Genomic DNA, 66,753 nt, shown 5'->3' on the forward strand with positions numbered 1-66,753 from the left:
ATCTTTTATTGAAAAAATTCGTGGAATTAATGTTGAAGTTTATCTATTTTATGCTGCTATGAAAATAAAATGCAAGGCGGATGGAGTTTACATAATAGCTTCATATTTTTTGTATTGTTTCTCCATAGCAATACAAACCATATGTGAACAATAGACAAAATATGCACTTTCTTAAGTTAATTTTCTTTATTCACTTTCCCTAAAAGAAAAAACACCATGAAAAATGTAAAGAGATTTGGAAACATAAACTACAATCAAATTTAGACCAGATTTCGAAACATAAACACCACGACATTAACAACATACACGAAACATCACCCAATTGAAAAAACAAGAATATCATGCCAAATGAAAAAAAAAATTCTTTTTAAGAAGAACAAGTGTCATACATGGAACGAATATGAAAAATGGAAGAACTTGATTACCTTTTAGTTTGAAGAAACTTATGAGGACGTGTTTGTTGCATGTGGAAGAGAGTGATGATATGGTTTTGTTTTGATAAAAATGGAAGAAAGCTTATGAAGAGGACTAAGAAATATAAAGCGTATGAACTTGATTACCTTTAAGTTTGAAGAAGTTTATGAGGACGAGTTTGCTGGATATAGAAGATAAAAATGTTAGGGTTTTAGTTTAAAAGTGACAGCTATTCTGTGCTGAAGCTTAATAACCTCGCTAATATATATATATATAACAATGTATGGGATGTTTTATTGAAAACATGTAAATTCTATCACAAAATATGTATATAGGTTATATGTCTGTTAAAAACATGTGTATATAGGTTATGTCAAAAACATATTTATATATGTTCTGTCACAACATGTATATATAGGTTCGGTCACAAAATATGTATATATACATGTCAAAATAAAAATGATGTAATATAAAAATAAAAATATCTTCCCCACGCGTATAACTCTCAACCGAGAAGAAAAGTGGTGCGCGCTTTCAAGTTTTGAAAACACAAAAATGCAAGTTTTAGGGATTGAATCCATGATCAATATAACTTTTTCCTCACTTGGTATATCAACCGAGGTGAAAAATGACGCACTTACCATGACAGTGAAGTGAAATGTAGGTAAAACCCTTTTTCCACAGTTGAAAAGTGACGCGGTAAAATGAGGTATAATCCATGAACCCATTTGAAAAATGACGAAGCAAAATGAGGTAAAACCTATTTTTTTCAACGGAGTTAAAATTACTCATTCGTAGTAGTGCATGCAGATCTTAACGCTTGGCGTTGGTTTTCAGGTGGACATTTTCTTAAGGAAGTTGCTACGGATTTTTCTTTTCAAGCTTTGCCTTTAACAACCCAAGACTTGTAAACGACTTTGAACGAGAATGAAAAACGTAAACCTATATTAGGGTACACCGACATGCTTTTGGTTGTGGTTTAATTGATGATGAAATTATATGGTGGATACAATCTCAATCGCATACTTATGCTCACAACAATCATTATTTTTATTTGTTGGCGCGGTGAAACATGAATGGACCGAGGTAACCTACCGAATTGTAGAGAGCAAGGAAGTGAAGATCGACCGTCATGGATGGACCAAGAGACGTTTGACATGAGTTTCGTCTTCTCCAGTGAATAAAGATTGTACAATAATTTTTGTGAATTTAGTTTTTAAAAATAGAATTAACTTCACTCTTTTTCACCTTTTCTTTTTGTGATTGCTATGGAAGGTTTAACCGCTTTAACCAAGAATTCGGTGACGAGGGGAGATTTTAAGCCGTTCAAGTTTGGAGAAAATGACTTTGTGGACATCCTCCAATTCGCGGATGATACCGTCATTCTAGGTGAACCCACTTATGACAATCTTTGGAGTTTGAAAGTGTTGTTGAGAGGCTTTGAGATGGTCTCCGGGTTGAAAATCAATTTCCACAAAAGCAATTTTTTTGGAATTCAAATTGGAGAATGGTTCTCTAAATCGGCCACATCCTTTCTTGCTTGCAAGAGAGGGTCCTTTCCGTTTAAGTTTCTTGGTATATGGGTGGGTGATGGAGCTAATAAGAAAAGAACGTGGAAGGATGTGGTGGACAACATCATTTTGAGATTATCAAAGTGGAAGGGTAGAAACATATCAATTGGTGGAAGAGTGACTCTTATTGGATCCGTCCTTAATGCTATCCCTATTTTCACTCTCTCTTTTTATAAAGCTCCGAGTTGTATTATCCAAGAAATAAGGGGGCACCTTAGCAACTTTTTGTGGTGTGGAAATGTAAAAAAAAGATGCATTCATTGGGTGAAATGGGAGAATGTTTGTAAGCCTAAAGGGAAAGGAGGATTAGGAATAAGAGATGTTGGAGAGATGAATAAATCCCTTCTTCTTAAGTGGAAGTGTTTTGAAGGAGGACAAGGCAATATGGAGTAGATTTTTGCTTTTGAGATACAAAAACCCGAAACTTAAAGTGTTAGCTTCTTGCAAGGATTCACTTAACCGGGATGATTCTAGTTGGTGGAGAGACTTAATTCTAAATGATTTCAAAGAAGACAATTTGGGCGATGGCTTTACCGATTGGGTCATTTGTGATTTCAAGCAAGGAAACAACACTCTTTTTTGGCATAGTTGTTGGTTGGGCGATCAACCTCTTCGTAATTGTTTTCCGTTTTTGTTCGACCGGTCAACCAATAAACTTTGTGCGGTAGACGATGTAATCACTTGGAATAATGGTAATAGAACTTGGAACTTGGAGGCTATTTTTGGAGATGATTTTTTGGTTTCATCGGAACTGAATAATTCCATCTTTTACAATGAATTGAGGGAATTAAAGACGCTTCTAGAAGGTGTAGAGCCGAACATTTCGGCAAAGGACAACTTTCATTGGAAACTTACTCCTAACGGTATTTTCTCGGTGGCTAGTGTGTCACACTTGGTGTCTAACGCAAAGGAGTTAGCGTGGCCAACTTTCACCATAAAGTTGTTGGATGTTATTTGGAAGTTAAACTTACCGGCTAAGATCAAGATCTTCTCTTGGAGACTTTTTATCAATAGACTTCCGCTAAAAGTTCTTCTAGCTAATAGAGGTGTGCCTAATCTCTCATCTCTTGATTGCTCTTTTTGCTCTAACCACCCGGAATCTATGGAACACATTTTCTTCCAATGCCAAGTTTCATTAGCGGTTTGGAAGAGAATTTTTCTTTGGTTGGGAAATGATGTGGTTCTTTCTTTTGAAGACTTCAAGAACTTCGGGTGCATACAAGACAAGGTGAAAAATAGCAACATTAGAGCCAAATTAAACACAATTTGGTTGGCTTTAATTTGGTGCATTTGGATAATGAGGAATGCCATCATATTCGAAAATGCTTCTTTTAGCTTCGATGTGGTGATCTCAAACATTTTATTTTATTCTTGGAGATGGGTTTGTAATATTGAAACAAGTATTAGGAGTAATTTTTACAATTGGTATAAACTACCACTTCTATGTACCAACACTTATTAGTGTTCTCTTGATGTAAGGGTTGCACCCCTAGTACGATTCATATATTCATTGCTTATTAAGAAAAATCTTCACTCTTTAAAAATTTTGATTAAGATTTGGAAGTCATGCCTTCCGAGAAACAGAAAGCCAAACCATTTAACTGAATTAGTAGCTCAAATTATAGTTTAACTAAAATTATTTCCAACCCTCAAAAAGTCATTATAGTAAATCTCAATAGTTTTCAAATTTATTTGTTGATGTGGTGTTAACTATGATTTTTAGTTTGTTAGAAATCTATTAGAACATTTACAAATGAATTATTTTAACATGGAATCTTGAATAAGGTATAATTTAAAATTAAAAACGTAATTAATTTTTTTAAGGCAGAACATATATAGTTGAACAATTCATAACATTTATGGCCAAATCGTTTTTCAAAATACATATTCAACAGATGGTGATTGGATAACTTTACAAAATAGAACATTTTTGAAACATAAGAAATAGGTTTCAAAATTAAAATTTTATTGGCTAATGAAATATATAAATTTAGGTAAGTATAAAGAGTAACCAAAACTCAATACAAAGAGAACATGAGGTATTAACTATAAATCACTTCCATAACAATGATTAAATTGTACCAACCTCTTGCTTATTATTACACATAATCTTATCAGAGAAAATATAAATATTTGGCGACTTCCAAATAACTCGGACAAATTTTGATAGAGTAATATATTATTATTATTATTATTCTTAGTATTATTATTAGTATTATTATTATTATTAGTATTATTATTATTAGTATTGGGCTTTAATTGTATTTGGGCTTTTAGTTTTATTATCCATTATGGAGGTTATATAATGGACCCGGCGGCAATGATAGAGAGGAGAGTGATATTATTTAAGTTAATTTAGAATTTATATTGATGTATTTATGCATTGTAATTTAGTGGGCTCTTCTTAATATTTGGGCCTTAGTTTATTATCCATTAGAAATATTATATATTGTAGTCTCATTGAGACATTAGGTATCAAGAAATCAAATGAAGTTTATTTTTATTCCTTTTGTTTTATTTACATTTTAGTGTTTTTCCTCTTTCATTTTAGAGACCCTATCTCTTTAGTCTTGGTAGGAAAAATCCTTCCTATCAATTGGTGCTTTCATTTCGATCTCATTCTCCCAAATTATATGGCTGTTCCAGAGTTCTATGGAGAAGAAGAAGAAGATGTCTATTGGTGGATTCTATGTTTGGAGAAATTTTTCAAGGAGCATGAAACACCCAAATCATTGAAGGTTTTAAAAGCTGTTGGAGCATTGAGAGGTTTTGCGTTCACATGGTGGATATGGTGGTGTCGTGTTCATCCGAGATATAATTGGGACACATTTACAACAACATTATTATGGCGTTTTAAACCCGAATGGAGAGAAATTTTACCAATAATGGATGAGGAAATGGAACCAATTTATGAATCAAAGCCACAAAACATGTCTGGAACACAACATAACCATTTTCCTTCACCTCTTGTTGAAGTAACAAACTTTGTATCAGTAACAGCTGATTCCAACACTAGCGATTTTTGTGACGATGCACCCTTCATTATCCCATCAAAACCCCCAGACACCTCAACGAATGTGATTTTAAAACCATCCAACAACCCAAAATCCCCACCTCAAACGTTGTTGCTTTCGACACCACTACAATCCCCACCTCCACCCTCGGCGCCATTTCCACCAGCTAAACCTCCTACTTTGCAAACCTCATCTAAACAGCTACGACCATTAAAATATTCAACTATAGTCTCATCCTTGTCACCACCTCCGAAAACACCATTGGAAGCTCCCGAAATCGTCTTACATCAGTCAACGCTGCTGAAACCACCACCTCAATTCAAGGACGGAGTGTTTCATGCTGATGCTAATTTTGCGATTCCGCCAAAACCACCAGATCAGATTGTTGCTGGGTTTTTATATTGTGGAGAAAGTGAATTCCAAAGGTATATCAATAATTTGTTCTCAATTGTCGCCCACCACATGTTTGTTAAAATACCTTCATCTGTTTTGGAAAGTCATGAGCTTATGAGAAACTACTCGCAAGTACCACAATCACACAAGAAAGAGGTAACATATGTTAATGGAATTATGGTTTCTCATATTGAACCAATGTTTGCATCTACTTCTTCAAATAGTAGTGTTTGTGTATGGGAACTTGTATTTCCACTGACAAGCAGTGTTGATTGTAAATTATCATGCTTGGAGTCTGTCTTTGTTGGTTCAAAATCTAAGGTAGCACTATCCATGGCGAAAATGGCGGAACTGCCTGGATTCATTTCTTATGTCACCCAATCTATTTTTGAAGCACAATCTGGGTTGTTGTCTCATAATCTCTATTTTTCTACTGATAATTTGAATCTCAATTTTATTCTTTGTTGGAATGATAGAAGTATCTTTTTGTTTCCATGGGGTGAGGCAACAATCACTTTGGTAGAAGAATTAAGTTTGGGAGATTATCTTTTCGTTCTTAATCCTGTTTGGATCTCACTTGCAACTCATGAAATAAGGAAGGTTGCAAAAATGTTAATGTTTGTATTGAATCTTAGAAGAGACAAAGAGGCATTATGGTCTTTAATTGGTGTTGTTGTTAATGTCTCTCATTTCTATCCGCTTAATTATGCGAGTGTTGACTCAGCTAGACAAAACCTTGCTGCCACTTTTGTTAATGCTTGGTTTGGTCAAGATATGGTTGTTGCATCAGATTCTTCAAGTAGCGGTTCTTCTGGAAAGTGGCTTTTCAAAAACAAGGGAAATTGGAAGACTAGTGCTGCAGTACGTCTGGGTATGATTTTACTCTGGGATTTTGACTCTGGACTTGCACATCCTGACAAATACTTCCATAGTAATTATAACCACGTCATTACTGATGCATTACTGGGAGTTGGAATAGTCAATTGTAGTATTAAGAATTATTGTGATCCTGCAATGACATTAGGTGATTATATACATAAAGAAGAAAGTTCAACCAGAATTGCTGCAATTATGGGATTAGGAATTGCATATGCAGGGTCCCAAAATGAGCAATTACGATACAAGTTGGCACCTATTATGGGTGATCCTAAAGCTTCACTCGATGTGGTTGCTTTCACGGTAATCGCATTGGGCATGTTCTATGTGGGTTCTTGCAATGATGAAGTTACTCAAGCAATTATATTTACGTTGATGGACCATAGTGAGTCAGAGTTGGGAGAGCCCCTTACATGACTACTACCAATTGGCCTTGGTCTTCTTTATATTGAGAAGCAGGAAAGTGTGGGTTTGATTTCTATTTTTGATGGTGGTGTGAGTAATTCAGGTTATGGTTTGGCTTCGGCTTCAGTTTCAGCTTCAGGTGTATCATTACAAAAGAGATTGGAATTTTCGCCGGAGTTGTTGCCGGAGATATCACTGAGGATGATATTTGTGAAACAAAAACTTTTTTGATTCCTTCATTTTCTTCCTCCATGTGTTTTTTCATAGTGCTCAGAACATATTTCTCTTTCCATTTTTCTTGTGTTTTTTTGAATGAATTAGAAAGATTCTGAATTTGTTCTTTCAACTCCTCTCTAGATCTGTTAGAGATTTCATGAGTTTCGGTTATATATTGTTTTAGAGTTTCAACTTGTGAATAGAAATCTTGAGGTAAAGGTGTTGAAATATGGTTAGGTGATGAAGGTGTTGGGTGTGTGACCATGGACTCATAAGGATAAGAGAAGGTGAAGAGTGGTTGTTGATGTGAATCGGAAATGATGTGGTGTTGTTGGTATGGAATGAAGGTTGGAAATGGAAGATTTATGGATGGGTAATAACATGTGTGATATTGGTTTTCGGATGGAGGAATGAAGGTGTTGTGTTGTTGTTGATATGGAATGTAGCAAGAATATGCCATAGAAGAGGTTGAGTGCAAGAATGAAAGCACCAATTGTTAGGATGCTAAACCTAAACCCTAACAAACTAAGAAAAAACTGTAAAATAAAAGAGACAAATAAAACTAAGAAAAATAAAGTTCATTTCTTTTCATTCATATTTCAAATGTGTCAAAGACACTACATTATATAACCTCCATAATGGATAATAAAACTAAAAGCCCAAATACAATTAAAGCCCAATACTAATAATAATAATACTAATAATAATAATAATAATAATAATAATAATAATAATACTAATAATAATACTAAGAATAATAATAATAATAATATATTACTCTATAAAATTTGAAATTCATTTAGAAAATATTAACCAAAAACAAAATGATTTGCTCACGGTTTTCTAGTCAATGTTATGGTAAGATTTGTGATCTTAGTTCTTTCTTTGGATATTCCAGCTTTTAATATTTTTCTAAAACGCTCAAATATCTCTTTCGTGACACTTTCACCAAAATGACTTATAAGCAGCGGTTCAAATACCGCCCTCGTGCTTTTTACCATTGATTCAGACATATCAGATTCAAGAGCATGTCCAATTACTTCTGAAACTTCCAATTGATTGATGGAAAATGATCCTTCACTCAGAACTTCCAATTTCACTTCAGATGGAGATGGATAGTAGTTTGGAATGTTAAATGTATTCAGTTTCTCTTCTTCTATAATTCCCTGCAACACAAATTGCATAATTTATATTAATATTATCAAACTAATGCCTTCAATGTTAAATAATGGATTAAGATATATATTATTTACCTGTATGACCATATCATTAATAGCTTTAGACAAAAGCTCCCAACCGTAAGAAGACCCTTTGCTTAATAGATTTTCATTTTCTCTTCCTAAAAGTGTTAGAATCATGCAACCTCCTTCAACTATTTCTTGAGCACGACACTTGAGAAAAAGAGAGAAATCTATATGAAATTGTTCGTAATAAGCCTCGAGAACATTTGATGGGCTTGTGTTCGTGATATAAATATTGCCCTTATTATTATCTACACCTCGAGGAACCTATTTAAATACAAACAAAAATTATTTATATTGGATTGGAGTGAAAAAGTTGATTAAGTAGTAATGTAGAAAAAGAGTGATAATTAACATAAACAAACCTTAGACAGCCAATGAAGGCTGTATGAAGAATGGACAAAATGCAAACTCTTGTTAGGAAAAATTCTACCATAAAAGGAACCTGGAACACCAGAGAAGTAGCAAGGACCTATTTCAATTTTTATTTCATCGCGTAGTTTTTCTTTGAATGTGTCAAGAGATTTGAATATGCTGTTGAAGTCATTTCCCGATAAATCGTTCAAAAAAACCTTATATTCTGGAGATTGATGATTCAACTCTTGACAAAGTTTTTCAACAACCTTAATAATTTCTGAGGTCACCAACAAAGTGTTTGGTCCCGAAGAGCAACCCAAATCTGCAATAGCGAAACTTCTAGGGGACAAGCTGCAATATAGATTTGTTATAGCTTTAACTCTGGAAGATGTTGCCAAAGAAATAGCCTCTCTCTGAATTAAGGAGTTGTCTGCATAGCTTGCTTCTTCCACGTCTCCATTCATGTGTAGTACTTGTGTTAAATCCATTCTTGTTTCTGTTATCTTTCTTAGTTTGTGTTTGATAAATAATGCAAATGCGTTTAAGTAGAGGCCACTGCAGACAAATTATATAGATGAATAATGTATGTTTGATAACGTGAAAGCAAAGTGAATTTTAATAAAAAATGTTATCTATCTATCTATAGCGCGTTCTTCTGAATATAAGTCAATAAAAGCTAGCTGAGTTTACATAGTTGCGAAAAATATTAATTTCCTATTCTTAATGAAAACCCAAAAACCATGTTTTATTTTTTTGTCTGACATATGTTTGTTTATATATATCAATCACATGGACTTACATTTTAGAATCTTACGTAAAAAACTAAACCTGGCACTTATTATTTTAGAAATAGTTTAAAAATCTGAACCAGTCGTATATATACTTTTTATTTTAGAAATGGAGAAAAAAAAAGTATTTTTGTTGGTTTAAAAATTGTTTTGAGTAGATTATTAGGAAACACAGAATGACTCAATACCCAATTTTCTCAAACAACCAAAAGCGAATCGTGATAATTAATTAGCATTGTTTTGGAGTGCTTGTGGTTTTGGTTTTTGTGGTAGTTTGATTTGTTGATGATGGTGTTGTTCACTTGTGATCTAACTTGTTCTTTTTGGAGTGCAATTTTTAGAGGTTGGATTTTGTTTCTAGTTTTTGTCTTATAGTCGGTGTTTTGTTATGTTATGTTAGTTGTTTTCTGTATATTCATCGTCGTTTTTCTTTTTATTTTATTGCGGTTTCATCTTGTGCTATCTGATTTTTCTACTTTAATGGAAATATAGTCTTCAAAACTTTTGTTAACAAAAATTTGTTGATTTAATCTTACATTTCAATTTTTGGAAAAAAAAAAATAAGCATAGGCATATAAAACTTCATTGAATTTAAGCTTATTTTAATGGATTATGATGTAATATGTCTTAATAGGCATATAAAGAAACATATTTTGACACTGATAGATTTTCAGCTTTTTTCACGGACCCGTTCGTTAATGAACCATATCTTGAGCCTGTTAAGATTTTGACAAATATGATTTTCTCTTATTTATTGTAACACAAGTCGCAGAATGTAAAAGTTCCAAGAGAGAAATAAATTATATAAATTTCTAGGATTATATTATTGGGGTTTGACAGGCTATTAGAGTTTATCAAAGAAATTTGGGAAACACTTTAAACACTTCGAATTTGTTGATTTTTATATTAAGTTTGAGAAATTTGAAAATATTTGGGTAGAAAATAGGATTTAGTTTGGGAACTTCAAAGGCTATTTTCTTGTAACTTATATTATATCTTTTAATAACTTTTGAAGTATAGTGAATCAGAGAGGTGTTCTCTCCCTAAAATATAAACATTTTCCTTAAATTGATCCTTACGAATGTACATGATTAGTGATAAGATGATTACCTCTTATGGTGATTAACCAATGATGCAGAGTCTAGAGATCGATCACGAGCTCTGAATGAACTACAATACTTATACCAAGTCTATGATACCCCAATTTTTTACCATGAGATACCACCTCATTTTGCATTAAGCACTAAGAGTTTGATCATCATTATCATTATACATAATCATTCATGCATCATTTGCTAACCAAAAATATACAAAATATGGGGTTTGCTTGTTGCTTGTTGTTGAAAGTATTTTTGGGTAAATATTTTCGGTAATATATCGTATCCACAAGGATTGGTTAATATCACTGCCGTTCTATAGTTGTTTATTTTGAGTTAGGAAAATTGAGTTGGTTTGTTTTATGATTCTAATAATATCAAAAGTAAAAAATAAATTAAAAGCGAGTAATGAACTGTTGTTAACGATTATAGAGATATGTTGAACCTTAGGCACTAGTACAAAAATGTTAATTTACACCCGTTTTTTATTAAATTTACACCCATTATTTTTAATAAAAATCGGGTGTATATCCACCGGGTGAGAAATGTCTAACGAATTTACACCCGTTAAAAACGGGTGTAAATACGTTCTTAATTACTCCCCATTTTAAAAATATCGGGTGTAAATACGTTCTACGTTACACCCTATTTTAACAAAAATCGGGTGTAATTGGGCATAATTACGTTTTTAATTACACCCTATTTTAATAAAAATCGGGTGTAGATACGTTCTTAATTACACCCTATTTTAATAAAAATTGGATGTAATTGCGTTCTTAATTACACTCAGTTTTAAAAAAAAATCGAGTGTAAATACGTTCTTAATTACACCCCATTTTTATTTTTATAAAAATCAAGTATAGATATATGTTCTTAATTACACCCTATTTTTATAAAAATCAGGTGTTAATACGCCATTTATGAATGAACAATTATAATATATTTAAATCTATTTACACCCTATTTCATATACACCATTTAGTTATATTTCATTTTCAGTCATAATATTGCAAATACTATAAAATCATACACATAAAAATCATATTTTAACTAAGTCAAAATATTTTTAATATTAAAAAAAAATATACAAAATCATATACAGTCATAATATTTCAAGTATTATAAAATCATACACATAAAAATTATATTTTAACTAAGTCATAACACTTTCTTCATATATAATTTTACGCCATGCTTGACGGTTAGCTTCGGTGTTCTCTAGTCCAATTGAATTCAACCGCTTTCCACATGTAGCATTGGATTCATCCATGGCCAAAATACCACGCCCTGGAAAATGCACATCCTGCAGTTCCTCAGAGAATACATGAGCCTGGAAAATCACCAAGCACATAGAGAAATTTAGATGGAGAATGTTTCATCCAATAAAGCATAAAAAAAAACTTAAAAAGAATATTTCAATATTAAGATACTTAGATGGAGCTCTTCCAAAAAGCAGTGCTTCCTGTGCATAAGCCTAATACCGAAAACTGAAATCAATAGATTACTTATTTATCTGTCAAACTTCATTTAATAAAGTCATTATCCTTTGTGTTATATAACAGGAGGTTTATTAAAAAGTGACCTTTCAGAATAACATATAGATTACTTGTAGTACATATGAAGTACATCTGTCTATTTTTTAAGTTGTGACAAAATTAGAAACCATAAAGATCTATAAATTGCAATATATCAAGTAGCAGGACCTATAATATAGACTATACCGTTAAACTGAAATCACTGAATCTACTACCAACATGGTGCTAACCATTCATAAACAGTGCTATAAGTTTTTAAAACTGAACTCACTAAATCTACTACCAACATGGTGCTAACCTTTCATAAACAGTGCTATAAGTTTTTAAAACTGAAATCAAAAAGACTGTATGACTACATACCTGAAAATTAATAAAATCTACAAGAGTATTGCAACCTAAGATCCGCACTTCATCTGCTCGAGTTTGCTCAAAAAGAGTCCGAATTATCCCTAATAAACTACTGGCAAATAGTGGTATGCAGATTCAGAAGCATTTATTGTTATGAGAAGTTATTATAGCAGTAATATTGTTTGATTTTAAGAATAAATAGGGAATAGTTATGGAGTGGCTTTGGGCAGGAGAGACCAAGCTCACGGGTTCTAGGAATGGATATACCAAGACTCTTGAATTTCTTGGATATGAACTGATTTATATATATATATATATATATATATATATATATATATATATATATATATATATATATATATATATATATATATATATATATATATATATATATATATATATATATTCAATCATTGCTGGTGTGTTAAATTTGTATTAAAAATATAAAATGCTGTTCTTGACAAATTCTGCAGAGGACTGTTCTATCACTTTTGTTTTCTTTTCTTTAATTCATTCACTATATCTACCAGTTTCTATCAGAATGCTACCAGGAGGTCCTGGACATGAAACTCGTAAATGCTCATAAATTTCAAAAAGGCATCAGCAATGTAATACTCTAATGATTACGACATTTGAATCTTAATATTTGGAAGATAAATCCTGCCCTTAGAATCCCTTTGTGTTTCAACAAGCTCAATTGGGATCAAACAGCAAATCAGTTCAAGGAACTATGCACTTAACTTATAAGGCAAAAAACTTACATCTGCTTCTTACATGACTACATTAATTTTCTGTATATGCACAAGATAACTTTCACTGAACCAAAGCTTTCATTACGCAAATCCTTGTAACATCTTTGCTCCAAGTTCTCTGCAATCTGCCAATGTAAAACACCACATAAACTCAGCACATGTAAGAGATCAAATTCAATACTAAAAGTGAAAAGAAAAAGAAAAAACAGAGTTAAATTGATCCAATAGAGTTTTTTTAAATTTAATACATGCCAAAACTGAAATTAGGTGAAAAATATACCGATAATAAAGTCATTATCCTTTGTGCTATATAACAGGAGGTTTATTAAAAAGTGACCTTTCAGAATAACATATATATTTTGGCCTTCAAGTGTGCATGTCATAATGCCAACAGCCCGTATAGCAAGGCAAGATATTTCACTGATTTTGAGGTTTTATCAAATTGTAATTTTTTTTCAAATAAAGGTAATATTTTACACAATCATTGACTATATCCCTTAACAGGGAAGACTTTTGTTGTTATATTTTGCTATACCCGACAAGGATATTATAGCCATGTATTGAGCAGAAGATATAAGCATTGCCTGATTCTAGATAAATTATCCAAAGGTAGTTCATTGACCTTGGAAGTATCTCCCAAACCCGCATGTAGTATTAAACAAGAGAATACATGACAGCGTATTATAGGATCAACTCATCAATCATGTAGCCGACCCATCTAGTAGAAAAAGGCTTGAGTGATGTAATTGTTGTAGTCTTAAATAAGATTTCAAACAAAAGTTTCTGAAAATTTAAATTTTAAGAAACTAACCATTTGATTCCATTGGTTGACAACGACAAGAGGAAATGATTTCGTCATGGGATTCCTTGACCTGGCCAGCTATTTGGGAGGAATAACGACATACATGTGCCATGGAACTATCTGAAATGCAAGAAGCAACATAACCTGAACTTCATTTGTACGATTCTGAATATGAACTGTCAGAAACTAAAGAACATTTGAAGTCTGAAGTTCCTGTCTCTGTTATATTAGGCCTTTTGCATGATGCAGATGATACAACGGGTGAAAATTCAGTTGGTATACCATTATCACCCTTATCAACAGGTGAAACTTCAGCTGGTATACCATTATCACCCTTATACATGATTTCCTGCAGATTACAAACCTAAAGGGAAAAATCAACAAAATGCTCAGGCCAATGTTGTTAGAGATGGATTGAAATATCTTGAAGGATTAGCCAAATGAACAATTCTAATAAACAGTGATGAAGCGTCAATATGGATACAACCTTACCCAGTGGAGCAGAAACCATCCCCCGTGAACGTCTAGGACATCCGAGCACCAGTGCCCAATAATTTCTTTGTAGGATTCTCTTTTCCGTGCCAATCTATTTAAGACCAAACGGTAGCACGCGAGTTAAAAAATGAAATCAATATACCAATTACAGGTCTATGAGATCAGATTGCATATATTGTAACAATTTGAATAATAATAAATATAAATATGAATAATGGACCCATAATCGATAAACCACGGAAACAGACCTTAGAAGCTCGAAGACCATGGCATAGAATAACAATATCTTTGGTTCCAACAAAATAGAGGAAAAAGAATATCGTTTCATAACTTTTACCGAACACTTGGTGAACATAGCGCTAAATGACAAATTTTGCATCAATTCTCCATCAATTCATCAATCACAACTTGCAACAACAACAAATAACAACACAACAACAAGTATGGTTGATTGAACGGAAACCGCAACGGCAAGAGTGGAGCCGCAGTGTGCGTCTGTTTGAGGTATGGTGTGGAGGAGGATGGCCATGGCCACTGTATACGGTATGAATTTATTCAGGAAGATGGAATAGAATCTTTCCTCAAAAGAGGTTGTTGAGCTTCATCGTTCCTGCACAATCAAATTAAGGAGTTTAGCACTGAAGCTAACTCGTGGCAAGGAGCATAACTCAAAGTTGGAATCTTATACGGAACCGCTATACCTCGAGAGGGTTCGGGGGTTTGAGTATCTGAGGAATGGAACAACGAAGGTGGTGACTGTGGTTCAGATAGTGTGGTGGAATAGGACGGTGGCGATGGTTCCAGAAATGATGGATTGACGGCGGAATCAGACGGTGGTGGCAGTTCGGGTTGTGACGAGGTGATGGAATCAGAGGGTGGAGGTGTTTCGGGTTGTGAAGAATGATTCATGTTGGATGTGGAATTGGGATTTGAAACATTTGGAGTTGACATGGTGAAATTAGGGTTCAATGAAAGGAGAAAGAGAAATACAAATATTAACTCATACTATTTTACAAATTAAAATTAAAATTTTTTACCTTTCTTATTTACGCCCGTTATTGAAAAAAAAAGGAGTAATAAACACTTGATTATAATATTTTTATTAATTTACACCCGTTTTTAAAAAATAGGGTGTCCATGGTTACTTGTCAATACTAAAAATTGAGACTTTATATACGAATTTGCCATCTTATGTCTTATTTACACCCGTTTTTAGTATAATGGGTGTAAATTTATAAATTGTATTGTCTTTTTTGCACTAGTGAGGGTTCATCAACCTATTCCTATACAATTATCAATTAATTCACAATTGAACAATCTTTTGAATCATTATCTTCACTTATCCTCAAATAAGATTCCATGTCTGCAAATCAAATTAGAAAACTTTTACCGGTACGAGACTCGATCTCTCCAAATATCAATAACGATAACAATAATTAAGAACGATAATTATGAAAACTCAATCCCAATTCCATCTCTGCAAATTGGTATTGAATCAATATAGTAACCTAGGGCAAAAGTTAAGTCCTTTCTTTCGATCAAAGATTCAACGATAATTTAAGAATAAAAACAAGATTACTTATTGATAATGAATTCAAACAATTGTTCACAGGAATTAATTAATGGTATTGTATATTCATAGGTTAACTACTACCTTAGATTCAACACGAGGGGTTTAGCTCTCCATAGACATGAAGAACACACAAAGATTAATGGAAGAATTCATCTTCATCAAAGGAATGTCTTCGCTTGATAGAGAATTGGTCTTCAATTGATGATTGTGGCTGCACCTTCAGATTGCTCTCCTAATTTCGCTCTTCCCAAAGTTATTTTTCTCTTGGAAGCTAGGGCTTTTAAATAGAAGTTTTGGGCTTTTAACGCCGAGGCCGCGGCGCGGCATCGGACTGGCGCGACGCGCTTCAAAACAGAGATATTTTCGCGGCGCGCTCTAGAAACTCTCGCGGCGCGCCCTTTGCAATTTCCATCTTTTTCTTCTGCCTTTGAGACTTTCAGCTCTCTTTCCTCCTCATGTTCTTCTCAAGCTTCAATTCAGCTCTAAACCTGCAACAATAACACCCACAAGTGATTCGATTTGCTTTACGCACGAACTAAACTTGTTCAGTTCAATTCTTAATAAAAACCTATGGATTTATCACATTTTGCATTAGTTTGGAGACTAAATTACTTCTATTAACACATGAATTTACCATTAATTTACTCCTAACAAACTCTCGCCAACTTAGAGTTTTGTTTGTCCCTAAACAAAATTACTTACCTCCAGCAAAGTTTACCGACAATCATGCAACAAGTTTTTTAAAAAGTTTTTCTCAAGTGGTTCAATCCAATAACTAAGTCAAATACTCCTCTTCTACCTGCAAACTCAGAATATACACATGAAACAAACTTTGAAAGCAAATTACCTCCAGAAGTTCAAAACACTACACAATTGTACTTGAACCAGCACTAATCACTCTCATCAGAAAATATGATGACTCAAAGAGGGGTTAAACACTCATCCAAACAATTAAATCAACAAAAATCCATATCATACGTTCACCAAATTGCTAGCATCAAGTACTGTGGAATCTGAGAATCAGAAGGTCTTTCTAGGGTTGTAATGCGGTTTAGATTCAAAGAAAAGAAGATAATCAAGGGTTGTTCCTAATCTAGGGAAGCATCCAAATCATAACTCATTCCTTCTTCTCTATAACTTTAATTCTCTCATCCGTTCATCTTTTTCCATTCGTAGCTTGGTTTTTCTTTTTCACTCTTTTTTTTTCAACAACCGTTATATTCAAACGTTGTTCTTTTTCCATAAAATTTTTTTTTCAGGCTACGACTTCTTTAATCTTTTCACCAATTACCACATGTACTTACTCTTCTTTTGAATGTGACTCTCCCCAACTTGGAGATCAACCTGTATTCAGATTATATGAATGCTCCCCTACTTTCTAAAAAGGGTCAAAGAGAAAACACATCACCAAATTTTATGGTTGATGATCCAGAACAAAACTTTTTATTGAGATCAAAACTCACCAGGTATTTTCCTTGGTGCATATTATGATGTTTATCTTGACCTCAGGCTCAAAGAATGGTTAGCAAAAGATCACACTCTCACAGAAGAAATTAAGTTGCATGTTTAGAATAGGCTAAAAGAACTCTCAGATTCAAACAATTGCCTAAATCACTTTCACAGATTTCCACAGACGATGCAACAACCGGTTTAGCATGATACAAACACGTCAAAATAATTGATGGTCTCCTGCATATAGTAAACAATGGAAAGCTTTCCTCACAATGGTTAAGGCTAAGCTGATCCAATAAACAATGTACCATAAAGAACTTCTGACAGTATTTACTAACACCTTAAGTTTCATTGCACACATTAAGAGTTTGAGTTTGAAAATTCATACCTGCTTTGTTACTTATTGAAAAAGAGAGTGAAACTGAAAAAAATTTGAACATAACATTCACTTACTACCACTTTCATACATGTTGCTTCATTGTTGATACTTCGCTTGAGATTCTCGTTTTGTTATGGGACTACTTACTCTAACTGGGAGCAAATAACAAACATAAAAGTATAAAATTGAAAAATGCAAAAGAGTAAATCCACCCCCAAACTTGAACTAAACATTGACCTCAATGTTTCGTAACAAGCCCGAGAGGGTTGACTCACAAAGGGTATTGCAATATCAATTGCCTCTTCCTAGCTTTCACCAGAAAGGTTCCCTTATTATTTCCTGAAATAAAAATAAACAAAACAAAATAAAACATTAGAAGTGTGGGTTACCTCCCACGAAGTGCTTCGTTTAACGTCGCATGGCTCGACGGTTCATGCTTTCAAGGAACTAAAAATGGTGCATGTTGCTCCCCTCCCCCGAAGAAATCTTTTAACCGTTTTCCATTAACGGTTCTCCTCTCTTTTGTCAGTGGATTCTCTACCATAATGGCACCGTGGTCGCATATATCTTTTACTATCAGTGGTCCAGACCATTTTGTTGTTGCTTTACCCGAGAGACATCTTAGTTTTGAGTTGCACAGGAGTACCTCTTGTCCAACTTGGAAGTAGCTCGGAGGTTGATTTTTGTCTTCCTTGGTTGATCCCTTAGTTGTATCGATTTGGAAGATATCACTCTTGTTCTTAAGATGCTTCTTGGCCTTGAACAGAGTAAACTTTACCTCTTCATCTTGCACCCTTATTTTCATGATCCCTTCATCCAGATCAATCATCATCCGGGCGGTTTTCATGAATGGCCTTCCTAGAATCACAGGTACCTCATGATCTTCTTCCATGTCAACAACCACAAAGTCTACCGGGAAAAAGAATTTGTCTACTTTAATTAGCAGATCCTGAATCACTCCATAGGGTGAAGTGATAGACTTGTCGGCCAATTGTAAAGTCATACTAGTGGGCTTCATCACAATATTCCCTAGCTTCTTGACAATGGATAAAGGGATTAGGTTGATGCTCGACCCCAGATCAATTAATCCATCGCCAGTGAAATTACCTCCAATATTTAATGGTAAGGTTACTCGCCCCGGATCGGATTCCTTTCTTGGAGTAGTTCTTTGGATTATAGCACTACATTGAGCATCAAGCACCACAGTTTCTTCATCTGTGCATCCCTTTTTCTTTGTGAGCATGTTCTTCATAAATTTAGCATATTTAGGCATTTGCTCTAATGCTTCGGCAAATGGTATGTTTATGTGGAGTTGTTTGAAGATGCTAATAAGCCTGGTATATTGCCTGGCATTGTCCTTCTTTGACGGAGCGTGGGGGTATGGTAGATGTTGGCTTGGTATCACATGATCTAATTTCTTTTTCTTAGAACTTCTTCTTTTCTCTGTCATCCCTCTTTTTTTCTTGGTCTCATCTATTTCTCCTTCAACATCTTTGCTCATGGTGCTCACTATGATTTCATTCTCCTCATCTTCCGCAGCCTGATTATTATCCTCTTTCTCGGTATCATTGATTTCAACTTCTTTCTCAGCGCCTTTCTGACTGGTTCTAGTCACCACTGCGTTACAATGCTCTTTAGGATTATCTTGAGTGTTGGCGGAGAATGTTGCATTTGATTGAGTGGCTGCAATTTGTTTAGCCAGTTGCCCTACTTGAGTTTCCAGATTTTTAATTGCAGCTTCCTGGTTCTTCTGATTTGTCATTGACATCTGCATGAATTGATTCATGGTCTCTTCTAACTTAGATTGTCCTCCTTGTTGTTGTGGTGGCGGTTGAGTGTATGGTTGAAAAGTTTGTTGTTGATACCCTTGATTGTTGGGTCTTTGGTGATATCCTTGGTTGTTATTCCTTGGCGGATAATTCTGTTGATATGGCTGATTTTGGTATTGATTCTGCCTTGGTCCTTGAGTGTTGTTCATGTAGTTTACTTCTTCTTCTAGGACTGGTGGACAGAATCCTGTTTGATGATTGCCCTTGCATAATTCACACTTCGCAACCTGATAAGAATTGGATATCCCGTTCAGCTCCTTAAGTTGTTGTGGTAGTTTGGACATTTGTTGTGTCAAAATTTCCACTTGTGAAGTTAGCAATTTGTTCTGAGCAAGCAAAGCATCACTGTTGTTCAACTCCAACATCCCGGGTTTCTTATCTCTTACCGTTCGATCATGATTGCCTTGACGATCATTTAGAGCCATTCGCTCTATTATCTGAGTAGCTTCCTCAGGTGTTTTGGACATGAGTGAACCACCAGCTGTGGCGTCCAAAAGTGTCTTGTTTGTAGCTGTGAGACCGTTACGGAACATATGGATTTGATCAACGTCTGTAAAACCGTGTCCTTTGCACTTTCTCAACATAGCTTTATACCTTTCCCATGCTTCACTCAAAGATTCATTACTACCTTGAGAAAATACTGCTATTGCTGTTTTTGCTTCGAAGAATCGGTTTTGAGAGTAAAACCTTTCCAGAAATTTTTCTTCTAATGTGTTCCAATTAGTCATCACTGCTTCAGGTTGATCCAAGTACCAATCTTTTGCCTTAGATAGAAAAGAGTGTGGGAACAACCTCTTAAATAATGCTTCCTCATCAGCTTGAGCGACACCCGTGGTACCCGCTAACTCATAGAATCGAGTAAGATGCGTGTACGGGTCTTCATGGTCCAATCCGGCGAAAGGACTTGCACAAATCAATTGTATGATACCGGTCTTCCGTTCTGTCGGTCGCCCGTTGGCGGCAGTTCTAGCGAACTGAGGATTGAGTCTTGGACTATTTGCACATGGACCAGGAGCAGCCATGTTGACAACAGTAGGTTGTATAATAACTTCCGGTTCTTCTTCCGTGAATAGTTCGTGAAAGAAGAGTCCTTCTTGCGACTCGTCAATAGTTTTAAGTTGTTGTGACGATGTCGCGGTTGCGTTGTCTCTTGTTCTTTCTATGTTTGCTCTTCTTCGTGCTTTGCTATTTAGCCTCCTAGCGGTCCTTTCGATCTCGGGATCAAAAAGAAGTTGATCACTGGGAACTTTACTGCGCATACACGATCTTCTGCAAAAAACTAGCAAACACGTGAAACAACCAAATCGAGAAAATAAAAATTAAAACTCAAAATAAGAACTATTGCAATGCGTGCAATATTGACACCAATCCCCGGCAACGGCGCCAATTTGTTGAAAGTATTTTTGGGTAAATATTTTCGGTAATATATCGTATCCACAGGGATTGGTTAATATCACTGCCGTTCTATAGTTGTTTATTTTGAGTTAGGAAAATTGAGTTGGTTTGTTTTATGATTCTAATAATATCAAAAGTAAACAATAAATTAAAAGCGAGTAATGAACTGTTGTTAACGATTATAGAGATATGTTGAACCTTAGGGTTCATCAACCTATTCCTATACAATTATCAATTAATTCACAATTGAACAATCTTTTGAATCATTATCTTCATTTATCCTCAAATAAGATTCCATGTCTGCAAATCAAATTAGAAAACTTTTACCGGTACGAGATTCGATCTCTCCAAATATCAATAACGATAACAGTAATTAAGAACGATAATTATGAAAACTCAATCCCAATTCCATCTCTGCAAATTGGTATTGAATCAATATAGTAACCTAGGGCAAAAGTTAAGTCCTTTCTTTCGATCAAAGATTCAACGATAATTTAAGAATAAAAATAAGATTACTTATTGATAATGAATTCAAACAATTGTTCACAGGAATTAATTAATGGTATTGTATATTCATAGGTTAACTACTACCTTAGATTCAACACGAGGGGTTTAGCTCTCCATAGACATGAAGAACACACAAAGATTAATGGAAGAATTCATCTTCATCAAAGGAATGTCTTCGCTTGATAGAGAATTGGTCTTCAATTGATGATTGTGGCTGCACCTTCAGATTGCTCTCCTAATTTCGCTTTTCCCAAAGTTATTTTTCTCTTGGAAGCTAGGGCTTTTAAATAGAAGTTTTGGGCTTTTAACGCCGAGGCCGCGGCACGGCATCGGACTGGCGCGACGCGCTTCAAAACAGAGATATTTTCGCGGCGCGCTCTAGAAACTCTCGCGGCGCGCCCTTTGCAATTTCCATCTTTTTCTTCTGCCTTTGAGACTTCCAGCTCTCTTTCCTCCTCATGTTCTTCTCAAGCTTCAATTCAGCTCTAAACCTGCAACAATAACACCCACAAGTGATTCGATTTGCTTTACGCACGAACTAAACTTGTTCAGTTCAATTCTTAATAAAAACCTATGGATTTATCACATTTTGCATTGGTTTGGAGACTAAATTACTTCTATTAACACATGAATTTACCATTAATTTACTCCTAACACTTGTTTCCTAAGGTATGTGATTGATCTTGAGGCTAAGGCAAAATAAGATTTTGAGGCTCACAAAGGAGCTCAAGCATTCTCATATGCTCAAGTGAGTGATTCCCCTCACCAATACCTAAGCCCAAGTGTGGTTTAAATCAAGATTAACAATTTTCAAATTTATCTAGTACATAATTAAGGTTTTTGACCTAATCCTCAAGAAAGTAGACTTTTGATCAAAGCATAGTTCCATGACTCAAATTATGATTCAAGGATCTCCAATGCCTCATTATAGTTCTCTCATAACATCCATTTGGATACAAGAGCTTGATTCCATTGATACTTCGAAGAAATCAATTCATCTAGAAAAAGTTAACTGTTTAAGATCACCTTTGACTTTTGAGGAATTTGGTCAACCATGGACTTTTGAAGATCAAAATCATGAATATATGATTATTGAATTCATTTGATCAAGAAAAATCAAGAAAATCAATCAAGAATAAAAAAGTCAACAATTAGGGTTTCGACTTTTTCATGAAGAAATACATGTTTTTTACTCAACTTTGAAAGGTCATAACTTCCTCAATACTTGGCCAAATTTTATGCTCCGAAGCTCAATATGTAGAGAAAACCAAGATCAACAACTTTGTCAATGTGAACTATTTTCTAAAAGATGAATGGTTTTTAAGTTATGAAGCTTCAAAGTTGTTGACTTTTTCAACACTTGAAAAATGTTGCAAATAGGCAGATTTATCCTTCAAAAGTAACCGTCTTTGAGGTCACTTTCCATCAAGATTTCTTGAGAATTTTAATAAACACCAAACGTTAAAGTTGTAGAGGATGCTTAGGACTTTACAAAAAGTACTAGAACTCCTCCATAGCATTTGTGAGCTAGGAGATTCGAAGAGACAAAGTTAGGGTTTCATCCTTGAATTACAAGTCATTTCCGTGAAGAACCAAGTTGAAACCTTAAACCAAATCTGCAAAATCCTTGTTTGCCTCTTGCTTGTAAATCTCCCCATAATCAGAAGATTACACACTTTTTTTATCCGTTGTCCAAGTGTTTTGATCATTGTCCATTGAATCATTCCATTTCAAGCATAAAGATCAAACTTCCATTCTTGTAAAGCCACTTTAATCACCAACAAATCTTGCATTGAGCCTCTAACTTGTTTGGTCTGCACCAAAAGCAAACCAAAGCCAACAAGAAACCATCTAAGCTGCAAAAGAATCACCCTAAGGTATGCTTAAAGTTTGTACTTTACCATGGGAACCATAACTTTAAGATTTCTTCACCATGAAGCAAAAGTCACATAACTTTTGTTTGAATCAACCAAATGGTCTGATTCCCTCCCCCCCCCCCACAAACCAAAAATTGTGCTTATAAATAGAGGTATTTGCTTCTGAAATCAAACACACAGAAAATCCCAAAGTCACAACCTAACTTGAAAGCTCCAAATTTCCAACTTGTACAAACTCGTGCATTTTGAGTTCTAAGCAATTTCTATGTCAAACAACCATTCAAACACTTCATACACACCATATAGAAGTTGTTTGATCATTCACATTGCATCTGTAACACCTCCTACACTAACCTCCATTTTCACTTTGTGCCATTTGCAAGAGGAATCGGGTAGAGCAATTCAAACAACTTCGAGGTGTTCTAAACATTCAGTTAGAATCAACAAGGTCCCAGGAAGCTATGGGGATCATCATTTCATTTCTGGAAGTGCTCTAAACATTCCTTCGATCTTCATTTGCAGAGGTAAGTTTTCAAACTTGATTTCTCTAATTTTTGTATCATTTTAAGCAAAACTCAATTCTATTATGCTAGTTACAATGTGAGGATCAAAAGCCCCTTATTAGTTGTCATTTATAATTTGTATATACCATTTAATTTGATTTTGAAAAGTTAATTAGGGCTCTTGAGGTTTTCTGAGAAATTATTGAGTGACAGTTAAAATAAATTCATGAATGATACATGGTTGAATTCGTGATGAAAATGGTTTCTATAAATTATTTGTAGTTTTGCATTTGGTTGAGAATGGAAAGATTCACGATTTCTAAAAATGGTTTGTTCAAAGGTTGAAGATGAAGTTGAAACCTATTTTTGAAACTTGATTTAAAATATATTTAGTTGAAGTCGTTTTAGTAAACATATGTATGGCCACCCCCGTGGTAATGTGCGTGCTCTTAAGACTCTTTCCCTTGCTTAGGTCGCGGGTTAGATCCCCAACTTTTGCTATTTTAGTGATTTTATTTGATTTTTACCCATTTTTGATTGAGTTATATATATTTATTAATTAAACCAAAGTCATTTCTTCATCACAATGGGCACATGATCCAGTGGTAATTGTTTTCACCAATGAGCTTAAGGGCGTGGGTTCAACCTTTGTTAAGCCATTTCCTTTTTTTTTTATCACTAGTTTTATTTGTTTTATTTTACAATTTTGAGAATTTATTTTATATAGCAAATCAACTTATTTTTAATTGAATTTTTTACACTCCCTATTTATGGGGCATACTTTGTGAGTATATTTTTTTAAAGTACAAAAATATTTTTATTTGATCAACTTTTAATTAATTCAAAAAATGGTATTTTAATACCTTTCTTAAAAATATTTTCAATTAATCTCCCACCTTTTGATTTGTATATTTTTGGAAACCAATTAGGGTTAGGGTAAGCTTACCTTGGAGATGTTAACATGATCCTTTAGTTGATTCACATAGGTTTTGTTTAAAACTTTGAAAAATTAAAATGATTAGGTTTATGTACATTTTCTAAAATCCTAATCCATGATCCCTTGATCTTTTGATCCCAAAAGCAATATCATGTTAATATTTACTTGTTGCTATGATCCCCTTATTATCCACTTGTACATATTATTATTGACTTACATCCTTGTACATTTATAATTTGGTTATGTTATTATCCTTGTATATATACATTGTCTACTAACCATATCCATGAGACATTCATCTATCATAAAATCATATTCATTCATACATGAAATGATCTTGAGGTATGTCATCCTTTTACTCATCAAACTTTTACAGTTGTGTTTATACATTGATATCTTGTTTATCTTAAATGCATCATTGATTGTATTCATGATACACATGTTATATCACACACCACTTGAGATATTCACCATGAATGATTGCTTAATATGTTGCCTAAAATCCAAAGGAACGAGAATAGTTTTAACTAAAATTGTTAAGGTACTCACTCTCTTTTCCAACTCTTTTACTTTGTGCTTAGTAATGTTAAAGCTTAGCACTTTCTCCCTGTTTTAAAAATGTTTTTGTATTGTATCCATCACCATGAAGTCTACAGGAAATAAGAATTTGTCAAGTTTTATAGTAAAATCTTTGATTATTCCTACTGAATTTCGGGATGTCTTGTCAGCCATTTGAAATGTTGTCATGGTTAGTTCTATTTTGAGGTCACTGATTTTTCAAACCATTGTCATTGGAATCAAATTCCCACTGGAGCCCAAGTTTATGAGTACATTTCCCACTTCCCCATCACCTACAAAAATAGGTAATATGATTACAGCGGGATCTTCTTCCTTTAATTATGGGACACTTTGTTGGATATCCTCAAAGCTTTCCTCCATCTTTTCTTCTTGTGGTTTGTTGAAGCGGTAAAGCGGCAAGCAACAAAAGATTTGGAAATATTTATCCGGGAATTATCGTGTCCACAGAGATTGGTGAGAAAAATTTTCGTTCGACTGTCTCACGTTCTAAGTTTCATGATTGGGAGCGGAAAGTAAATGCGGGAAAAGTAAATAAAAACAATTAAACAATCTTAATAGTCAAAGAGAAATAGTTATGTAATTGCATTTCGTTCTACCCATCGAATACTTAAACCTAAAGATCTTATCGCAACACACTCACAATACGCATCAAAGTCACCAGGCATCAATCGAGATGCCACATCAGTGTCCATGTCTGAAACACTGTCGAAAGCTCAACCGTGCTATTCACATCAGTGATGTCTCAACCAACACAAAAAACACTGAGGCATTAAACTCGATACCCATTACGATTATTAGCCCTAAATCCATGTCTGAAATCTAGAAACTAACAAATATCATTCCTAATCAAGATCTATGATGTTCATTTCTGAAACAACACAAATCCAGAGCATTTAAGCAAAAAGATCAAGAACAACACCAATGATGATTTGTAAAGCAAATATATAAACGATCCCAAGTTCAACAAATGTACATACAAGAGAGGAAAAACATACATACAAAACCCACCATTGGAATGAAACATAGGGAAGAAAGAAGATGAACCGGAAACTCTCACCGTGTCAAGGCAATCGAGACAAATCCATAGCCAATCCACATGATGTAGCACCAAATGGTGTTTCCTAAGCCTCTAAACTATCAAAAATGGATCAGAGCTCTTCCATGGGGGAAAGAGATGATAAAAAAACCTTTAAAAATCTGATTTTACAACATATATACAAAAACTGAAGTCGCAGACCGCGCTAAGCACGCTTACTGCGCTAAGCGGGCTATCCTTTATTTTTCCTAAACCGCCAGAGCGCTCTTAGCACCAAAAACCAGCGCTAAGCGCCTAACTTTCTGCCAAAATTGTCAAAAAAACTCCCAAGCCCGCTTAGTCAGCTCAACAGAAAAATGAAATCTTGTTTTGATCATAGCTTGAGAACTGTAACTCCGATTTGCGTCCGGCTCAAAGTGATGGAAAGCTTATTCCACGCTCTACCGAACAATGAATAAATTGAAACCAAATTGATGATTTTTATCATCCTTATTTTGAGCCTTGTCCGCCGATGAATAGGTAAAATCGCGTGCTCGTCGCTGTGTCTTCGACACTTTATTCCTTAAAGCTTCGAACACGCATAAATACCTACAAAAAGACAACAAAACTATCAAACGGTATATATTTACACGAAAATGTAACAAAACACAAACGATACAAATATACACAAAAACGGGGAATTATTCAAACGGTATTACAAAAATTATCTATAAGTGCCGCTTTTTACCTACAAAAAATAACTACAATTTGGCTCTTATCAAACTCTCCCCAACTTGAATTTGTTTGTCCTCAAACAAGGCCAAACACTGAAATCGCAAAAGTAAAAATCAAAGAATCAAGAATCAACAAGATTTGGAAAAACGAAACAATTGTACGGTTCAAACAAATACGTACTAACAAAGTAAATACTTACCACAATCCTACAACGACAACATGAAAACGAAACAAATCCTAAGTACAAAATTCATACAAAACATTATAAAACAAAACAAGCTCAATCACGAGTCACACCTAGCAAAAATTCATCGGTAGATGATAAACACCGAAAGGTGAGGACTTTGACACACACCCGACAAACTTGAAAACAAAAGACAAAATTATGCGTTCATCCAAAAATAGAATTGAAAATGCAACAGCACGAATCACAAGGGCTTTAAAGATTGTAATGTGGCTCGGCTAACAAACAAGTGATAATTCCTAAAGATAATCGAAACAAAAACTTGCCTAAACCTAAGGGAGTAATTACTTCCACAAAGTTTCAAACAAAGGAATATCAATCAAACTTTCTTCTTCATCACATGTTTCACACCAAACACAATACTTATTAACACAGTATTATTCCAAACTCTTTTTGTTATTTTCTTTTTCAAACTTTTTCTCTTTTTTCTTTCTTTTTCTTTTCTTTCTTTTTCATATTTTTTTCTTTTTCTTTTCTTTTTCTTTTCATAACCTCATACCACCCACATTATAAAGAGGCAAACATCCTCTCCCCAACTTGAATCTAACCATAACATAAAGTGAATACTCCCTACTTTCTAAGGCAAGGTAAAAATCCAACTAAACATCGTAGATGAGGGTTCTAGAAAACAAAGAATCAACATCCATACACAATTGAAAACTAACGCACATAGACATGCATTAATGAAAAACAATATGGATATTGACAAAAAGGCTCAAAGGCAAAGAATAGTTTTAAAGTCACTTTGAATATGTTCGAGCAACCTACCTGATGTAAATATGGATAGTTTTTATAAATATATATAGTTTTGGTTTTGGTACATGATGAGTGTCATTCTAATTTTTATATAAATACGTATAGTTTTTATTTTGGCCTTGTAGCATTTAAATATAAGGTACAAAATATACCATTTAGGTTCACTACGCTAAATTTTTCTTTTAGCAGCGCATCTACGAAAGCGCTTTTAGGAAAAGTGCTGCTATAGGTTTTGCTAAAGACAAAACAAAAAATCAAGGGAAAAAACGCTGCTAAAGGGGACTCTACAAGAGCGCTTTTCAAAAGCGCTGCTATAGGGGAATATATGAAAGCGCTTTTTAAAAAGAGCTGCTAAAGGTGTCTCTACGAAAGCGCTTTTAAAAGCGCTAGTATAAGGTAAGGCTACGAAAGCGCTTTTTTCCTAAAAAGCGCTGGTATAAGGTAAGGCTACGAAGGCGCTTTTCAAAAGCGTTGGCATAGCATTTTTTTTAAATTTAAAAACAAAATTATACTAAACGAATTCGTTTTGCGTTTAGAAATTAAAAACAAAAATTAAGAGAAAATTCATTCTAATATCAGAAGCATCTCTCGCCCTCGTTCATCGTTTTCACTGTTGAAACCTAGAAGCTCACCGTGCCACCGTCACTCGCCGTTTCACTTCAGCACCTCGCCACCGTCTCTCGCCGCCTCGCCACCGTCTTCTTCCCTCATTAGCATCGTTCATTCATCACTCACCAGCATCGTTCATTGTTCGAAACCTAGAACCACTGTCTTCTTCCGTCGTTTGCTGCTTCTGGTAAGTTACTCGAGACAATCCGCATTTGTTTGTTTGTTTGAGTGTTCATGTTCATTTATTCTTGTATTCTTTTGTGTTACTGAGAATGAATTTCGTGGTTTTGGACTAAGACAATTTGTGTGGTTTTGTTGTATTTTACCTTTTATTGAAGTTTTGTATTAGGTTAGGAGTCTGAATTTGTAGGCTATCAGTAGTTGTTAGCAGTGCAGCTCTTTACTTGTAGTTCTGTTGTGGTTGATATCTAAGTAGGATTCTTTTTGGTTTTTTATGCTGACATTGAACGTGTTATGTATTCAAGGGAATGAGAATACTACTTTACTACCATTTTGTTTATTATGATTGAAGTTTGATTTTGAATAATTGAAGCTGAATTTAACATTTTCTCTCTTTTATAGGGAATGAAACAGAGTTTGTGAATATCCTTTCAACCGTGTAGTAACGTTAACGATTGAATATTTTTATCAACAAAAAGGTTAGTCACTACTGAATTCAGATTTTGTTATTTAGTGAAAATTAACAATAATAATAGTTAGATTAATTCAATAAAAATTCTTGCTACTAAACATTAAATTAATATAACGTGAATATTATTATAAATCATAGAATAAAACATACCAGGAGATTGTTGTTGTTGATTGATATTATGACTCATTGTGTTATGATGAAGTTGTTATAGTTTTTTTGTAAAGTAAAGTGAAAAATGTGTGTGATTAAGTTAACGAGGGGAATAAGGGATCACACCTGAATTGTTGACATTTTCTAGGATGAATATGAAACAAGAAAAAAAATGTTAATAATAGTTTAAAGAAAAATGTACCAACAAATTATTACCAGAAAATATCATGAATGATGAATATATATACTTATACATTTTTAAGGACTTCTTTCTATTCATTTAAGATTTCCTCCAATCATATTTCAAGTAGTGAAATGAATTTCTTTTCAATTCTCTCCCCCTTCCTTGAATAAATTACTTATTCACAAGTTTTCTTAAGATTGACATATTTTTTTAAGCTATGGAGTATGGCCTCATTTTTTATGTAAACGCACATTAATGCACTACTTATGCTATTACAGATAGTTCCAACATCATTTGTATATAAACTAATTAGTGGTTGAGTCGGTTTTTATTGTATGAAATTTATTATAATAGAAGTTTTCTTTCCTTTGAATTAGCAGAGTTTCCCGGCCTAGTTCGACATACAGCGCTCAATCTCTACATTTTCTTGAGTTCGGTAAAATCCGAGGTAAATTTCTTTCTCAAATTACTGGTATTGTGATGAATTTGTCTGAAATTGCGTGAATATATATGTTGCGTTTTATTGCTCCGGATTCATTCTGTATATACTATGTTGTGCCTTAATAATTAGTTGTTTTTGTTTAGCTTAATTAAGACATGGATAAGACATGGATGAATTCAAACCGATTGTTGAAAGAGTACGAGAAAGGGATAAGACATGTCTTTCTCGGTCATCGTAGATTCTTAAATTCTAATCATCACTACCGTGGGTGGAGAAAAGCATTCAATGGAAAGGCCGAACTACGTACAGCCCCGCCTTTTTTGACAGGTGATCAAATTTTTGAAAAAGGTGAAAGATGCGAGCACTCAGTTTGGCAAGCCTTTTGCATATTTATTTGTGAGATTGATCTAAATATATACTTTTATATTTTTGTTAGATCAATACAAGTGTTCCGAAGTCAAAGACACGCACAGGTATCCCGAACTAAATCAAACAACATTACTTGGATCAAAGTGCAGGTACATTAATTTTCACAATTTTGCTATTAATAGTTATGCTACTTGATAAAACAAGACAACTAAAAAATCTTATTTGTTTTTCTATGTAGTGTCCGCAACAGCGAAACAGTACAGATTGCAAATACTTTGTTTTGAGGTTTTTGAAAGAAATCCTTCAAATGAATCAATTAGAGATTCCAATCACGGTATGGATTTATAACTTAGGATAATTTCTTATAATTTATTACATTTAACTAAATCATGCATATTATGTTTTTGTTATGTAGTACTTTGATGACTTCTATGCTGCTTCTTACACGAAACTTAAGTTGGAAGAAATCAAAGAGGAATTGTGTCAATTTTATATTCAATGACTACTCATATAGGTATGAATACAATATTGTGTGAAAAAGTTTTATGACTTTGATAATGACTTTGTGTTGGAGCCTTTAATTGTGTTTGAGCAAAGTTAGTTTAATTGACCGTGTTGTTCTGTTCATACTTTGCAGAACCAGGACCATGCGCTCGTCGGATATTGACAATTTTGGGGTTGTATTTTGTTGATGATTTAATTATATGTATCTGTTGTAAACATGTGAATTGAACTATATTAATGGTGTATATATTTTATTTTGGTATATAACGGTATTATATTGATATATATTGTCCTACCTATGGTTGAAAATATTATAGGTTGAAAATATATTACAGGTAAAAAATAAATATAGGTTGAAAATATTACAGGTTGAAAATATATTACAGGTCAAAAATATTACAGGTTGAAAATAAATATAAATTACAGGTCGAACTGGGAGGCTTAAATTACAGGTTGCACTTTAAAATACCGCATTTAGCAACGACAGCGCTTGTAAAAAACGTTCTTAAAGGCCTACCTACCAAAATGCTTTTTAATTAAAAGCGCTGCCTAAGATAATAAAAAAAACATAAAAGATAAAAAAGCGCAACCTACGAAAGCGCTTTCTGAAAAAAAACGATGTTATAGGGGGGCTACGAGAGCGCTTTTCTTGATAAAAGTGCTGCTATCTGGGAGGCTACGAGGGCGCTTTTCTAGAAAAAGGGCTGCTATAGGGGAGGCTACGAGAACGCTTTTCTGGAAAAAGCGTTGCTATGGGGGGACACGAGAGCGCTTTTCTAGAAAAAGAGCTGCTATAGGGGGGCTACGAGAGCGCTTTTGGAGTTTCAAAAACGCTGTCGTTACCTACGGCAGCACTGGCTTTGGCAGCTTGCTCTAAAAGCCCAAAAAAGCGCTCTAAAAGCCCTTGTACGGCGTAGTGGTTATAATTTAAAAAAATATAAGTTATAACCAAAATTTTGTAAAATTAAAAAATATATATTTAAAAAATACGCGGGACTACACATCAATTAGAATCTCAATCGATGTGAAAAGTGACTTACCCCTTATCCCTTAACTAACCATTCAAACCATTAATGAAAGAAGTGAAGGATTTCTCCTTGGTTAATTAACACACCACTCAATGGGAGAAGTGGAATTTTTTCCCTCGAATCAAACCCCAACAAATGTGACAAGTGAGGGATTTCCTCTCAATTAACATCCCAACTGAGGAAAATAGTTAATTTTTTTCCTCGGTCATTGACTCAGGTGAAAAGTGACGCACTTTTCATAGCATCTTGCATTGTCTCAGACTCCCAATTAAGGTAAAGACTATTTTCCAACTGAGATAAAAGTTTGTTTTATAGTAGTACATCTTTATAAAAATCATATATCTTTCGGTTAGTCCCTACATCAAGTTTGTCCAATTTTAATGCTTATTTTTCTTTTATTTCAATTAGTGCCTACATCAATTTTGTCCAGTTTATAATTTTCTTTTTATAGGGATTAAATACAGAAGAAAAAAATACTCACTTTTTTATGTCGTAAAAATCAATAATAATAATTTTGTTTGTAATGATGAGGTTTAAAATTCATAAATATGTAGCGATTTAAAATATCTTGAACCCTCAAAGAGATATTCTCAAATAACTTGAAAGTCTAAGAAAAAGCTCATGTTAACTATAAAAATAAAGCATGTTTGTTGTCCTGAGAAAGTAACATTTTTTATTAGAAAGACTATAGAAATACATAAAAAATAAGTATAAAGGATAATCAAACTCAATACAAAGAGAATTCAAAGACCAAAGTGCAACAAATGTAAAGGGTAAACACTATCTATCCACTCATAAATAAATCATACTCAAACATTGTAGGTGGTATAAACCATAAAACCGACTTCGAAAATCATTAAGCAAATATTAATCATAAACAAATGTTTTGCTCATGCTTTTCTAGTCAATGTTAGGGTAAGATTGGTGATCTTAGTTCTCTCTTTGGATATTCCAGCTTTTATTATTTTCCTAAAGCGGTCAAATACCTCTGTAGTGACACTTTCACCAAAATGCCTAATTAACAAAGGTTCAATTACAGCCCTCGTGCCTTTTGTTAGTGATTCAGAAATATTAGATTCAAGAGCATGCTCATTTGTTTCTGAAACCTCCAATTGATTGATGGAAAATGATCCTTCAGTTTTAACTTCCAATTTCACTTCAGATGGAGATGGATAATAATTTGGAATGTTAAAAGTATTGAGTTTCTCTTCTTCTATGATTCCCTGTAACACACATTGCAAAATTCATATTAATATTGTCACACTAATGTTTCAAATTAATGTTACAAAATGATCTCACATCCTACCTCCATGACCATATCATTAAGAGCTGTAGCCAAATGTTCCCAAGCGTAGCAAACACCGTTGCTTAATAATTCGTCGCTTTCTCTTCCTAAAAATGTTAGTATCATGCAACCCCCTTCAACTATTTCTTGAGCACGACACTTGAGAAAAAGAGAGAAATCTATATGAAATTGCTCGTAATAAGCCTCGAGAACATTTGAGGGGCTTGTGATCGTGATATAAATATTGCCCTTATTATTATCTACACCTCGTGGAACCTATTTATATTGGAATGGAGTGAAAAAGTTGATTAAGTAATAATGTAAAAATATAAATAGCATATAAAAAGAGAGATAATTAACGTAAGCAAACCTTAGATAGCCAATGAAGGCTATACGAAGAATGGACAAGATGCAAACTATTATTAGGAAAAAGTCGACCATAAAAGGAACCAGGAACACCAAAGAAGTAGCAAGGACCCATTTCAGTTTCCATTTCATTACATAGTTTTTCTTTGAATGTGTCAAGAGATTTGAATATGCTGTTGAAGTCATTCCCCGACAGATCGTTCAAAAAGACGTTATATTCCGGAGATTTATGATTTATCTCTTGACAAAGCTTTTCTACAACCTTGATTATTTCTGAAGTCACCAACAATGCATTTGGTCCGGAAGAGCAACCCAAATCTGCAATATCTAAACTTCTAGGGCACAAGCTACAATATAGGTTTGTTATGGCTTTAATTCTCGCAGATGTTGCCAAGGAAATGGCCTCTCTCTGAATTAAGGAGTTGTTTGCATAGCTTGCTTCTTCCACATCTCCATTCATGTGTAGTACTTGTGTTAGATCCATTCTTGTTTCTGTTATCTTTCTTTGTTTGTGTTTGATAAATAATGCAAATGCTTTTTAAGTAGAGGCAATTCATTGCACACGCATTATATAGGTGAATAATGTATGTATGATAATGTGAAAGCAAAGTATATTATTAATAGAAAATGTTATCTATTGAAGGGCTCCTTCAAGAAATTGGTTATATTAATATTATTATAACATTTCATATTCCGAATAATAAACAGTCAATGATAGGTAGTGGTGTTCACTTCGTTGCGAAAAATAATGATTTCCAACTCACGTTTAAAACCCAAAAACCATGTTTTATGTTTTGTCTGTCGTATCTTTATTTATATTAACCAGATCGGTTATATATATATATATATATATATATATATATATATATATATATATATATATATATATATATATATATTGTTAGACTAATTTCATTTTATATTTTAAAAATAAATATGTTTGGTACATTTTAATAATATGATAATCAATTATATTATATTTTACAGATTTTTAACATAAAATATTTTTATCTATGGTGTTTTATATTTCTTTAATTAATACACAATTATTATAAAATACAAAATTACAGTAATTTTCATAAAAAAATAGTCAATAAAATAAGAAGATGCGATTTCCGATTGGGGGTTCCCGGTAGCTTTCTGGTGTGCTGCCGCGAGTGTCCTTCAGTGTTCTCGGTGGATCTTGAAAGCTCTTATAGAGGTATCTTGTTCTCTCTCATCTTCGGTTTAAATTCCTGGCTTTAGGGCTCAGGGACCATGGTGAGAAGGTTCAAATCGATATCGATTTAGGGCTTTTTGGGATCGCCGGGTTTAGTGTTCTGTGCAGCCACCTTCGTTTGGTATTCTCTATTTAGGCTTCTTTGTTGGTTTCTTCTGGGTTTGGATCCGTTCTGGTTTAGAGTCTTCGTGTTGGTTTTGTATGTGCTAGCTGAGGATTCTCTTGTACGTTTTCTGTGTTTTATTTATCCGATGAGGGATCGGAGGTTCGTTCAGCAAGAGGATGGGTGGAAGAAAGTTTCGCGTTCTCGTCAAGCGGGGGGGAAGTTTCCACCGGTGGGACACTTTTCCATTGGGAGGCTGGAAACGTAATCTGCCCAATTTCTCCAAGAAGGTGACTTCGTTCTATGTTTCAAAATTTCCTGAGGAATCTTGCGCGAAAGATTTGTTTGATCTTTTCTGGTGTATCGGGAATGTGGTTGAGGTGGCAATTTCGCCTAGAAGGAATAAATTTGGCAAATGATTTGGTTTCGCCAGATTCGTGGAGGTCGATGATGGACGGTTACTTGCGGTCAGATTGGACAATGTGGTGATTGGGGAGAAGAAACTTCACGTTAACCTTCCCCGTTTTGAGAGGAAGCAAGGGGGCTTTGTGAGACATCCTGTTGGGCATAATCTACCCAAAAGAGAAGGTAATATCAGTAGCTTTGGTGTAGTGAAACCGCTGATCCGTTCATTTTCCAATGTTGTGGAGGGAACTCCTTTGAACGACGTTTCGAACCGTGTAAAAGGAACAACAGCGACTAAGGAGGTTTGCTTCACATCCTCGGAGAATCACAGAAGTAGGTTTGCAAACGCTTTTATAGGGAAAGTGGCTATTCCGGGATTGGCATACAACATTCAAACATATATGGAGATGGAAGGGGTCTTTGCAGTTAAAGCTTCTCCGATGGGAGGTAATGTTTGTCTCCTCGAAGAATCAGAAGAGGGATTTATTCAGGATCTGATTGGGGAGGGGCAGGATTGGTGGAGGAGTTGGTTCAGTGAAGTTAGGCACTCGGATTTCTTCGTGGCATTGGCTGAAAGTTGGGGCTCTTTCGTTGCATTGATGAGAGAACGGCTAAAGGCCGCGCTTTCGACGTCGCCAGGATTCTAGTTAAGGTTCGATTGTCGTTTATTACTCCTAACACCGTCACTGCTAACATCGATGGGAAGAAGTTTTGCTTAACGATTAGGGAGGATCCTTGGGGCATTCCTACCGATTCTGCAGGTATTCGCAAAATTCCTAAATCTCCATCTTCGTCTGAGTCGTCTTATGAATTTAGCGATGATAATAGCCTTTGGATCTTCGACCGTATTTCTGTCAATTTGGAGGACATCATAGAGCAATTCTCAGATAAGGTGTTTAGGGAGGAAAATGAGAGGACATTCGTTGTTTCAAGTTCAGGGGCTTCCGAGGTTAGTAAGCCAAAGAAGAACGCCGGAGAGAGTGTTGTCGGATGTTCAGGGGATATTACGGCGAATAGCATTTTTAGGGAGTTTGATAACGCAATTCTGAAGGTCCATAACAGTAGCGTCTTTACTGGCCTGAATTTGATGAATGTTGCTCTGCAACCCACTGCTACGGTCTCCATGTGTTCTGGAACGAAAGTTTCATCCGGCAAGATTGGCGGTCCGGATTCGAAAGTTTTTCCCAGCAAGGTTGCTTGTTCCCTAGCCTTGGCTGAGGACAGAACTAGACCGAAACATAGGAAGAAGTTGAGGCTGAGATTGGTAAATGATATGGAAGGAAAGGCATATAGTGGTAACAGAAACAAGCATGTGTCGGAGTTTGGTTCTGTTTTAAGTCCCATCAATACTCTAGTTGGGGATAATTTTATGGAGATTAACAGTGGTGTCAATGTTGGGCTTAACTCGATTTGTTATGGCGAACAAAATGAAGAATCTGATATTGGGAGAAATAATGGGAGACAATGGAGACTTATGGATGTGGATATTGGGGGTAAACTTTGTTCGGCCATTGTGGCACTTGGGGTTGTTGAAGCGAAGGGAAGGGAAAATCTTATGAATAAGATTGAGTTTTTGGAGTTAGGGGGAGAAAAAAAAGGGGAGGTAAGGAAGGAGATTAAAGAAGGTGATCAATGATTATAGGTTCCATGAATATTAGGGGGGAGTGAATGCACTCAAAATAAGGAGGATTAGCTCTTTGATAAAAAAAGGTAATGCGGACGTGTTTTTAATTCAAGAAACTAAGGTTATCAACATGGATGCTAATTTGGCCAAGTCTTTTTGGTATTCTCCGGAGGTGGGTTTTTCTTATTCCAATTCGCTTGGTAGGTCGGGAGGATTGCTCATTTTATGGAATGATAAAGTGGAGGTGGTTAATAGTTTTAAAGGAGAGGGTTACTTAGGTATAAAAGCTTGTTGGGAGAATAAGTGTTATTATGTGATTAATGTGTATTCGCCTTGTCTTTTGATCAAAAAGATTGCGTTATGGAAGAAGTTGCTTGAGCTAAAGGAGACTTTTAAGGATGGGGAATGGATTATGGGAGGGAATTTCAACGTGATTAAAAACACTAGAGAAAGGAAGGGGCAAGGGGTGTACGTGCATAAAAGAGATATGGATCTATTTTCGGAGTTTATTGATAGAAGCGCGTTGGTGAACATTCCTTGCAAAGGAAAAAAGTTCTCTTGGTTTAGCGGGGACGGGAAGTCTATGAGTAGAATCCATCACTTTATCGTGTCCAACGATGTGGTGACTAGATGGGAGATTATGGGTCAATTTATTGGTGATAGGGATATTTCGGATCATTGTCCTATATGGATTTTGAAAGACCAAAGGAATCGGGGACCAAAACCATTTAAATTCAACAATGAATGGTTTAGCTTCGATTCTTTTATTCCTTTTGTGGAGAAAGAATGGAAAAGCCTTAAGGTGGAAGGAAGAGGAGATTTCGTGTTAAAGGAAAAACTAAGGCTTCTAAAAGATAAGTTAAGGATTTGGAACAAGGATGTGTTTGGTAGAATTGACTTGGAGATGGAGGACGGTGCTAGCAAGATGAATTTGGCCGACGACAAATTAGCCTCCGACGATTATTTCAACTTTGATAGCACTATGGAGTTTAGAAAGGAAGCGAGTAGTAAGTTTTGGAGGAATTTGAGAATAAAAGAAAATATGTTATTACAAAAGTCTAGGTTGAGTTGGATTAAGGAAGGAGACTCCAATAGCGGTTCTTTGCACAAGGTGATGAAACAAAGAAGGAGAAACAATCATTTAGGTCATATTCTTTCTCCGAAAGGATTGGCGGAGACGGTTGAAGAGGTTAGGGAGACGGTATTCAAGCACTTTGAGGAGAAGTTTGTGGAAACGGAGATTAGTAGACCTTCTTTGGAGGGTATCCCGTTCAATACTTTAAGTAAGGAAGAGACGGAGGAATTGGAGAGACCTTTCCTTCAAAATGAGATTAAATAGGCGGTGTGGGAATGTGGAGGAGACAAAAGCCCGGGGCCAAACGGGTACTCCTTTCTCTTTATTAAAAGATGTTGGTTCTTCATTAAAGAAGATTTCTTCAATTTCTTCAACTATTTTTTTGGAGGGAGTTCTTTGTCAAAGGCTATTACTTCGTCTTTTTTTACTCTTATTCCAAAGAAACATAATCCTTTGGGATTGGATGATTCTAGGCCCATTTGCTTGGTGGGTTGTATTTATAAAGTGGCGGCTAAACTTTTGGCGGGGAGACTTAAAAAGGTGCTAAACTCTATCATTTCTTCTTGTCAAACCGCGTTTGTTCCCGGAAGACAATTGCTTGATGGGGTGATTGTAGCGAATGAGGTGGTTGATTATGCTAGGAAGGCGGGTAGTAATTGTACCCTTTTCAAAGTTGACTTCAAAAAGGCGTACGATAAGGTGAGTTGGACTTTTCTTCATTTTATGTTCAAAGCGATGGGGTTCGGAAGGATATGGATAAAGTGGATGGAATTATTGGTGTTTAAGAGCGATATGTCGGTGCTTGTGAATGGGAGCTCTTCGAAAGAATTCGGTGTTTATAGAGGGTTGAGACAAGGAGATCCTATTTCTCCTTTTCTTTTTGTTTTGGTAGCAGAAGCGCTCACGACCTTGGTGAGAAAATCTATTGAGTTAGGGGACTTAGAATCTTTTGTTCTCGAAGGAAAGTGTAGGGTGGACATCCTTCAATTTGCGGAAGACACTTTATTGGTGGGGGACGGTAGTTGGAAGCATATTCGGTCGATTAAGGCGGTTCTTAGAGCCTTTGAACTTGTGTCGGGCCTTGGGATTAATTATCACAAAAGTAAGTTGATTGGGATTAATTCTAGTTAGCAATTCTTGGAAGCGGCATCCCACTTTTTGTCTTGTAAAATTGAGGAAATCAAGTTTATCTTCCTTGGCATTCCGATTGGTCACAATCCGAGGTTGGAATCTACTTGGGATCCTCTTTTGAACAAGACGAAGGCTAGATTGGAAGGTTGGACTAATCGCTTCTTGAATTTAGGAGGTATGATTACTCTTTTGAAGTCGGTTCTAAGTTCTCTCTCCATTTTCACTATGTCTTTTTATAAAATGCCGTTGAAGGTGGTAAAGAAATTTAATAGCTTGCAAAGTAAATTCCTTTGGGGAGGATTAGAGGAGAAAAGAAAGATTCATTGGGTGCGGTGGAAAGATTTATCTCTTCACATAGAGAAAGGTGGTTTAAGAGTTAAGGATATCGCGTTGTTCAATATTTCTCTTCTTAACAAGTGGAGGTGGCGAATATTACAAGGTCGATCTTCTCTTTGGCTAGATGTCTTGAAAGCCCGGTAAGGTGACTTATCGTCCTCTTTGTTGATTAATAGTAAGGTTAGTAATTCTCCCTATTCTAAACTTAGTGCTTCTTCATCTTTTTCTTCGATTTGGTGGAGAGATTTGGTTAAGATTAGTTCTTCTTTTCATGTGGATCCTATGGTAGAAAAGGTTAAATTTAACATTCACAATGGGTTTCACACGCCGTTTTGGGAAACTTCTTGGTTGGAAGGGATTCCTTTGAAAGAGGAGTTCCCTGATTTGTATTTAAACTCTAATTTGAAGGGTGTTTCGCTGGCGGGAATGGGGGGTGGAAAGAAGGTGCTTGGTGTTGGGGTGATTTTGGTTTAAATTTGGAGGGTAATTATTTAGAGGCGGAATTGTTGAAGATGAAAAGTCGGGTGGATGCTTTCATTGGGTGGAGACACGGCATGGACTCGGTTAGTTGGACTGAAGGATCGTCGATGGACTTTTCGGTAGCTTCTTGTTATAATTTTTACTTGAATCTCTATATTCCGTTCGGTCCGCCTAACATTCATGACGGTGTTTTTGGTCTATTATGGAAAATGGAGGTTCCGTTCAAAATCAAGGCCTTTGGATGGAGACTTTTTAAAGATAGACTTCCAACGGTTGATGGTTTGGTGTATAGAGGTATGACCTTCTCCTTTGAAAACTCTAAATGCGTTTTGTGTGGCATTGATTCGGAGGATAGGGATCATTTCTTTTTTGGTTGTTTGGTGGGTACAAAGATTTGGAGTGACATAGCTTTTTGGGTTGGTAAAGGGGGTATGTCGGAAAATGAGTGTTCACCGCATTTTATGGAGTGACGCTTGTTTTTCCGCTCTAGAAAGATTAAAGATAGTAAATTGGACATGGTGTGGCTTGCCACCCGTTTGGTCTTTTTGGTTACTTAGGAATGGTGTGCGCTTTCGGGAGGAAGCTTGGAGCATTAACAATACCGTTTAGAACATCAAGTTCTTGGTTTTGAAATGGTCTTTTTGTGGGAAGATTACCCATCCCAATTATACTTTTTACGATTTTAATAAGGATCCGCTTTTCTTCCTTTCGTAAGGGTAATTGGTGTGTAATTTTTCTTTTTGTCGGGCTTTCCCGCTCCTCCTTTGTAATCGGGTTGGAGAACCCTTAGTTCTCCGTTTAATATTATTTCTTGATTACAAAAAAAAAATACACAATTATTATTATTATTATTATTATTATTATTATTATTATTATTATTATTATTGTATAAAACAATCCAATTAATCTATTAATTTAAATATTTACAACAAACATATATATTATTGTTATATTCAAAAAACGAAAAAAAAATAATAAATATAATATAATATAACTTCATACTAACAAAAAAATTATTAATATAAATATATAATAATTATTATTATTATTATTATTATTATTATAATAAAAAAAATATAACAAACAAAAAACAATTCAGCACATGTGATCTTAATAGATCTTTCGGCCCAATCTGTTTGGAGGTATAAATTAAATTTTAAAACGAGACCTATAAAATATATTTTAAGTAATTATTTTTGTTGTTGCTAAAAATTGAACTCAAGACCAAAAGAAAAAAGACACAATTTTTAACAATTCAATTATGATAATTTATTTGTCTAATGTGTTATTATATATTATTATAATAAAATAAAATAAAAAGTTTATTGGATATGCACTGATAATATAAAATAGTATTACACTGTTATTCAATAGTAGACCATCAATCCGCATGTTACTAAATTTTTCTAAAAATAAAATATTAATTTAATTAGATACATGATTGTGATTGATTGACAGTGTAAAGTTATTTTACACTGTCAGTGCATCATCTATTTTCTCATAAAAACTTTAAGATATTGTTTAAGTCGAAACATTTGAGGCTTAAATAACTTAGGTGGCTAGACTTTTTTTTCTAGTCTATTAGTAATTCTTCTAACATTATCCCTATGACTTTTAATGTATAAACACTCTATTTTAGAAATCGAATGTCACATTTCTTTTAATTTATTCTCGAATTGTTTATTTTATTTCAAGGTTTTGTCAACCTTGTGCGGACATACAAATATGTTATTGTAAGATTCTAAAATGTTAGACAATCTGAATAGAAATTAACTAGTGTTGTGAATTCAATGCCAAGAACAAAGTATAAAGCAAGGAAGAATAAAGGACAAGGAAGAAGAGGAACACAAGAATTGGTTATAACTGCTATTCTTTTACTTTCTCTTAAAACAAGATTACAAGTTTACAAGAATAACAAATAACCTCTCTCACCCTAAATTAGGATTTGCAGCTTAGCAATGATGAGAGACTAGTATGCTATTTATAATAAAACCTAACATACTAACTAATGGGCTTTTTCAGCAAGGCCTATTACACAAGCCAACTTAATAAACAAGCTAACTTAACAAATTAGGGTTTAAACACTAAAACCTAATTTAACATGCTAACAACCCTAGCATCTTCGACATCTGCATGCTAGACCCATCTTCGACTACAGCATGCACACTTCGACACCAGCATGTGAACAATCCTTCGACTTCATGCTTAACTCTGTCGAACTGTCGAACCAAGAAACTACCCTTCGACAATACTAGAGTTCGATCCAATATCTCACAAATCTCCACCTTGGACCTAACTCTACAACGTCAAGGAACAAACTAGCTTTCTTCATGCAGCTTTATCAACTGCATACAGTGGAAAAACTTGCAACTCGGCAATGTCTTGGTGATCATATCAGCAGCATTGTCTTCAGTCGAAACCTTCAGCACTTGGACTTCTCCACGCTCGATTACTCCTCTGACGAAATGCAGCCTCACATCAATGTGCTTAGTTCGCTCATGATAGGCTGAATTCTTCGACAGGTGTATTGCACTTTGACTATCACATTTAACAGTGATACCTCGACCTTGAAGTTTCAGCTCATTCGCAAAACCTTCAAGCCACAATGCTTCTTTCACAGCTTCAGTTAGGGCAATATACTCCGCTTCAGTGGTTGATAGAGCAACAACCTTCTGAAGTGTTGCTTTCCAACTAATTGCAGTGCCAAACATAGTGAAAACATATCCAGAAATAGATTTTCTGGAATCCATACAACCTGCATAATCAGAGTCGACATATCCTTCTATTACTGCTTTACTATCTTCACCCAAGGCTCCACCATAAATTAGGACTCTATTCAGAGACCCATTTATGTACCTTAAAATCCACTTCAATGCTTGCCAGTGAGCCTTTCCAGGATTCGCCATGTACCTGCTTACAAGACTTACTGCATATGCTATGTCGGGCCTAGTACAGACCATAGCATACATCAAAGAACCGACTATATTAGCATATGGGATGCTATTCATATAGGCTCTTTCGACATCAGTACTGGGACACTGATCAATACTCAGCTTGAATTGAGGGTTTGTTGGAGTCACAACTGGCTTCGAATTCGACATACCAAACTTTTCAAGAATCTTCCGTAGATATGCCTCTTGAGATAGGCATAACTTCGACTTCTTTCTATCTCTTCGAATGTCAATTCCAAGAATCCTGGAAGCAGCTCCCAGATCCTTCATATCGAACTCCTTATTGAGTTCAGCCTTCACCCTCGTCACATCTTCAACATTGTTGCTTGCTATGAGAATATCAACCACATAAAGCAACAAAATAACAAATGAATTACCAGATCGAAATCTGAAGTAAACGCAGTGGTCGAACTGACTTCTAATGAAACTTATGCGTGCCATGAACTTGTCGAATCTCCTATTCCACTGTCGAGGAGATTGTTTCAGCCCATACAAAGATCTCTTTAACTCGCACACATAATCTTCCTTCCCCTTTTCGACATACCCTTCAGGTTGCCTCATCAGGATCGTTTCATCTAAATCACCATACAAGAACGCAGTCTTCACATCCATTTGTTCCAGTTCAAGATCGAACTGTGCCACCATGGCAAGCAACATTCGAATGGACCTATGCTTCACAACAGGAGAAAACACATCATTGAAGTCGACACCTTCTTTCTGAGTGAAACCCCTTGCAACTAACCTTGCCTTGTATCTTTTCGACGTCACTCCTTCAATTCCTTCCTTAACTTTGAAAATCCATTTACAGCTGACTAACCTTGCCCCAGCAGGTTTCTTGATCAGTTCCCAGGTATGATTATCATGAAGAGATTTTATCTCATCATCCATGGCCTTCAGCCATTCAGTCTTATTTCGACTCCTCATAACTTCCTTATAGTCTCTAGGTTCTTCGTCTAGAACCTCACTTGCAGAGATTAAGGCATAAGCTATAAGATCTGCATATCCAAGTCTTTGAGGTGGCTTGATGACTCTTCTCGACCTATCTCTCGACAATAGGTAGTCATCGTCAGTTTCCTCAACTTCAGCATCTTCTGCTTCTTCTTCGACTTCATCTGGGATATGCAATTCAGCATCAACATGCTCCACCTCAACAGGAATCTCTACCTGTTCCAGCTCTTCGTCCGATGTTTCTGTACTTCGACCAACATTATCAGTTTTCTTAAAAGCCATTTCAGCTTCATTGAAAACTACATCTCGACTTGTGATACACCTCCTGTGACCTGGCTCTAGGCACCATAGCCTATAAGCTTTGACTCCTTCAGGGTATCCCATGAACATGCATTTCAGAGCTCTAGGTTCGACCTTGTCTTGCCTAATGTGAGCATAGGCTACGCAGCCAAATACTCTCAGTTTGTCGAGATCTGGTGGATGTCCCGACCAAACTTCTTCAGGTGTCTTCATATCTAACGCTGTCGAAGGACATCTGTTTATCAGATATGTTGCTGTCGAAACAGCCTCAGCCCAGAACACCTTTGTTAACCCCGCACTAGTCAACATGCATCTGACTCTCTCCAAAATAGTTCGATTAAACCTTTCAGCCAAACCATTTTGCTGTGGAGTACCTGCAGTAGTTCTATGCCTTGCAATACCAGAGGCAGCACAAAAACTGTCGAATGCCTCATTGCAAAATTCAAGGCCATTGTCGGTTCTCAACCTCTTGACCTTTCTGCCAGTCTGATTTTCAACCAGAGTCTTCCAACTTTTGAAATTCTCAAAAGTTTCATCCTTAGTCTTCTGGATGAATACCCATAATTTTCTGGAATAATCATCTACTATGGATAGAAAATACCTTGCTCCTGAATGTGATGGACACCTTGCAGGCCCCAAAAGATCAGCATGGATGTAATCAAGGGATCCATGTGTTCTTTGTTTGCCTTTGTTGAACTTCACTCTGCAAGATTTTCCAAGTACACAGGGTTCACAAAACTTCAGCTTTTCGACTTTGTCTCCACCAAGCAGATTTTGTTTCCCTAATTCGACCAGACCCCTTTCACTGACATGGCCCAATCTCATGTGCCAGATTTCTGTTTTCGACAAAGGTTTCGTGGATGCAACATTTGTCAAACCACTTACAACTTCAGCCTCAAGGGTATACAAGCCTTGTTTCTTCACGCCTCTCAAGACTTCCTTCGAACCCTTCATGACTCTTAGGATACTTTTCTCTCCTTGGAAAACATATCCTTTCTTGTCGAATTCACCAAGAGAAAGCAGATTTCTTTTCAAATCAGGAACATACCTGACTTCAGTCAACAACCTTATTGACTCATCATGGAGCTTGAATCTCACAGATCCAACACATGCCATCTTGCAAGCCTTGTTGTTTCCCAGCAATACTGATCCACCATCTTGATCACATAATTCCTCGAACAAGTCTTTGTTTGGAGTCATGTGCCAAGTGCAACCTGAATCCATAATCCACTCCTTCTTAGAGTCACTGCTTGAAACCACAAGAAAATCAGATGATTCGAAATCATCTTGAACAATGGCAGCGTTGCCATTATCCTTACCTCCATGATATTTCAAGCGTTCAGGGCACACCTTTCTTGTGTGACCCTCCTTCTTACAATGGTAGCATCGAATGCCAGATGCTTCGCCACTGTAAGTCTTCGACTGGCTTTTGCCTTTCTTCTTGTCGAACTTACCATCCTTTCGTAAGAGTTTTCCTTTAACGGCCAAACCTTCGCCAACAGTCGAAGGTTTATGCTCCTTTCGTTCATTCAAGTCCTTAGAGTACAAGGCTGATTGAACTTCTTCAAACGTCAGGGACTCCCTTCCATACAAGAGAGTTTCTTTGAAGTGAGCATGTGATCGAGGCAAAGCGCACAATAGTAACAGCGCTTGATCTTCATCATCAATCTTCACATCAATATTTTCAAGATCAAGAATCAGCTTGTTGAACATATCCAACTGCTCAGCCAATACTTTGTCTTCAATCATCTTGAATGAATACAAAGCTTGCTTCAGGTAGAGTCGATTTACCAGCGATTTGGTCATATACAAACTTTCAAGTTTCACCCATAACCCTGATGCCGTCGTCTCCTTTGATACCTGCCTGAGAACCTTATCACCAAGGCTCAACAAAATTGCGCTGTGTGCCTTCTCAATCATAGTCGTCTTCTCCGCTGCCGTTAATGCAGCATTCATGGCTGCCTCTCCCTTCAACGCTTCCAAACACCCCTGCTGAACCAGTAGGGCTTTCATCTTCAAGCGCCACAGACCGAAATCATTCACTCCGGTGAACTTTTCAATCTCATACTTTGTTGACGGCATCTTCATCCACGCTCACCGCACCAATTTGTTGTGAATTCAATGCCAAGAACAAAGTATAAAGCAAGGAAGAATAAAGGACAAGGAAGAAGAGGAACACAAGAATTGGTTATAACTGCTATTCTTTTACTTTCTCTTAAAACAAGATTACAAGTTTACAAGAATAACAAATAACCTCTCTCACCCTAAATTAGGATTTGCAGCTTAGCAATGATGAGAGACTAGTATGCTATTTATAATAAAACCTAACATACTAACTAATGGGCTTTTTCAGCAAGGCCTATTACACAAGCCAACTTAATAAACAAGCTAACTTAACAAATTAGGGTTTAAACACTAAAACCTAATTTAACATGCTAACAACCCTAGCATCTTCGACATCTGCATGCTAGACCCATCTTCGACTACAGCATGCACACTTCGACACCAGCATGTGAACAATCCTTCGACTTCATGCTTAACTCTGTCGAACTGTCGAACCAAGAAACTACCCTTCGACAATACTAGAGTTCGATCCAATATCTCACAACTAGCCATCCCAAAAATTGATCCTGCCATCCCCATATTTTTATTCCCACTTTATCCCTGTTAAAAAAAATGAAAATCAAAGAAATTTCGTTGAAAATTTATGGTATACACTTCAAAATTTCTAGTAAAAAATACCAGAAATTCAGTTAATTTTAAATTTTTGATAAAACATATCGGAAATTTAGTTTATTTGAAATTTCTGGTATATCGAAAATTTGAAATTTCAGGTATACCGGAAATTACAAAATTCCGGTATACCTGAAATTTCAAATAAAATAAATTTCCGGTATGTTTAAATTTTTTTGTTTTTTAACGGTTGAGAATTTGCTGACACTTTTTGAGGGTCTGATTGTCAATTTTATGCTTGTAGTTGTCATCTGATGTTTGTTAACTATGTTTGTTTGTTATTGATGTTATTTTTTTATCTACTCGAAACATGTACTAGCAAAAAAGATTATGTCATTAAAAAGATGTTCGTACAAAATATACAAATAATACAATCATAAAAAATATAAATCACATAGGTCCTCCACGGGCAACATCAACCAACCTAGCTAAAATACTATGGACCTCACCATCAGGGTTCACAAGACCCATGAGACTATCCAAGTGAACTGCGAAGTAATGCAGGCGGCTGTCCTGGTCACCAGCGGGGGGTGGAGGTGGTGATGGTGGTGAAGAAGCCATGGCCCTGAATGCCCTAGAACATCAAATGTTGCGGCAAATGTGGGGCTGGCCCTAGGGTGCGACACTCTGAGGAACCACTCGAGGTATCCATCCTAACAATGCCACCAGCTGGAGCCTCCGGGACCGGTCGTGGGATGCCCTGTATATAACCATACTGGCGTAGACACCACTCAGGCAAGTGTCTAGCCACATGGCTCTCCCATCTGACATAACCTGAGTATAAGGAGGATGGATCAAAAGGACGATGCCCACGGTGACCTGTATACGATGTCCAGATGACATCATCCAGCGTCAGAGCATCCAGCTTCCGCCTGTACTCTATCATGGGTGCCTCTCCTAGAAGGGTCTGTCTGGCTTTCCACCTCATCGCACAAGGGTCAGAAGTCGCACAATGGGTAGTCCTCCGCTCGCAGACCCGAGAAAAGTGCTCGTAGATCCAACACTACATAAAACACAAAAAACTTGTTAAGAATATATACCTGTAGCAATCTCTGATAACCAGCAAGCTACTGGTGTTAGGACGAGAAGCGGCATCAAGCGCTATGTATAGCATCGTCTGAGCAGCCACTCCCCAAGCCTAACACGGGGTATTAAGGTCGCTGAAGAGAGTCAGATATTAGACATCTATATAATATGCAGACTTGTCCCCAAGAGAGTATATGCCATTAGATGTAGTATATACGTCCTAACGGCAACCTTGTACCTCCCCGCATCGACCAACTACTGATAAACCTTCCTCAGCCAAGACATCCTTAGGTGAAAGCCTCGAGTGTCACCAAACTCCTTGAGCACAACCAGCTCATAAACCTCTAATGCATCCCTCACCATTTGCACCGCCGTCGTCTGGTCCCCATGAACTGGTGTAAAAAATGTACCAGCTATAGGAAGGTGAACAGAGCATGCACATCATCCAGAGTAACCGTCGTCTTCCCGAAGGGAAGATGGAAGGATGATGTCTTCGGGTGCCATTTCTGCACAAAAGCTGATAAGAGAGGGGCGTCCAACATTGACAAGGAGCATCAAGCAAAGTCCAACAAATGGAAGTCCCGAACGATCCTCGCCACCTCCTTAGGCATCGGTCCCTCGGGGAAGTTCTTCAACTTCGACCCGTGAGAAGTGAGCTTCAGCACTGGACGCTCCTGTAACAAAAAAAATACAATTAAAAAAATACAATAAAAACACAGCAGTATAATTCAAATTTCATAATAAAAATTAAGCAATGTTACATATCTTGCCCTGCCATATCCTAAAGGTGACATGGTCAGCATAGGCTGTCAAAACCGACCTCTTAGAAGATCCTCCTGGATAAGCCTCATTAGTGTGTACTGATGGCTCTGTAGATGCACTTGTGGTGGTGTCCGTATCATGCATAACCACCTCCTTAGCAACCACAGTCACCCGCTTCTCAACCACCACCTCATCAGCAACATGTACCTCCAGCTCAACCCTGGTCTACTCAGGCTCAACCCTATGAACCACCGGCTCAACCCTAGCAACATCCTCCGCAGTAACCTCCCGAACAACATCCCTAACCCTAGCAACATCCTCCCAAGCAACAACCTCAACCCTAGTAGCCTAACCAACCTCATCCTTCCCGTCCATAACATTGGATGCTCTACCACCCCGGCGCCGAGGTGCACGGAACCCCCTACCCGCCTGCGCCTCCTCTGCCCTCCGTTTCCGGTTAGAACCGGTCGGAGCAATGTGTCCAGCCCGTAAGACTGACGTACCAGCCTCATCGGCATCAACCCTAGCACGAGCCTCTGTTCTATCGGTTGCCCGACCCGCAACTGTATCATCCTTGCCTCTAGTCCTTACTGGAAAAAAAATAAAAAATATAATTAAAAAAAATACAAAGTACCGAAAATTTCAAATATCTCAAAATTTTCGGTACTTGACAATATACCGGAATTTTTGAAATTTCTAGTATTTTTAAAATTTCATAAATATACTGGAAATTTTGAAATTTCTGGTACAAAATATCGTAAATTTCAAAATTGCCGGTAAGAAATACCAGAAATTTAAAAAATACCGAAAATTTACTTGTTTTCGTAGAATTTCTGGTATGCAGCTCAAATTTCCGGTATCGCCCTAAAATTTAAAAAGTCCGGTGCTCTTCGTAAATTTCAAAAACTTTGATAAATAATTTTAGTTGGATATGTTAGTCTTTTCAATATTTTTTGGAGGTGCCAGAGACAATTTGAGGGGTGACAAGATGATTTCTCCAATCTAAATGACATCTACAAAAATACGTGGGAAAAATGACAACGAAAAAAAAAAAAGATTTTTGGTGTTATCAAAATGAATTGAATTGAAAATTATTATTTTTTATAGCGGTGTAAACGGGTTACCTATTATTGACTATATTATTATAACCAATTGGGAATTCTCGAAGACCCATTATTTCACATGCTTTGTAATGACAGACTAGAAAAGCATATACCTTTGCACGTTTCCTTAAGATATCATTAGCAAACATTTTAGTCAAATAAACGGTTTTTTTTATGGTTGATACCACCAACAATTTTTGGATATGGTTTCACATATGCTCAGTTTGTTGAGACACAATTTTGACCTTATAATTTATAAGATTATAGGATAACTTAAACACGTCTTATAACGGTTTTTTTTATCACGAGTTTAGAGTATATTATGTTAGTTTATAGCTTATTTTTCAGACGCTATTTTAAAATAGCGTTTTAGCTTATAACTTTTTTTTTCTTTTTTATCTTTATTATTTTAGTAAAAACTCATTTTTATCCTTTATAATTAATTTAATTTAAAATAAAATAATTATTTATTTAATACTTTTTATGTTATTTTATATTTATAAGTTATTTGAACTGCTAATTTTACTAAACACTTCAATTAATTTATCAATTATCAGTCCCAACTATCAACTATAAGCTATAAGCTATCAGTCATCAGCCATCAGCTATAAACTATCAGCTAACTTATTAGTCAACCGTTATTTTTATCAAACAAACTCATACAATAGTATTGATCATTTGTAAAAAAGTTATTATTTTCACTTATAAATTATGTGTGTTTATGAGTTGATACAATTAAATTTTTGTTTTTTAAGTGGTTTATTGTTGAGACCTCAGATTTATTTAATTTCTATGAGTGGATAGGTAGTGATTATCTTTTATAGTTATCTTTTATATATTATATTAGCTATTCAAATAATTTTTTTTTATTTTATATGACAATTAATTATTTGAATGCTTTGTTTCTTTATAAGCAAAAATGAATATAACAAGACACAAGGGGTGTTCAACCCATCAATACAATAAAAAAAAATGTACCAAATGAAAAGACCCAAATCAAAAAATGACTAAACCAAACAAAAACTCGGAAAGATATTCAAATCTGCCCACAAAATATTTCCATTCATCTTATCACCCATAGAGGTTTTGAAGGCGCGTTATGGAGATATTAATATGCATCTTTTTGGTGGCGGGTTCATAATAAAAACTCTTTTTCTTTCTTTTGGTGGCGTGACATGCTAAAGGTTGGAAATTCTTCTTCTTTCCATAAAGATTCTTTTCTTGAGAATAGTTGTTTTATTGTTGGTAATGGATTTAGCACTCCATTTTGGGAAGTTTGTTGGTTGAACGATGTATGTTTGTCGAAAGTGTTTCCGGAGCTTTATAGTATTTCTTTGTTGCACTACTAGAAAATTCGCTTTTAGTGACCGATTTAGTGACCAAAAATTTTTGGTCACTGTAGTGACCGAATTAGCCACCGAAATATAATATTCATGAGCCAATTTTAATAGGTCACTAAATCGGTCACTAAAATACATTAGCCACCGATTTAGAGACCAAAATTTAGTGACCGAAATTTCAGTCACTGTAGTGACCGAATTAGCCACCAAAATTTGATATTCATGAGTAAATTTTAAGAGGTCACTAAATCTGTCACAAAAAATATTTTTTATGAAATTTAATTTATATATATAAATTAGAGAACAAAATTTCGGTCACTAATATTTTTTGTTTTGTTTTATATATTTAATCCACTTTATTATATTATTATTTCCTTTCCATTTTTTTAAAGATTTTAATTCTCTTTCAATTTTTAATTTTTAATAAGATTTTCATATTTTTTATTGTTTTAACATATAATATATTTGTAAAAAACTATATGTATATATGTTTAAATATAAAATATAACAATAGATGTAAAGTGGTGTAGTGGTAAGTTCTTCTTAAAATATGCGGAGGTCACAAGTTCGATTCCTAGGTATCACAACTTTTGATTTTATTTTATGAAAAAGAACACTAAAATCGGTCTCTAAATCGGTCACTGAATTCGGTCACAAATTCGGTCTCTAAATTTCGGTCACTAAATTCGTCGCTAATACTTAGCGACTAGCACTTTTTCAACCGAAATTTAATGGTCACTAAATCGGTCGCTAAACGTTTTAGTGACCGATTTTTAAGCATTTTCGGTCTCTAATTCGGTCACTAAAAGCGAATTTTCTAGTAGTGTTGAAAAATGTTTCCGTAGCGGTGATGGGAGGATGGAGTGAGGGGGTTTGGAAGTGGGTGGATTTGGGCATTTCGTTGGTAGATGCGGGTGAGGCGGGTTTATTATCCGAGTTGGCGTCTTTAAGGAACTTTTTGGAATCTTTTGCGGGTTGTAATTTGGAAAAGGATTCCGTGAGATGGAATATTGAAACGAATAAGATATTTACGGTATCATCATGTTATCGTCGGTATGCTTTCCGGCGAATTCCTTTTGGCCCCATTAATAAGAATGATGAAGTGTTGGAAAAGATTTGGAAGATGGAGATTCCGTACAAAATTAAAGCGTTTGCGTGGAGACTTTTTGTGGCTTCCAACCAAAGATCTTTTGAAAGTTAGAGGTATTGCTTTTCCTACTTCTAATTTAAATTGTGTCTTTTGTGGGTTACACTTGGAGGATAGAGACCATATTTTCTTCAAATGTTATGTAATTAAACTTGTTTGGAAAGATATTGGTGAATGGGTGGATTTTTCGGGTTGGAAAGAGGAGGATTGCATTCCACTTTTTATGGAATGGTTTGCAATGAGCCGTTCGAAGAGAATTAAAGAAGGTAAATTGGGGGTGTTTTGGTTGGCCACTTGTTGGGTTATTTGGTTGACAAGGAATGGCTTTTGCTTTAAAAATGAAGCTTGGAATATTAATGATATAGTGTGGAAAATCAAATTTTTGATGTGGAGATGGTCCTTCTTTGGTGATATTACATATCCCAAATGTAACTTTTACGATTTTTGTAAAGACCCGTTGTCTTTTTTATCGTGATTGTATTTGGTTTGTAATATCGCTTTTTTTGCCGATTTTGTGTCGATCTTGTGTATCAAGGTTGGAGACCCTTAGTTCTCCCGTTAATATATTTCTTGCTTACAAAAAAAAATCCCACATAACAACAAATTTCCCCTCACCTTATCACATGTTATATTTGTTTATTCAAGGGCGTAGTTATATTGTGCATTTGTAATTGACCGGGAGATTGTAATAAAAAATTAGGTACAAAGAAGGTTGTTTGGTTGAACCTTTATAAAATCTCAAATTATTGATTGATAGTAGAAATTTCAAGCGAAAACTCGTTAGAACTGGAATAGGTTGCCTAATTTAAAGTTGAACTAGTATAATTTTCTATACGATCTCTCTAAATTTATCTCTTTTATTTCTGTCTTTTTTTTTTTTAATATTAGCTTCTAAACTTTTCTTAAAATCAATCTTTTGCAAAATAAAAAATTGAATTTCCATTTATAAAATTCACTCACCCCTCTTCTATAGTATTTGGAGTCTTTTGTTCAACATTTTATTCATAAACTACTCAAGTTATCATTATATTCCTTTAGTGACTTCAACACTACATAACTACATAGTGAACACTTGTACCCTCTTCTTAGAAATACAATCAAGTTATCCATGACCAAACATTGTACATTTATATGAATATTATTTGAAGAGTAAATTTGATTATTTTTCTCCCAATGCAATGAATTCAAATTTGAGAGACAATTTGAAATAATATCCAGGGTACAAAAGTATATGTTGTGTGCGACACACAAGTACAGGTAATGTGTGACAATTTCTAATATGAGTACACGGTTGTGTAGAATTACCATGTTTTATAGTACAACAGGACCTTAATAGCTGTTATCTAAGCATTAAGCTTAGGAGATAGTCAAATCGACGAAGCTCTGGAGAAAGAAAAAAAAAAGTACTTTTAAGAACAAACATATAGAAAGAAAGTTCTACACTACTCAATAAAAAAGAAAGAAATACTCAGATCATTAAGTAATTTCATTAAATACGTACTTTTCGCTTATATCTTAAACACTAGTTTGTGCTTAACTTTACTTACATTCTCTATTGAGTAATATTATTTATATTTTATTTGATTGTATTTTATCAAATAATTAAGATGTAATGTGATTCATTTTTTTTAATCAAAATATATAGGGTTTAATATACTTCACCCCCTGCCATTATAGCGAGTTTCAGTTTGGTCCCCTTGAATGTTTTGTTTTACAAAACGCCCCTTATAAAACCCAAAACCTGAATTTACCAAACTCTTTTACCACATTTGCTGACTGGGTTTTGACTTTGGATGATGTGGCAAAAGGATTGTATAAATAATTAATTGAATTATATTTAACCACTAATATTTAACCACTTTGTTTGTTATCATAGCATTAATTCTAATTCAACTACCCTTTGAGAAGCAATGGTGGTGGAATTTCGAAGAGAACTATGAGCTTAAGTAGAAGTGCTTTAGCTCTTGCAGTTGCAATGACCAATTCTGATAGCAGTTCTAGTATTACAAGTGATGATTTAGCTTCGTCAAAAAAAACTTCATCGCTTCCACCGCTTCATCCGCGGAATAGAGTGTCTTCTTTAACATCTCCTTTGCAAAGGAATTTTTTTTCCTTGGCTGATCTGCATCATTGTGCCATTGCTGCAATAATGAACATGTCAAGTTCCTCAATTGAAAATGAAAAAGCTTATCATCCATCATAGTGTACAAAACTTTAAGGTAACTAAAATACAGTGTTCATTACCTTTTTTTAAATTTTAAATTCTCTTTTGGATGAGTATCTTGTTCTGGTTCTATTTGTTTGAGCAAGAAAGAGCCTGGAGAATAAAATCATAGATTAGTTTTTATAATGATGGTACATAATCAATGTGTTCAGAGAAAAGCAGACACGTAAAACCGGATCCACACGCAACCGGACGACAACCGCCCGAATCCATTTCTCTGATCCAGCGCGACCACGCAATCGAAAGCATCCCCAATCGCGCCACCACCATGACAACCGCGACGTTCAACATCCTCACTGCATCAACAACTCAGTCGCAACTTCTTCACGATCCACAATCAGCCGCAAGAATTCGGAATTGATTCACCAATAAAGTTGCAGCGTACAACAACAACGTCACGACATTAACACGAATTCAACTCAGTAGCCGACATACCTAGCTTCAGCAAAAAATTTCCAGAAAATTTTCAGAAATGAAGAAAATTAGGAGACACATGAACCCTAGATTCATATATTGAATAAATTATCCTTTTATGCATTGCAAACACTGGTACATCTCTTAGAAGTTGATATATGATAATAATATCACAAGAGGCAGCGTGGCAATTAAATTTGTAGTGGAAGGAAGACGGTGAGGTGGTGGAGGTTCAACGGTGAGGTGGTGGTTGAAATGAAGAAGAAAAAATGACCTCTGGTGTGTATACAGATTTTCAATTGCTTCTTAATTAATATTTTAATTGAATATAAGGGATAAAAGGGTAAAAGTCATGGTCATATACAGTCATCAAGTCTTATTTTGCCACATCATCAATTAAGTCAAAGCCCATTCACCAAAGAGGGTAAAAGGGTGTAGTAAATCCAGGATTTATGTTTTATAAGGGGCTTTTAATAAAAAAAAACTTCAGGGGGCTCAAACCAAAACTCGCTATAATGGCAGGGGTGAAGTATATTAAACCCAAAAATATATTAATAGAACCAACAGTTCTAACAAAACGATTACAAAAAGGACGAGAGAAGCTCGCACCAAAGAAAATTAAACACCAAATACAATCTAGGAAAGGTAAAACAAAGGGGCTTTGCTAAACTCGTAGAAGTTGTAGTTGGTACGATTAATTTTCCCTATAAACGACCACCGCCAAATGAGAGCCTTTATACTCCAAACCGAATCTAACACGTTCCAAGAAACATTTCGGAAAATGATTCCGTTCCGGAGCTTCCAAATATACCAAGTAGTTGCCAGCCAAATGGTCCCTTCCCTACCGGAATTAACCTTTTTAGATTTACAAAATCTAAACCACTTCTAAAAACTACTCAAAATGCAAACGGAATCATAATTAACGAAGCCGATCCAAGAAGCCACTTCCTTCCAAATTAAATTGGAAAACCCACACTTAAACAAGATATGAATCAAGGATTCGCTTTCCATTCCGCAAAAAACACAAACATTAGAAGAAGGAAAAGAAATACCTCTCACTTGAAGAAGATCCCTAATAGACAACCTATTAATACAACATCTCCATCCAAATTGCCTTAATCTTTTGAGGGACAACAATCTTCCAAATAAGTTTTAGAACGTTAGAGAATTCCTTCTCCGGACTCAACGGAACATGAAATCTATCAAAGGGAGCATAACAGCCCCGCACGGAGAAGCCATCGACCGGATTTAGAGACTAAGATGTAGTTATTTCTTTGTGGTTGAGAATTCTAAGGTATAAGTCAATTGACCATAAAAAATTGGACACTTGTAACTTCAAGTTATAGAATAAATTTTGTGTTTATCAATCTTCTTTTTTCTCTTTATCTTTTGAATTTTTTATTTGAATTGGTGTTTATCTTAAATATTAATAAACGATTTTTAAACTCCAACACAATTCAAATTTTAATTTTTTGTATTTTTCTCACCTTCACAAACATCAACAGAAATTTACAAGAACACAATGTATTATTCAATCGATTCAAAAAGAAAATTAATAATCTTGGAATGGACATATGTTGATCTATTCCAGATCAAAATATATCTCTAACCATGGTAGTTGATTAATTCATTATGTCAAAGTTCATCTTTCCACCAAGTGCACAATGCATTGAAAACAAGCAAGAGAGGTAATCTACTATCTATAATAATTCAATTACATGACCTTTATAAATTATTTTTTCATAATAAATTATTTAAGTAATGTTTATTTTTTTTCATTCACATATCTTATTACACCATGATATGTAACATTCATTTTTCAACTCTTTTGATAATAATTTTAAATCTCTCTTACATTTTTTCTCACACGAATATTCTCACTAATAATTTATTTTTTAATATTAATAAAATTAAAATTTTATTTATCTCACAGGTCATTATCAACCTAATATCCCTTTTACTTTAATCAACCATTATCTTAATTTATAAGACAAAATTCTTATTTTGAAATATTAATTTTTTTTTCAAGATGGTTTTTTTTTAATGATTATTTAATACAATTAAATTTATACGATTAGTATTCATTTTACAATTAAGTAAATCATTTCAAATATTACATTTGTATATAAATACATTTTATATCGCATCAAATATTTTTTTATCTCACAGGTCATTATTGGTACAATGTCTATTTTATTTTAATCAATAATTTGTCTTGATTTAAAAGACAAAATCCTTATTTCAAAGTACTTGGGCTCGAATGGCAAACGAGACTCTTCAAAGGACGATATTTGGAGAATACTGAATTCGATTCCTGGTAGAAACAACGCTTGGCCAGTGCACGTAAAAAAAAATTAAAGACAAAATTCTTATTTCAAAATATCAATATTATCTTTTTTATCATTCGTCATCTCACGAGTCTGTTTTTTTTTTCTTTTTGAATGATTTTTTTTCTATTTCACGGATCACTATCAGCACAATGCATATCATTTTAATCAATAATTATTTAAATTTAAATGATAAAAACATTTTTTCAAAAATTAAATATTCTTTTTTTTCATCTCACGAGTATTTTTTCTTCTTCTTTGTATTTTAATACAATTGAGTTTTTATAATCATCGTTTATTATAAAGTTATTAGCTAATTTCAAATTTAAATCTGTATCTAAATATATTTATATGATATCAAATAAATTTATTTGTGCGGTTTCACGGATTTCTGATTAATTCAACCCATTGAGAATTGGAGTATATCCTTGGAAAACGTACGACCATCACAAGCATGAATATAGAGATGACTTGATTGATCCATAATATAATCAATATAAGTAAAAACACACTACATTATTTCTTGGAGCGGAAAAAACCCTCAAATCCAAAGCTCATGATACCATGTACAGGATCTGAATTGAGAGAGAACTTAGCTTTGATTAGAAGAAACAATAATCGATAACGAACTCAAACGCTTGAATTTATACTTGTACTATAATAAACAAGATGTAGACATAAGAAAGTTTGCTCTAGATTCATTTGGCTGAAATTAACAGCATTTAACAACCACTTAGAATCATGAGAATTAGTTTGAGTTAGTTTAAAAAACGTTAAGCTAAGTAGCAATGTTAGTTTGTATTTCAAGCAATATGTCTCATCATCAACAATCCAAACAAGATTGAATACTTACATTTTGAAACCTACAATGCACAAATAATCATTAAATGAAAGATGAAAAATCAAACATTTATCACAAAATACAATTTCTTCAATCTGATTTTCTTTTTGAGCATGTTTTATCTTTTCTCATGTGTCGTACTAGCAATTTGAATGTCCATACTGCTAAAAGAGTTGCCTCTATAGGAGCAAGCCAGTATACAAAGAAATGCTCCTTTGTTATGTGATCCCCTCGAGCATAAGCCCATCCCATTACAGATGCGGGGTTCATACATCCACCAGTTAGACCAGAACCGACTTTATGAAGTATTATCTTGATCAGGCTGGATATCCATGTCTTCATGAAGAAATTTCTTCGAATTTTCGTGGCAGCTAGCCCAAGCGAAATAATTACAATTACAAATGTTAATATTCCTTCTGTTAACGCTCCGAGAGGAATGTTAACATTCAAACGTGGTCCACGTCCTACTTCGGGAATGTTATCGATAAGAAGTTTTACTCCAACAATGTATCCAATTACCTGAGCAGGAATTCTAGAGCCAATGCAGAAAAGGAAGTTATGAAAATCTCCAGAAATAGCATCAACCAAAGTAGCAAGAGGATTGTTGGCACCACCATGAAAAAGCTTAGACAGAAAAGCATAAAAGAACATGTTGGCAATGGAAAAAGAAAATTTCACAATCTCAGCAAGATGGGAATGAGAAAAGCTCATGTTTTTTATTATGAATGACTTTAGAAGAACACCAGAGCATACCCACATGAAAGATAGGGCAAAATCTGATACAAGCAACTTTTTTCTTCCCATTTTGAATAATAACAATAAGAGGTTATGAGATGATGATATGTTTGTGTTTTGAAGTAAGAGTTAGAGTTATGATGTATATTATATATAGCCATAAAAGTGGGTGTATGATACTTATGGTATTGCATGCATGGTCAAAGAAAGTATGATATTTGTCAAAGAAATGATACTCATGGTAAGTAACATGTGTTTTATTATTTAGTCATTTAATATTCCTATAAACATGATTTGTTTTCGTTAATTAGATTGAATGAAATAATTAGTTTAATCCATATAAAACTAAATGAAGCAAAGCACGTGTCAATAAAAAGAAGAAAAAAATGAAACTTTCCGGATTCAGAATACGTACTGCTGCATAGCCTCTTTCCTGTCATCTTCCATAATTCTTTGCTTAGTTAAAACTTATACATACGTATTTCAAGAAATATTAATAATGTACTAGTATTATTATGTATATTTTATTTATATTTATTAATGAATTATTTTTTTAAGCAAGAGAATTCAGTGAGACTCTGGGACGATGAAAAGGAAGATCACAGATATGATGGTAGTCTACTGTAAAGAGGGGAATACATGTGTAAAAGTTCCCGACCGTGTTATGCTGGAATTCTTGAACTCATAAAAAGTTTGATGTATCTCGAATGAAATTTTTTCCCTCGTGACCATCGCCACAATTGGAATGTTTGACTTATCTCAGATCCTCATTGACGGCGACAGCTTCTGCAACATTAATTATGTATGCAGAGCTGTTCGAGAAGATGAGCATGGACCGAAGCAAATTACAAGCCTACAAGTATGACTTTTCAACCACCCTTGACTCCACCTGTTTTCAGTTTCCTTCCTGAAGGTTTTTCTTCTTTTATTTTGCAGTCCTTTATCCACATTCAAACATAATATCCAAGGCTAGCATAATCCTCCATTTGAGATGCTACAATAACTCTCCTTACATCATCATGAGTCAATTGATAATCAGTGATCTTTGTAACTGTTTTCTCACTACTACTAGCATCAATAGTAGGAAACTCCATGTTCAACTATAGTGCAATAGCCTAGATCATTCAACATACTTATAGATAAAAAAGTCTGCTTGAGTTCTGGAACATACCTCACATTGTGAATAAGAAGTTCATGATCATCAAACATTTTAAGTCTGACCGTACCAATACCATGAATTGTACAAGCCTTATTATCCCCAAGGGGAACTACTTCACCTTGCACCATCTTCAAAGTTTCAAAGTATTCTATTCTTGGACACATGTGATAAGAGAAACCTGAGTCAATCACCCAACTATCTTCAGTTTCCAAACTCGATACTAACAATGCTTCGGCATCCTCATAACTTTCCTCGCCCAAGGCAACTTCAGCTTCAACGGAATTTTCATTGACCTTTCTCTCAGGACAATCTCTTTTAAAGTGACAGATTTTTTTACAATTAAAATATTTTACCTTTGAATTGTCAGACCTCACTGATTTTGATATCTCTATACGCTCACCTCCTCCTCTTGACACATTTAAGGCTTCCCCATTATCTTCGATCTTCAAATCTTTGGACTTTAAAAATTCTTTGAATTTCACCGCCATTTGGACTTCATTCAAATTAATAGTACCTTCCTTATCATAAAGAAGGACATCCTTAAAATGCTCAAAGGATCTGAATAATGAACTCAAAGGAGCAAAGCCTTGTCCTCATCATCAATTTTCACTTCAATATTCTCAAAGATCATTAATAATCTTGTGAAATTTTGTAAGCTGCTCAACTATGGATTTATTCTTCATCATTCGAAATGAATAAATTTGTTATTTCAAATACAACCCGTGAGCCAAAGACTTTGTCATATACAACGATTCAAGTTTTTTCCACATAGCAACTACAATTTTCCCCCTAGTGACTTCTCTTAGAACTGTATCCCCAAGGCACAAGATAATGACACTCCTAGACTTTTCTAACATCTCGGTCTTTTGTACCCGTATAAGCCTTGCAGGCATCGATGCTCCACTCTTCAAAGCATCGATACACTTCTCTTAAATTAAAATTGCTTGCATCTTAATTTTCCACAACCTAAATTCGTTGTTACTGGAAAATTTATGGATCTCCCATTTACTAACCATGGTGTTCACTTGTAAACAATCCTTTTTACTCCACGCTCACCGCACCACTTGTTGTGAATCTTGTTGTGAATTACGACAAAATTCAATATCAAATTGTGAGGCAAAGAATAATAGAAACCAAAATAAATGGTCTACAGTAATAATAACTCATACACAGATAGTATAACAGATAAGGCGAGAAAAAGACGAAGGTTTGTTTACGTAGTTCGATCAAACGATCTACTCTGGGGGAGAGAGCAGCTTTATAATTCACTATACTCAAAAAATTGTTACAAGAGATTACAGATGAGTTACAAGAAAATAGCTTTTGCAGTTTCCAGGGAAGAAACCCTATTTTCTACCCAAGTGTGTCTCAACCTCTCCAACTATATAACAATCACTCAAACCCAAGGTGTTTAGAAGTATTTCCCAATCCCCTTCGATAACTCCAATGGTTTCCTAAAAACCTTTGTTTTTCTAAGTTTTCCCTTGGAATTCCTTAAACCCTTAATCTCTCTTGTTATTGTAAGCTCTAAGATTGTTACACTATAATAACAGAAGAGATATATTTTATAATAGCCAAAATTCAATAAATTTATAACAAATCTCAAAACATATCTCCTTAACTTTTAGAATAAAAAAATATAATTATAATCTTATAATATTTCTCAAATATATAAGTAAACTAAGTTTTAGTAATCACACACTCATTCTTATACTTAACAAATTCACACCTACCTACAACAAATTAAGAATTTTTTTATTTTTTTATTTTTTATTTGAAAAAAAGTCGGATGTTTTTAATGATTTTTTTTTAAGTTGGTTTGAAAAGACAATTTTTGAGAATTGTGTCTATATTTAAAAATATATTTAATATTTTAGAAAATTTTAAAAATAATTTAATTTATATGATAACATTTTGTTAACTTTTAAAAAATATTAAATATATTTTAAAATATAAATGCAACCTTCTCTTTTAAAATTTTTCAAAAGCCTTTGTAACTTCTCTTTTAAACGCAACTCAATTATAATTTTTATGAGTTTAACAAAAATTATTTGTTTTACTTAAACTAAATTTTATTTGATGTGTAATTTTTTTTTTTATTCTTTGTAACCAAATTTCTAAAATTTTCGTTCTATTCTAATACAACGTGTTAAAAAAAAAAAAACTCTCTAAAAACAAACTTAACATACTAAAAAAACAGAAAGTTGTTTATTTATTAATTTATTCTTTATACTTGAAAAAATTCACACGTTTCTAAAGAAACTGGAAAGTTGTTTATTGATTTATTATGTGTAAGTAGCTAGGAAACCGACAAGACAACTATTGCGGTAATAATTTTCATTCATTATTATAGTTTTATATATAAATAACACCTATTTTTATGATATGTGACATTTATTTCACATTTATTTAATTTTATATATTCAAAACTAATAGAGAGGATCTCTAAAGAAGAGTATAAGTAACAACCACGTTCTCTTATGCTCTGCGTGGCACATCATAATGGTTGAAATCCAATTGAAAGTGACAAGTGACACACCATGCGAATTCAATTATTGGCTATAAGAGATGCAAAGTTATTTGAATCCATTTATTTATTTAATTATTATATAACTCATTTATTTTATAGTTGAAAATGCAAGTAGTTTTAAGTAGTACTACTATAATTATGAGGTGGTTAACTTATGGTGACATATGATTCTTGATTGCCATTACAAAATTAAAATAGCTGCATTTGAATAAAAGTAAGTACGGTATTTGTTTTTTAGGGAAGCCCAATGTATCATCTTCACACCAAATATATATATATATATATATATATATATATATATATATATATATATATATATATATATATATATATATATATATATATATATATATATATATATATATATATATATATATATATATAACCTTTGACTAATATGCATAAGGATTTTACTTATGCATCATGCATAAGCCTACATAAGCCATTGAATCATGTTTTTAATCCAGTATTGAGTATTGAGTATTGAATGGTGAGTATTGAGTTTTGAATAATAACAATTGATTTCTAAAATTTGATCCAATGATCCAAGGGTCCATAATAATCTATGCATGGTGCATAGATTTTTATCTATGCGCGGTAACTGCACCCTATATATGTGTGTGTCTGTCAATTGTTGCACCTTGGAAGTTTTCTGTTGCACTAATATTTTATGACGCACTTATGTAAAAAGAAGAAGATAATGAATATGCTCCAACGTGACTTTACTCCTTTGGGAAATGGTCGCCGCAAAGATGTAGCCAAGCATAAACACCCTAGAATAGTTAAATTATCATAACAAAGAATTAGAACGTGTTAAACTATGTCAGGAAGTATGAGATATTAGATCGAACTTTAGTATGGTCGAAGGGTAGTTTTTTGGTTCGACAGTTCGACATAGTTAAGCATCAAGTCGAAGATTGTTCACATGCCGGTGTCGAAGTGCGCATGTTGTAGTCGAAGATAGGTCTAGTATGCATGTATCGAAGATGTTAGGGTTGTTAGAATGTTAAATTAGGTTTTAGTGTTTAAACCTTAATTTGTTAAGTTAGCTTGTTTATTAAGCTGACTTGTGTAATGGGTCTGGTGAAAAAAGCCCATTAGTTAGTACGTTATGTTTTATTATAAATTGCATACTAGCCTCTCATCAATGCATGCTGCAAATCCTGATTTAGGGTGAGAGAGGTTATTTGTTATTCTTGTAAATTTGTAATCTTGTATTCTAAGAGAAAGTGAAAGAATAACAGTTATAACCAATTCTTGTGTTCTTCTTCTTCCTTGTCCTTTATTCTTCCCTTGTATTATACTTTGTTCTTGGCATTGAATTCACAACAACTTGGTGCGGTGAGCGTGGAGAAGATGCCTTCAACAAAGTATGAGATTGAAAAGTTCACCAGAGTGAATGATTTTGGTTTGTGGCGCTTGAAGATGAAAGCTCTACTGGTTCAGCAGGGTTGTTTGGAAACGTTGAAGGGAGAGGCAGCCATGAATGCTGCATTAACAGCAACGAAGAAGACGACTATGATCGAGAAAACACACAGCGCAGTTTTGTTGAGCCTTGATGATAAGGTTCTCAGATAGGTATCGAAGGAGACGGAGGCATCAGGATTATAGACGAAACTTGAAAGTTTATACATGACCAAATCATTGGTAAATTGACTCTACCTGAAGCAAGCTTTGTATTCATTCAAGATGATTAAAGACAAAGTGTTAGCTGAGCAGTTGGATATGTTCAACAAGATGATTTTTTATCTTGAAAATATTGATGTGAAGATCGATGATGAAGATCAAGCGCTGTTACTATTGTGTGTTTTGCCTCGATCACATGCTCACTTCAAATAAACTCTCCTGTATGGACGGGAGTCCATGACCTTTGAAGAAGTTCAATCAGCCCTGTATTCTAAGGACTTGAAAGATTGAAAGGAGCATAAACCTTTGACTGTTGGTGAAGGTTGGGCCATTAAAGGAAAATTCTTGCGAAAGGATGGTAAGTTTGAAAAGAAGAAAGGCGGAAGTCAGCAAAAGACTTATAGTGGTGAAGCATCTAGTATTCGATGATATCATTGTAAGAAGGAGGGTCACACAAGGAAGGTGTGCCCTGAACGCCTAAAAGATCATGGAGGTAAGGATAATGGAAATGCGACCATTGTTCAAGATGATTTCAAATCATCTGATGTCCTTGTGGTTTCGAGCAGCGACTCCAGGAAGGAGTGGATTATGGATTCAGGTTGCACTTGGCATATGACTCCAAACAAAGACTTCTTTGAGGAATTATGTGATCAAGATGGTGGATCAGTACTGCTGGGAAACAACAAAGCTTGCAAGATTGCAGGTGTTGGATCTGTGAGATTCAAGCTCCATGATAAGTTAATAAGGTTGTCGACTGAAGTCAGGTATGTTCCTGATTTCAAGAAAAATATGCTTTCTCTTAGTGAATTCGACAAGAAAGGGTATGTTTTCCAAGGAGAGAAAAGTATCCTAAGAGTCATGAAGGGGTCGAAGGAAGTCTTGAGAGGCGTGAAGAAACAAGGCTTGTATACCCTTGAGGCTGAAGTTGTATGTGGTTCGACAAATGTTGCATCCACGAATCCTTTGTCGAAGACCGAAATATGGCACATGAGATTAGGCCATGTCAATGAAAGGGGTCTGATCGAATTAAGGAAACAAAATCTGCTCGGTGGAGACAAAGTCGAAAAGCTGAAGTTTTGTGAACCATATGTACTTGGAAAATCTTGTAGAATGAAGTTCAATAAAGGCAAACAAAGAACACATGGATCCCTTGATTACATCCATGCTGATCTTAGGGGGCCTGCAAGGTGTCTGTCACATTCAGGAGCAAGGTATTTTCTATCCATAGTTGATGACTATTCCAGGAAGTTATGGGTATTCATCCAGAAGACTAAGGATGAAACTTTTGAGAATTTCAATAGTTGGAAGACTCTGGTCGAAAATCAGACAGGCAAGAAGGTCAAGAGGCTGAGAACCGACAATGGCCTTGAATTTTGCAATGAAGCGTTTGACAACTTTTGTGCTGACTCTGGTATTGCAAGGCACAAAACTACTGCAGGTACTCCACAGCAAAATGGTTTGGCTGAAAGGTTTAATCAAACTATTTTGGAGAGAGTTAGATGCATGTTAACTAGGTGATGGGTTAAAGAAGGTGTTCTGGGCTGAGGCTGTTTCGACAACAACATATCTGATAAACATATGTCCTTCGACAGCATTAGATATGAAGACACCTGAAGAAGTTTGGTTGGGACATCCACCAGATCTCGACAAACTGAGAGTATTTGGTTGCATAGCCTATGCTCACATTAGACAGGACAAGGTCGAAACTAGAGCTTTGAAATGTAAATTAATTGGATACCTCGAAGGAGTCAAAGCTTATAGGCTATGGTGCCTAGAGTCAGGTCACAGGAGGTGTATCACCAGTCGAAATGTGGTTTTAAATGAAGCTGAGATGGCCTTCAGGAAAACTGATGATGATGGTCGAAGTGCAGAAGAGATGGAACAGATAGAGATTCCTGTTGAGGTGGAGTAAGTTGATGCTGAACTCCATATCCCTGATGAAGTCGAAGAAGAAGCAGAATATGCTGATGAAATTGAGGAAACTATCAATTACTACCTATTGTCAAGAGATAGGTCGATAAGAGTCATCAAGCCACCTCAGAGACTTGGGTATGCAAATATTATAGCTTATGTCTTAATCTCTGCAAGTGAGGCTCTAGATGAAGAACCTAGAGACTACAAGGAAGTTATGAGGAGTCGAAATAAGACTGAATGGCTGAAGGCCATGGATGATGAGATGAAATCTCTTCATGATAATCATACTTGAGAACTGATTAAGAAACCTGTTGGGGCAAGGTTAGTCAGCTGCAAATGGATTTTCAAAGTTAAGGAAGGAATCAAATGAGTGATGTCGAAAAGATACAAGGTAAGGTTGGTCGCAAGGAGTTTCACTCAGAAAGAAGGTGTCGACTTCAATGATGTGTTCACTCAGAAAGAAGGTGTCGACTTCTTGTATGGTGATCTAAATGAAACGATCCTAATGAGGCAAACTGAATGGTATGTCGAAAAAGGGAAGGAATATTATGTGTGCAAGTTAAAGAGATCTTTGTATAGGCTGAAACAATCTCCTCGACAGTGGAATAGGAGATTCGACAAGTTCA

At 34.9% G+C, this 66,753-nt stretch overlaps 5 protein-coding genes across 5 annotated transcripts; 1 reads left to right on the forward strand and 4 right to left on the reverse strand.

The window, feature by feature from the left end:
- Window positions 1-7,490: 7,490 nt before the first annotated feature.
- LOC131633393 (S-adenosyl-L-methionine:benzoic acid/salicylic acid carboxyl methyltransferase 3-like) lies at window positions 7,491-9,010 on the reverse strand. The gene is made up of 3 exons (XM_058904106.1): window positions 8,496-9,010; window positions 8,143-8,397; window positions 7,491-8,055 (listed from the first exon to the last, which is right to left on the reverse strand). The coding sequence occupies exons 1-3, from the start codon at window positions 8,973-8,975 to the stop codon at window positions 7,723-7,725; spliced, it is 1,068 nt and encodes a 355-aa protein (XP_058760089.1). The 5' UTR covers window positions 8,976-9,010; the 3' UTR covers window positions 7,491-7,722.
- A 23,903-nt stretch (window positions 9,011-32,913) lies between these two features.
- LOC131633396 (S-adenosyl-L-methionine:benzoic acid/salicylic acid carboxyl methyltransferase 3-like) lies at window positions 32,914-34,167 on the reverse strand. The gene is made up of 3 exons (XM_058904109.1): window positions 33,679-34,167; window positions 33,330-33,584; window positions 32,914-33,246 (listed from the first exon to the last, which is right to left on the reverse strand). The coding sequence occupies exons 1-3, from the start codon at window positions 34,156-34,158 to the stop codon at window positions 32,914-32,916; spliced, it is 1,068 nt and encodes a 355-aa protein (XP_058760092.1). The 5' UTR covers window positions 34,159-34,167.
- A 2,988-nt stretch (window positions 34,168-37,155) lies between these two features.
- Window positions 37,156-38,364, forward strand: LOC131633406 (uncharacterized). The gene has a single exon (XM_058904118.1). The coding sequence runs from the start codon at window positions 37,156-37,158 to the stop codon at window positions 38,362-38,364; it is 1,209 nt and encodes a 402-aa protein (XP_058760101.1).
- A 19,889-nt stretch (window positions 38,365-58,253) lies between these two features.
- LOC131633419 (probable aquaporin SIP2-1) lies at window positions 58,254-58,970 on the reverse strand. The gene has a single exon (XM_058904131.1). The coding sequence runs from the start codon at window positions 58,965-58,967 to the stop codon at window positions 58,254-58,256; it is 714 nt and encodes a 237-aa protein (XP_058760114.1). The 5' UTR covers window positions 58,968-58,970.
- Window positions 58,971-59,848: 878 nt separating this feature from the next.
- On the reverse strand, window positions 59,849-60,545 carry LOC131633408 (uncharacterized). Its single transcript, XM_058904119.1, has 2 exons — window positions 60,120-60,545; window positions 59,849-59,998 (listed from the first exon to the last, which is right to left on the reverse strand). Exons 1-2 carry the CDS (start codon window positions 60,543-60,545, stop codon window positions 59,849-59,851), a joined length of 576 nt encoding a protein of 191 aa, XP_058760102.1.
- Window positions 60,546-66,753: the final 6,208 nt, after the last annotated feature.

The sequence above is a fragment of the Vicia villosa genome, unplaced genomic scaffold, assembly GCF_029867415.1.
Source record: "Vicia villosa cultivar HV-30 ecotype Madison, WI unplaced genomic scaffold, Vvil1.0 ctg.001122F_1_1, whole genome shotgun sequence".
Lineage (NCBI taxonomy): Eukaryota > Viridiplantae > Streptophyta > Magnoliopsida > Fabales > Fabaceae > Vicia > Vicia villosa.

What these genes read in the sequence shown, in the direction of transcription:
- LOC131633393 (XM_058904106.1), bottom strand. Translation starts at nt 8,975, where the DNA reads ATGGATTTAACACAAGTACTACACATGAATGGAGACGTGGAAGAAGCA. An exon ending in GCCTTCATTGGCTGTCTAAG is followed by an intron (nt 8,398 to 8,495) that starts GTTTGTTTATGT and finishes GTATTTAAATAG; the next exon opens with GTTCCTCGAGGTGTAGATAA. An exon ending in TTAATGATATGGTCATACAG is followed by an intron (nt 8,056 to 8,142) that starts GTAAATAATATA and finishes TTTGTGTTGCAG; the next exon opens with GGAATTATAGAAGAAGAGAA.
- LOC131633396 (XM_058904109.1), bottom strand. Translation starts at nt 34,158, where the DNA reads ATGGATCTAACACAAGTACTACACATGAATGGAGATGTGGAAGAAGCA. An exon ending in GCCTTCATTGGCTATCTAAG is followed by an intron (nt 33,585 to 33,678) that starts GTTTGCTTACGT and finishes CAATATAAATAG; the next exon opens with GTTCCACGAGGTGTAGATAA. An exon ending in TTAATGATATGGTCATGGAG is followed by an intron (nt 33,247 to 33,329) that starts GTAGGATGTGAG and finishes TGTGTGTTACAG; the next exon opens with GGAATCATAGAAGAAGAGAA.
- LOC131633406 (XM_058904118.1), top strand. Translation starts at nt 37,156, where the DNA reads ATGGATGCTAATTTGGCCAAGTCTTTTTGGTATTCTCCGGAGGTGGGT.
- LOC131633419 (XM_058904131.1), bottom strand. Translation starts at nt 58,967, where the DNA reads ATGGGAAGAAAAAAGTTGCTTGTATCAGATTTTGCCCTATCTTTCATG.
- LOC131633408 (XM_058904119.1), bottom strand. Translation starts at nt 60,545, where the DNA reads ATGGCGGTGAAATTCAAAGAATTTTTAAAGTCCAAAGATTTGAAGATC. An exon ending in CAATTCATGGTATTGGTACG is followed by an intron (nt 59,999 to 60,119) that starts GTCAGACTTAAA and finishes ATTGCACTATAG; the next exon opens with TTGAACATGGAGTTTCCTAC.